The sequence below is a fragment of the Ixodes scapularis genome, unplaced genomic scaffold (assembly GCF_016920785.2).
Source record: "Ixodes scapularis isolate PalLabHiFi unplaced genomic scaffold, ASM1692078v2 PGA_scaffold4__175_contigs__length_147842914, whole genome shotgun sequence".
NCBI classification, from domain to species: Eukaryota; Metazoa; Arthropoda; class Arachnida; order Ixodida; family Ixodidae; genus Ixodes; species Ixodes scapularis.
Genome location: NW_024609879.1, coordinates 136,070,651 through 136,142,739, shown reverse-complemented (window position 1 = coordinate 136,142,739; position 72,089 = coordinate 136,070,651). Strand labels below are relative to the sequence as shown.

General features: G+C 44.3%; 1 protein-coding gene across 1 annotated transcript; it reads right to left on the bottom strand.

Annotated features, from left to right (window-relative positions):
• Window positions 1-22,497: 22,497 nt before the first annotated feature.
• Window positions 22,498-64,487, bottom strand: LOC120846730. Its single transcript, XM_040218593.1, has 7 exons — window positions 64,354-64,487; window positions 64,134-64,193; window positions 55,468-55,633; window positions 55,292-55,381; window positions 53,374-53,497; window positions 51,418-51,527; window positions 22,498-22,893 (listed from the first exon to the last, which is right to left on the bottom strand). Exons 1-7 carry the CDS (start codon window positions 64,485-64,487, stop codon window positions 22,498-22,500), a joined length of 1,080 nt encoding a protein of 359 aa, XP_040074527.1.
• Window positions 64,488-72,089: the final 7,602 nt, after the last annotated feature.

The window sequence follows — 72,089 nt, the reverse complement described above, 5'->3', positions numbered from 1 at the left end:
TGTGGGAGGGGCTTCTTGTATTCTAGAGTTGCAACAGGGTATAGCGCGACTTTGATTATTATGCAATTTAATGCAAAGGTGCAAGCGAGCTGGACAAGAATGACGAAAATAATCCCTGGAGAAGGGGAACAAGAGGGACAAAGGACAAACACAAATCTCCAAACACAGCTAGGTGACTGGTGCCCGACCGAAAAAATCCGCCTGGTCCGGGTATCGAACCCGGGACCTCTCCATTACAGGTGGAGCGCTCTACCAATTGAGCTAACCAGGGGTTAGACATCAGTAGAGCAAACGGGTTTTATCAGCCGCCACCAGTCTAACACCAACAAGGGTGAAGCTTGCAATTTAAGGTAATGATTATTATGCAATTTAATGCAAAGGTGCAAGCGAGCTGGACAAGAATGACGAAAATAATCCCTGGAGAAGGGGAACAAGAGGGACAAAGGACAAACACAAATCTCCAAACACAGCTAGGTGACTGGTGCCCGACCGAAAAAATCCGCCTGGTCCGGGTATCAAACCCGGGACCTCTCCATTACAGGTGGAGCGCTCTACCAATTGAGCTAACCAGGGGTTAGACATCAGTAGAGCAAACGGGTTTTATCAGCCGCCACCAGTCTAACACCAACAAGGGTGAAGCTTGCAATTTAAGGTAATGATTATTATGCAATTTAATGCAAAGGTGCAAGCGAGCTGGACAAGAATGACGAAAATAATCCCTGGAGAAGGGGAACAAGAGGGACAAAGGACAAACACAAATCTCCAAACACAGCTAGGTGACTGGTGCCCGACCGAAAAAATCCGCCTGGTCCGGGTATCGAACCCGGGACCTCTCCATTACAGGTGGAGCGCTCTACCAATTGAGCTAACCAGGGGTTAGACATCAGTAGAGCAAACGGGTTTTATCAGCCGCCACCAGTCTAACACCAACAAGGGTGAAGCTTGCAATTTAAGGTAATGATTATTATGCAATTTAATGCAAAGGTGCAAGCGAGCTGGACAAGAATGACGAAAATAATCCCTGGAGAAGGGGAACAAGAGGGACAAAGGTCCTTTGTCCCTCTTGTTGAGGGACAAAGGGGGACAAAGGTCCTTTGTCCCTTTGTTGAGGGACAAAGGGGGACAAAGGTCCTTTGTTGAGGGACAAGAGGGACAAAGGTCCTTTGTCCCTCTTGAACAAGAGGGACAAGGGTCCTTTGTCCCTCTTGTTCCCCTTCTCCAGGGATTATTTTCGTCATTCTTGTCCAGCTCGCTTGCACCTTTGCATTAAATTGCATAATAATCATTACCTTAAATTGCAAGCTTCACCCTTGTTGGTGTTAGACTGGTGGCGGCTGATAAAACCCGTTTGCTCTACTGATGTCTAACCCCTGGTTAGCTCAATTGGTAGAGCGCTCCACCTGTAATGGAGAGGTCCCGGGTTCGATACCCGGACCAGGCGGATTTTTTCGGTCGGGCACCAGTCACCTAGTTTGTGTTTGTCCTTTGTCCCTCTTGTTCCCCTTCTCCAGGGATTATTTTCGTCGTATAGCGCGACCTCGGTTAATTTAATCATTTCGAAGAGCCCTAGCGGGCACCCATGCATTTTTATGGGAAGGACTCTGCATCATAATTTGAACCGAGAAAATGACCCCAAGAACGGGAAAGCAACGGGCCTTCTGCTACAAAATTGACCGCACCAAACTTTGTTTTCAAGAGCAGACCGGAAAAAGTCGACTCCTGTCTTATAAACGGCGAGTAACAGAAATCCTGTGCTATTCTCGCCACGTTGGGAAGCTAATGCCATGACCCCCATCTTGATTTCTTTAAAGGGGCGGTGCAATGATTTTAACACTGAATAAATGTGCCGCTTGTATTTTTTACATTGTTTACTTCGGCATAAGTGAGAAAAAAAGTGCCACCATACCCCAAAATACCTCTATTTCGCTGCGTAATCGCAAAATAAAAAACGCTTTTTTTCCCAACCTGCGGCCACATGGTGGCCGCAAATGGAACCTGTTGTGTGACGTCATTCGGAGTGGTTTTTGTAAGTGATAGTGTTAGGCAGTGGTAAGCTTGATTTAAGGTTAAGTTTAAAAAATCTTGTTGTTTAGGCATGCAGAAACGCTTCAAAAGCCTAATATTGCCGCTAAAAGATTTGTGGCGCCATCTACCGCAAGTCAACCAAACCTGCCGTCGCCGTCATCCGTCGACGCCCGAGGCGCCTACGGCGGCTACACGAGCAACCCGGACGTTTTGTCTTTCCCTCGCTCGACGGAGTGCGTTGGTCGTGGTCCGTAGTATCGTGGTATCATTATTGTTCCTGGTGTTTCGACCTCGACTTCGACTGCCCGCCGCACAAGTCCAACTGACTTACTATACGCATCTTGCGCTCGACGTCGCTCAGGCCGTCCGCCCATGCCGCCATGTTGGTCGGGAATCGACGGGAGAGCGGCGAGCCTGGCGAGCCGGCGAGCGCTGGGGAAACGGAAGCCAGAAGCACCCAACTGGAAACCAACGCCACTCCGAATGACGTCATAGGCGAAGCTGGTGCCGTTTGAATGTTGAGTTGAGGGGTGCCAGAAATACCAATTCCTTTTATTTTTCTTAATGAAAACTAGGGCAAGCAGGAAAGAATAGTTTTCGGTCCTTCGTTTTATATGTGGCCGGGATCAATTCCAGCAATTAGCCAAAGGCCGCAAATTGTTGCATTGCCCCTTTAATGCTTGTTATGGCTGATTTCACATCTGATATTTTCACGGTTCTTTTGACAATAGTGAGTGGCAGGTCGCCATAGGTTTCCAGAAGAAAGCGGTCGCATATGCAGGCATTTCTAGCAAGTTCGGAGCGCATGGCTGCTCGTCGCCACCGAGGAAAAACTGTACAGTGTTGTTGGTGCAAAACATTAAGCCTCACGACTAGCAGCAACCTAATCGTGAATATACCGCACCGTACGGCGTTTATTTGAGCTCTACTCCACACAAAAAATTGCAGGGGCACTTAGGTATCCCTAGGTGGATTGAATGCGAAAGCATTGCCGTTCCAAACGACACTTCCTTTTTTTCCCCTCTATCGTTAGGAATGGTAATGCTTTCGGGTTCAATCCACAGAGGGATACCTAAGTGCCCCTGTAATATTTTCTTTTACGTTACATCATATGGGGTCACACTTCATGGTACGTCATGTCGTCACGTGACCTGTGATGTCATCGAACCGAGGACATATTTTTATGACCATCTTTCGGGCACATCAACGCCGATGCCGTATTTTGCCGTAATAGGACAAGCTTCTTTTTGAAGGGAGTGTAATGCCTCATTCCGAAGCGGCTGAGGTAGCAAGGTGGCTAGCATGCCCGGCTCTCACAAAGCACCACCGGGTTCGAATCTCAGCCGTGGAAGCACATTTTATTCTTTCTTTTATTGCTCTGTTAGCGTTTGGTACCAGTTGATTAACGCCACCGGACGCCAGATTTTCCGCTCCATGGACCAGATAATGCTTTCGCATTAAAAAAGTACATCTAGTCAGGAATGTGCCTTTTCGTGTGATAGAGTCGCACAGCTGCCCACCACTTCGAAAATCACAACTGAACTACGAGGGGGCACTATTATTCACCAAATCGGGTTCTCGCCATTCATACGTGAACGATTCATTTGGGTGCACTGAAGATTTGTGTGGGCATTTTCTTTCGTTGATTCATTGGCGCGTCTCGCCGTTGATCGCAGTCCTGCACCTCGTTAGCTCTAACCGGCAGAATGGACAGCTCGGCAGACTCGTCGGCTGAATCCTTCGTGTGTAGTTTAGCGTGGTCCTTGTGCTGCTTCAAGAAGGGAGGCACGCGAACAGTGCGTAAAGCACATGCCTCTTGCCCACGCTTCTAACTTCATTGCTGGTGGCGGTGAAATAGCCAAGTGACGTGCGGCCATGTTTGCCCTAAGAAGTTTGTGAGACACTGGATGATGTCGTAATATTCCGTTGTAAGTCACACGAAAGTTGCGAAAATTATGTTTCATTCATACGGATTTCTTTTCGGGTTTCGCCATACGGAATTTTGTATGGTAAGTTTGCTTTTTTTGAATTCGGCCCCCTGATGTGTCGATCCTCCCAATAATTCAAACTTCGTTCATCGCATGGATTGTGAAAGCTGCAGTTGGGACACACCCCCATTCGGAGCACGGCTTTATGATCCACATAGAACTTTATTACTGTTTTCTTCCTGTCCGTTGTGGTTAAAAACACCTCTTCAAGATAGTAAACAAACACAAAAAAAAAACAAGAGAGGGACAAGAAGTGGGCATAAAACACTGGCGCCAGTGTTTACCACCACTTATTGTCCATCTGTTTTTTGCGGCGCTTGTTTACGATCATGAACCAATTGGCCCGATTTGCCATATTAATTCTTCGAGATGCTTATAAGTCATAGTATCTCTATGTTCAAAGTTGGTATACTTCATAAGCGACAACATCTGCTCGCTTATCTTTGGTAGACCTTGTCAAAGCCAAAATAAAAGACTGCAATGCGGCGGGAAAACAGTGAGAGATTGATTCTCACAGACTCGGGGGCAAAATATACTTTTGCAACATGGTGACCCTGACAATGTTATTAGTGCCACTTATTAAACTATCAAGGTAGTGTGTAAATTAAGCGCCCGGGTAAGCGGAACTGAAGGAATTTTAAATGTGACTTTTTGCATTTAAGGCTTGTTCATAATACAGTGCAGCGCTAACTCAGCCCTGTTAAGGCAGCAAGTCACCGCTACTTCCATGGCTTATATCGTGTGCTCCAAGTTGCCTCTTTTCATACAAAGGACTGATCTCCCGGTTTGTAATATTGATTCAGCGCTGAGGTGAGAAGGATACTTTGCTCGGGCATTGAAGTGTTGATAAGCAGATCAATGTGTAACTGTGCATATTTTATTTCTTTATAGGTTTCCAGTGCTCCCGTGGACACGAGGGTAGTACAAGGTCCCTCATGGACACGAAGGCAGTGTACCCTATACTTGAATTTCGCATTTTTAATAAACTTGTCATTACTCCTTCCCACGGTTTTATGTAGGCATTTTCTGATCCCTGCATGAGTATACAGGCATACATATAAGTGACACTTGCACTCACTTTCCCCTTCCCTCAAAACAGCGGTTACGTCCGCACCACATGTCATGCAACTTATTACCGTCTTCCCTCTTAGAGCTCTCAATCTAGGAACCCATGAAAGTCTAGAGCAGTGTATCTAGACTTTCAAATGAAATGTATTAGAAATTATTATGAGGTGGCACGGCAAAACCTTAATTGAAACGCGGAGGCCAATAGTTTTCGTGAACTCCTTAGGGACTCGTTACAAAACAAAATTAATTGTTTTTCAACACAGACTCAAAGCGGTGTCAATAGATTTTCAAATTATATTCACATGAAATATATTAGAAACTTTATGCGGTAGCATGTCGAAAGCCCAATTGGAACGCGATGGCCAATAGTGTTCGTAAACTCCTTACGGATTCGTTACAAAACTTATTTGTATTTCTACTGAGACTCGAAAAGATACAATGAGTAGACTCCATAAACGTTCAAATGATATTTATTAAAATGATTTGTAAGGAGTTGCCACCGACCGCGATCTCTACTTTCGGCTTCACCTGAGATTTTGTCGGATGTTTGGCTTGATTGAGCCGGCATGTTGTCTTCTCTTATTTTTTCCTCCATGCCTGGAACTGAGCGATGAGTGGACTGGCTTGCGCCATCGGTAGCTCTTGGTGCAGGAGTTTCGCTCGGACGTTAATCACTCTCGCAAAAATTTTGATCGTCTTTTGTTAGGTTCCTGTGCAGAGCTGCGCTGGACATAACATGGACGATATGATAAAGAAAGCGAGGAAGAAAGTCGTGCTGTACCGCGCCCGGCAGTGGGGCTTATGTCCTTATTGAAGTCGTAAACGCACCATCCGAATCAATTACGATTTCTCAAACACTTACGATTTTTGTCGTGCGCGGCACTATTCGTGACTTTTATAGAAAACCTGTAACTCGTAGCTATCGAACAGGACCTGTCGCACACAGCGGAAGTAACGCGACGAAACATGTTGCGTAAACTTTGTTGTGCGCGATACAGTCAATGAGGATTCATACAGAATCCCATAATTTGGAGACGTTAACGCATTCCTGATTATTCAAAAAGATAACTAAAATAAGTCGTCGTCAACCTGGCCTTATAGCAAAACAATGAGTCCCCACGCTTTCGAATCCAAGCGCTAGAATAGTTATCTGTTTCTTTATGAGTCAGAATAAAATATAGTATATACTCCGACAATCCCGGCAGGAACTGCCAAAGCGTGGATCGGCAAGAAACTTCCTCCCAGAAAAGAAGGCGGGCGGGGGAATTAACTAACACGAACGGGCCGGACAAGTAACATGAGCTTAATTCCTTGTAGTTCAGCATTATAAAACTGAGGTCACTTTGCAGGGTTCAGCGATGCTGCATTTACGCCTAACAAAAAGTTTTGCGTCCCCCCCCTCCCCCCCCCCCCAAAAAAAAGAAAAAAAGTTGCCCATCGAGGTCCAGGCAAAGAAGACTAGCGTTTTAATTGCTGGTTTGGCAGAATTGGAATGTTTCTCTAACATGTCTGTAAGGGCTTGCGTCTAGAGTTTTAGTTTAATCAAAATATCAAAAGAAACGTTCCTCTGTCAGAGAACATCAAATGCTCATAACATTTCTGAACAAGAAAACGATAATCTAGAACGTTCAAAATCCTCACCTATTTATGTCGTATTCAAATTGATTATTCGATAAAATATTTTAGAAGCAGTTATGCACAGTCTTTTTAATATTTATTTTAAGAAGTGTAAAACAGTCTATAAACTATATACTCCGTTTTATGCTTGGGTATCATGCTCGTCTTAATAATCCGCAGATATTTTTGAAAACAATTTTTATATGTAGAACAAGAGAAAATGTTATCCGCCATACTTTGCGCGGGCTCTCTTATTCACCGGAGCAGCAGCATCGGGTTGAAAAAATCCCTGTGGCATATCACTAAATAAACCTTGATGTACCTTCAAGGGCTTCCATTTCATGGTCGATGCGCGGTTTCGTGCAAATATTCTTACTTGCGGTGACCTTCAAACCGTACGAAATGAAAACAAAATCACTATCTGCACTCCTGTTCCTTTCTTATATTTTTGTTAATAAAGATATGTGTGCTAGCCATAAATTTGGATTTATTCTCGTTACGCTTTCACTGCACCCTTCAGCGCCCTCGCCTGAGCGGAGGCGTTTCTAAGCCTACAATGAAACAGTGTTCCATTCCCTGCGTTTATGACATATCGGAGAGCCCTTCGAAATTGATAAGCGTCATTGTAGCTCTTATCCGTAGTCCAGCACACTGCATGAACGCAGGGTGCTATTGTGAGAAAACCTATGTAGAGCAGCTGGTGATAATTTTAAGGGATTTATTTTGGTGGTACCTTCTCCAGGCCTTATTATGGCGGCACAACACATATTCCATGCATGCAGATCTGTAGGACGAGAGAAAACAATCAATTTTAGGAGCACTTTTAATTTTAAATTCAGTCGAGGCGGAGTTTTCTTATATATGGTGCCGATATAAACTCCTTAATTTTCTAGTGTAACATTTCCAGGGACACGTTACCTTTGACGTATCGCAGCTGGTGCCATCCGGAGCTTCTGTTTCTGCTGTGGAATATACATTTTTCTCAGTTGGCGTTCTGCATCTTAGAATGCAGCTTAAGAGACGGCCGTCCTGCAAATAATGCTAGAATGAACTTTAATTTTATACTGTTTGATGATTAGGCATAAGACTTGGTCTGTTGGGGACTATTCTGTGTATTCATCGTATTTCGTGTTTTTGGCACTTACGCGGAAAAATCGAGGATGTTATCGCGCCTATTTTACATTCAGCGCTCAGCGCTCGGAGAAGAAAGTATTGCTATTTATAGTGACCCGGGCTAAGTCAAGAGCTAGGGAAGCGAGTTTCACGGCAAAAGCGTTCACCTGACCGCGTCAGTCGCCAACCAGGCTTCGTGAATTTGTGGGTTCTCTGGTGGCAAGTAAATGCACTGTCTCTTTGTAGCCTGCTGTCGTGCTGTGGTCCTGTTTATTTTGAACTTTACACCATGATAAAAAACGCCACACTACCGCTACACAAAACGTTGTCGGTGGCCAGGCCACCTAAATAAAGTAATGAAAGATCTTCTAAAGTAAACAGAAGTGCCAGGAAAATAATGACATTGATAATTGTTTTAGACATACCACAAGAACTTTGATTTGTATTCCAAACTATGTTAATAGACAATGACTCGAAAATTGTGCTATTCGAGCTAACCAATTTTTTACCTTCTGCTCTACCCAATACCGTGACAATGTTTACACATACCTATAGCACCTTTTTGCTTCGAAACCGGTCGCCGGAATTGTTACACAGCAAGAGGTTAGTCTGCCTAAGAGGAAGCACCTTCATCCGCAGTTTTGAAGGGTAATCTTGGCCATACGAGTATAACTGTAAGCCTAGTGCCTTTAACGTCAAGCAATAGTAATTGCAGAGACTGGAGGAAAAGGTGAATTCAGAAGTTCCAATACAAAAACTACATTTGTTGTTCTCAGGCTTAGGGAGGCAGAAATCTATTATCCGTTCACATTTACGGGGCAGGAGGGTTGTGGTGGCAGCGTGTATTAACGCACCGGAGCTCAGAGCACCTTCAGCGAATGGGATCGAAACCATCGATCCTGAATTTTATTTACATTCCTTTCCGTGTCGATCTAAATTAGCAGTGAATCGGCGTGCGTTCGTGTAGTATCACTGCGACATGCACATCAAAGACCCTATGCATCGGTCGTACAGCGCTGGCTAAATTGCTTATCTACAGCTTAAGCATAAGACGCCCCTTGGGGCAGAAGTCACTGCCTGAAATCCGCAAATAACATTCCTCACAGTTTTACGAAAGAAGTAGGTGCAAGCTAGCCGAGGCTTCTTGCATTAAAGTGGTAAGATAACGTTTAATGGTTGTAGCACGATTACCCCTTGGCAGTTCTCCCGTCTCGAATGCCATCGTCCTTTTCTTCTGAGTGTCAAAAACCCCGTCGAAAAAAAAACTCCTGCCGTGCTTCGCCCGAGTATCAATGCTCCTATGCCCGATTTCTCGCTATGCCAATGCTGCGACTTCTTGATCACATCTGCTATTTTGTTTACCTAATCAATGCGCATTGTCTTCTACAGTAAATTTGTGTTTGGTAAATGCTGATTAATCGACCAAAGTTTAGAATGTATATTTACAAACAAAGTGCCCAGTGTTTTGTATGGGCACTTAAATGCTGGACAATCCCAACTTCAAGATCTCCCGACTATTAAGCCTACCGTTGGACAAACCTTGCGTTTTCTGAATGACGTTTCCACACCACGGCTGTACAGTTAAGAACCCAGTATTTTGCACATCTACAAGCACTTCTGTTATTTAGGTTTTTTCTCTGAAAGCACTATTTGAATTTGTAGACCACTGCAACCTCCTTCCCTTTTTGCGTTTATAACCATTTTACTTCCAACTGCCGCAGCCAGCCTGATTTGGGAAGAAATTGCAGTTTAAACTGTCTTAAGCTGCAAAAACGGTTCCCTGTGACAGATATGCGTGTTCGACATTCTCCAAAGAAATAAGGATTTTAAATAAGATAGCGAGAGAAATTGATCGCCTTTTTATTGCAATTATGTGAAGGACATGTGTGTTAACGCCCCGTGGGTGTCCCTATGGATGACGAGGTGGATTTTTTCTAGATGTTTTCGGGAGGTGCGACAAGTTTGTTTAGGCACGTGTCCATGCGCGCGAGGAGTTTTTTATGGGGTTGATTGTTTTGTTTTTATATTTCCCGTCTTGTATTTATTTTCTGTTTCGTGCTCAAATTTCAGTTGCCAATCAACTTGGGTGATTGTGTGCTCCTTCTTTCAGCTCTCCTTTTTTTCGCGCTTTTTCATAAACTATGTTAAATTAACTAGCTTAATTCTAGTCCTTGTAGAAATTGAAGTCAGGTGTCGTACCTTTCGACTTCAATATCTGATGAATGCACAAATCTGCTTTCGTGTGGACATGGCCGGACAAGGAAAGAGGGGTAATCCACTACGGGGGAGTGTGAGTGGTTTTTGCAAGCTGGGGATTTTGGAGATGGGGTAAATAACGCGAATGATGTGCAACGCGCGTTTTGAGACCGGACATTCGAAATTGTTTTTTTTTGTGCACCACCCATTTTGAGTCCCTGAATGATTTCCCCGAAAGAAACATATCAGCTCAATAGTGAAGTCTCTTCTCATGCGGAGGCATATAGTACAGTAGCGGCAGCACTCAAGGCAGTGGGCTTGCAAATATCTAATGTTTTGATTAATTACCCGAGACTGGAGCGAGAGAACTAGAAAACATCGTTCTTAAAAGAGTAAACAAGTAACAGAAGGACAAAGTCTGAAACCCAGCTAAAAGTTTATTCACTGCACATCTTTTATATTCACAGTGTTTTTGTTTTGTTTTTTTTATTTTTACACATTTGTTTAAAAAAACCGTGAAAGCTACACTAATGCGGTTTGTGCAGTTGGGTTATACGGCCAGGCGGACATTATGGGGGTGGCTTATCTTTGCGATAAATCGGCTAATTAATTAAAATACGTTAATTTACTTTTTAATTAGGGAAAATAGACACATCGTTCTAATTAGAAACTTGCTGAGCGCCATCGGAAACCCCTAAATCAACTATTTTTAGCAGGATATAATGCCGGGGCAGCATTTTACGGCATTCTGTAAAAACGCTTCATTTGAAAGCGTTTCTAGATTTCGGTTTCTTATCGGAGCGCATCTTTGCACCCGCGGTCCTGCTCCCCGGTGATTGCGGCGCGAAGCCACCCCCTCGCCTCTTTTGTAGAATGGAGGGAAGTAGGGCGCACGTGTGTTGCGCGTCTCAGCCACTGGGGAGCAGGACCGTGGGCGCGGTGATGCGCTCCGATAAGAAACCGTAATCTAGAGGCGCGTCCAAATAGAACGATTTTACAGAACGCCGTAAACTGCTTCCCCAGCGTTATATCCTTCCAAAATTAGTTGATTTAGTGGTTTTCAATGATGCTATACAAGTTTCTAATTGAAACCATATGTTTATTTTCAGTAATTAAAAATTTATTTAACGAATTTTAATTAATTAGCCGACTTATAGCGAAGACTAGCCACCCACATAATGGCCGCCTGGCCGTATAACCCACCTGCACAAGCCGCATTAGTATCGCTTTCACGTTTTTTTTTTTAAACAAATGTGTAAGAATAAAAATAAGAACATCCTACCCTCATGCACATAAAAGGTCAATTCGTTTACTCAGCTCAAACTCAATCCCTGCTGTACACCCATAACGCTTCCAGAACGCTTCACGAGAGGGATTGAGTGACGCTAACACACTCAATCTCCCTCGTGAAGAGAATAAAAAAAATAACAAGAGCGCTGTTTAAATACATTACTCAAAAGAGGCCAGATATGGTCATTTTTCATACCCGAACGTAATCTTCGGTGTACAAAAAAAAATGTACAGAGGAAACGATGCATAGTGAAGTGGCCTAGTAATCCTCGAGGTCCCGCGCTTAGTGGTTTCGAAAAAGAAAAAACAATTTAATGTTTTCCAAACATGAGTGTCTCCAGCACATCTAACCCCTCTCCCCCCACCACCCCCCAACCCCCACTCCCCCCCCCCCCCCCAAAAAAAAAAGAAAAAGAAAGACGAAAAATGAGAAAAATTGTAATGGGCAATTTCGTAATCGATTACAGCAAAGCGTAATTCAGTTACAATGCTCGTTACTCTTTAAAGAAAGTAATTGAAGCGTTACAAAATTAACGTAAAATGTAATCGATTACATGTAATCCATCACTTGCAACGCGTTACGTGCAAGTCTGGAACGCAAACTGGCACGCTGGCGCCATATATGCGGCAACCCTGGTACTGCATTTTGCAAAAGCGAAGGTTTTGCGGGATTTCCAACTTTAAATGTGCGTAATACCTATGAGAAAGGCACGTTTATAACGTCGACAAAAGGTTTTCGAGCCAAGAAAGAAAAGATAATGCGCGAGAGATGTAGAAAATAAGCCGGATCGCGAAGTTTACACTGCTACCCAATAGATGGCGCCAGTGTGTCTTCTTGCCTTAAGAGATATTAAGAGGTTCCAAGGCACCCCGTTCTAACAGGCCGAAACTGTGTGAGCAGGCCTTTATAGAAAAAACCGGGACATCCTCCGCGAAGTAGATGTGCAACTGATATTCACTTGAAAACGTCCTCCTTTGCTGAACAAAACAACTAAAAGACGTTTACAATCGTGGAAATGGAGCGTGCTGGTTAAGTTACGGTGTTTGTGGAGAATAACATAGAGGACGAAAGCCGGACGACACAATTCCCTGTAATGCCGAATTAGAGCGCAGATCTTCAGGAGGAGGAGGGATGGGTACGGAGAGGGAAGGTATGCCCATCCTCCTCCCCCTCCTCCATCTTTCAGATAGGCCCGACAAATATGTCGCGCTACTGAAACAAATTGGGAATTAAAAAGAAGGTGAAACAACTAAAAAAGGCAATAACGAATCCAAGGAAAACTGACGCTGACGTGGATATAAAAGTTTAAAGCCCCGTTGACACATTTGTGACCTCTTAGGACCGTTTGCCATGAAACCTCTTAACTTCTCTTACGAAGAGTACAAAGCCGTATATAATTAGAGTCTGGCCAGTGGGTGGGGCGAGGAACGCGCTGGAGAGGAGAAAAGTGGAGGGGAGGGAGGAGGGCGCCGAAGGAGCGAGAGAGGAAGAAGGGGGCAAAGAGGAGACGGCCGCCATTTTGACGCAACACGCTTTCCGTACAAAGCACTATTAAAGCTACGCGTCGTCTGCTGCGGGCCGATTTCTATTTCGCCCGAATAAAAGTTTGTGGTCGGACATCAAGAAAACTTAATTTGATAGCTTTGTAACCCACCGAATAATAACAGTCTATAATCTTGCCACAGCCAGCGATATAAAAGGAAATCATCGAAATTTAGATGCCGATCCCATGCATTCTACCGGGAGAATAAATGAGAAGGGGGGTTCGCCCTGCTCAGCTGACAGCAGCCGGGAGCTCACGCGCATGCCCTCACGCCTCTCACTCTGCGCCGCGGGCTGATAGGCTCACTCGGAAGGGGGGCATACGGCGGAGAGATCAAAGGCTGGCAAAACTTACCCAATATATGGTTCTGAACGAAAGAACACACTAGCGCCACTGTAGGGAAGCCATTCGGGTGAATTGACGGTCCCGTATAATTTTTTTTTGCGCATCATGATTTTTTTTTTGTTGGAAACACGTTTGTCAATGTTATAAACAACTATTCCGTATAAGGAGCACGTATGTTTGACTGAAAATACCGGAAAACCTTCGTTTTAGAAAAATGCAGTTGTAGGGTAACACCATAGATGGCGCCAGCGTGCAAGTATGCTCTCTCGTCGTAAGCGATTTTAAAAGGTTTCGATGCATTCAGTCCTAAGGTGTCACTATTGTGTGAACGGGCCTTAAGGCAGGGAGTGAACGACTACAAATAAATAAGCCAAAAACAAAGTCTAGAAATATATGGGGGTTTGAAATCTGACAACGAAGATCTGTTAGCAAAAGTAAATGACGTTGCAATAACGTTTAAAGTTCTGGAATTGACTAAGGACGAGATTGGTAAAATTCATGGCATTTTTAATACTAATTTAAATCTCGAGTAAAAGGAACAGCCGATTTACTGCCGACTTCATTTAAATTGAGTATGTTAGGACAACTGTGCACTAGTTTGCAAAACTAAAGCTAACACAAATATAAATTAGGAAAATATATGACGCCCTATGGTTAGATGCGAACTATTTAAACACAAATTTTAACAAATTCTACACCTACAGTTTTTGAAGTTAATAGGACAAGTTTGATGCTCTCCCTCGACACATTTGACAGTTTTTGTGAACAGAATTCCCCCCTCCGCTACGCTCTCCAGAATGAAGGCGCCTCTACTGGGCATGCTATGCGCTAGCCTTGTCTACAGAGCCATGGATATCAGAATCAGTTTATTTCGTCTATATGTAAAGACGACAGGGGCATGGGCAAAAAGCCAAAACATGTTGGCTTGACTGAACCCCACCCCCGTTTTCTTGGCAGAGGTAGATAAGCAAATTGTAAGAAAATGTAAATTCTAGAAATAATCATGCAGCTCGAAGACGAGTGAAAAAAGCATGTAGACACTCGTAACCGGGAAATAGAACACTCATATCATGAGGCACTAGACAAAAATAAGCGAGCTACAGAAACGTATTTTTGATGGCACGAGGTGTTAGTGTTTCTATGGTGAGGTTGTTGCTCCTTAAGTTGCTTAATGATGATTGGAGGTGGTGTCTCAACATCGGCGTTCCATAGTTTGCTCTGCTGTATGGTACCTTCCAGACATCCTCATTACGAGTAGGATAAACATTTATACTTCGTGCTAGACCAGCGATTTCGTGAAATAAAGGATTGTTCAGTTTATTGCTCGCTGTGTATCTTAAAATTACTGTGTAGTCATACAGGTTGGTAACTGGAATGATATGCAGAGTATTAAAAAAGGTGCTATGCATGAGAATCATATGGGGCATTGACGATACCCCGTATGGCAATGGCCTTTCTCTGAGAAACATGAAGAATGTTTATGTTTGTTAAATTTGAGGTTCCCTAAACCAGAGGAAAATAATATCGATGTGAAGAAAATGGAGAGTTGTATAAGAGGAGAGAGAGAGAGAAATAACTTTATTGAGAAGCTGGTGATCCTAGGCGTCGGCCAAGAGCCCTTGGGCTCTAGCAGCGTCTTCGGCCAGCTGGATGACCCAGTTTTGATCAGCTGGGTCGGAGCTGAGCAACACGGTCTCCCATTGCTCTGCCTGAGTGATTCTGCGACCTGGTGCCGCCGCCTGTAGACAAGCCCATAGCATATGTGCTAGGTCTGCTCTACCTTTACATCTGTGGCATTTGTCCGAATATTGCCCTGGGTAGCAGCAGCTATACGTAACCGGGTTTGGGTACGCATTCGTTTGGAGAAGTCGCCATACTACGGATTGCCTCTTATTGAGTGATGGGTGAGCGGGGGGAAAGCGGGCCCGCCCCATTCGGTAATGATTTGTAATGTCCCTGTAGGACACGAGCCGATCCCTGCCCGACCATTGGAGCGAATGCGCAAATGTGGTGTTAGGGTCGATGTCTGCTCGGTCGGTGAAGCCGCGAGCGGCATCGTGCGCGCATTCGTCCCCGGCCAGGCCAGAGTGGGTAGATCTCGCCGGTCCGCGCGTCGTTGCGGAACCCAGATTTAAGGATTGCAGACGCCTCTGGTGAGATTCGTCCTCTCGCGTAATTTAGAATGGCAGACTTGAAGTCGCTCACTACGTATTTGATTTTTGTGGAGGCCGTCACTGCCAGGGCAATGGCCGCCTCTTCGCCCACCTTCGTTTCGCTCGTGCGAAGCGAGCCGGTAGCGATGGAATTTCCCTGTCGATTGACTACCACGAAGGCCATGGCGTCGCGACTCGCGTAATCGGCCACGTTTACGTACACCACGTCCTCGGACTTTTCGTATTGCTTGTGAAGGGCTTTCGCCCTGGCCTGTCTTCGCCCTAGGTTGTGTACGGGGTGCATGTTTTTCGGTATAGGTGGAATGTGTATGCTCTCCCTTATTGCTGGAGGTAATGCGACTTTGGTTGGGGCAGTCCCCGGTTGGGCGATGCCGAGCGAGTCGAGGATGTACCTGCCAGTCGGGCTGTAGGTTAGTCGTTCCCGTTGTGCTAAGCGTTGGGCTTCGATGAGTTCGCTGAGGGTGTTGTGGAGCCCGAGTGCCTCGAAGCGTTCGGTCGAGGCGGTGAGTGGGATCCCGAGGGCTTGTTTGTAAGCTCGCCAAATGAGGGCGTCGATTTTCTGTTCTTCGTCTTCTTTACGGTGTGAGAACGGAGTGACGTATGTTACCCTGGATAGGAAGAAAGCTCTTACTAGATTGTGTTCCTTCATGCCGTGATGGCGGTTGGCAATGCGCGAGATGAGTCGGGTGGTTTGATGTACGCTCTTTTCAAGAGCGAGGACGGTTTCGGTGTTGTGTCCGTTTGCCTGTATGCGGAGGCCAAGAACCCAGATGCTTCTTACTATGGGGATGCGTTGTGTCCCACCCGCGAAGAGTGTGACGTTCGGAGGGGTCGGATCTGTGCGCCGCCCCCGGCTGGTCGGCCGGTAGAGGAGAGGCTCCGATTTTTGCGGAGCGCAGCTGAGACCGCGAGGGCCTATGTACTGTTCGACTGCTTCGATGGCCTGTTGTAGTGTGTCCTGAATATGACCTTCACTGCCTCCGGGGACCGAGAGCGTGACGTCGTCTGCGTAAAGGGTATGCTGAAGGCCTTCAATTTGATTTAAAATTTTGGGAAGACCAATCATGGCCACGTTGAAGAGAAAAGGGGAGAGGACCGAGCCTTGCGGCGTCCCCCTGCTCCCCAGCTCCATCGCGTCCGACTGGAGTCCCCCTATTGAGAGGGTAGCTGTGCGGTCTGCGAGAAAATTGCTGATGTAGTCGTACACCCGTCTTCCAAGACCAAGTTTGCCCAGGTTCGCGAGGATAGCCGAGTGTTTGACGTTGCCAAAGGCCTTCGTGAGGTCGAGCCCCAAGATGGCTCTAGTATCCAGTGGGGAGCAGTGCGCCCCGTCTATGACGTCGTATCTGAGCTGAAGCGTAACGTCTTGCGTAGAAAGTTTTGGTCGAAAGCCAATCATGGTGTGCGGAAAGAGACCGTTGTCTTCCATGTAGCTGTTGATCCTGTTGAGTATGACGTGTTCCATTAGCTTACCCACACAAGACGTGAGGGAAATGGGTCTAAGATTTTCGAGCTGGAGTTTCCTGCCTAGTTTCGGAATCATAACTACCTTTGCCGTTTTCCACTGGTCAAGTATTTGTCCCCGTTCCCAGCAGACGTTCATGTACCGGGTGAGGGCTCTGACTGAGTCGTTGTCCAGATTTCTGAGCATTTTGTTAGTGATGCCGTCTGGGCCTGGGGCGGAGCGGGCTCGTAGGGCCAAGATGGCCCCTCGAACTTCGCTTACCGTGATGGGTCGGTCAAGTAGGTCGTTGTCCTGTCCCGTGTAGGGAGGGAAGATCTGACGCGGGGAGTCCCCGATGTATCTATCTTTAATGGTCTTGATTAGCTCTGTGTCGGAGCCATTAAATTTGTGTAAAAGTATATTGAGGTTGTGTCTTTGTGTGGTTTTACTGTTGTCGGGGTCGATGAGACAGCGGAGAATATTCCAGGTTTTTGCGAGCCCTATTTCGTGTTCCATGCGATCGCACATGCTGTGCCAATTTTGACGCGTTAGTTGTAGTGCGTAGTCTTCGATGTCACGATTGAGGATAGCGAGACGCCGCCTGAGGTTGCGATTTAGCTTTTGTGTCTGAAGTCTCTGATGCAGACTGTGCTTGGCTTCCCACATGTGGAGGAGCTTAGCATCGGCCTGAGAGAGCTCTGCGTCTTCAGGGATTTCTTTAGTAGCCTGCTTGGAATCCCTGCGGAGTTGTTCCGCCCATTCCTGAATGTCAGCTATCTCCTCGATGGAGGGATTGCTCGCTATGTTAGAGGAGGCACGTTCAGCGGCTTGGATTTCGCGGAAGGTGTCCCAATCGATAAGGTGGAGTCGTTTACCGGATGTGCGTTTAGCGATTCCAGTTTCGACCCCGATAGCGACGAGATAGTGGTCGCTGCCTAGGTTTTCTTGAGTGTTGAGCCAACTGGCTCCTTTGTGCGTGTTTTTCGTGAAGGTTAGGTCTTGAGTGGTGTCGCCGCTGACGCTGTTTCCAATGCGGGTGGGGTGTGTTGGGTCAGTGATCAATGTGAGGCCCTCCCTCTGCGCATCAAGCCAGAAATTGCGCCCCTTGATCGTGTCCCGTTTATATCCCTACTCGGGGTGATGTGCATTAAAGTCTCCGACGATGACCAAGGTATTTCCCCGGGCTAGTTCAAGGGTTTTACGTAAAAGTTTGCCGAATTTGTGGGTGTTTCGGGGAGAGCTGTATACGTTTAGAATGAATGTGCTGTGTGTCCTGTGTTTCCGGTCCGGGATTAATTCAACGAGGACGTGAGCCGCGTACGGCTCGCTTACCCCGGTATCGCGACGAATGGCCGGGAGGTTGCGTCTGACGAGGGTGGCTACCGGGGGTTTTTGCTTGGAGTTTACACCAGAGGCGTCTTCTTCTAAGTCTGAGAAAGATTTGTAATTGGAGAGTTTTGCAAAGGCGCCGGTTTCTTGGAGACAAACGACGTCAGGCAGTTCGTCCGAATTCTTGGTTTTAATAAATTGTTCGAGATGAGCGCGTTTCCTTTGAAATCCTCGACAGTTCCATTGCCAGACGACGAGCGTGCAGGACTTTCGGGTTCTACTGTGTTGGGAATTAGACATTATCGTGAGGATTTTGAGGGCTTTCCGCCGCGGGTGGGCGAAAATAGGGCTTAGTTGATTTTATAGGGCCTGTTCCCCCATCCCTGCCCGCCCGTAGGGTGGCGTTTTCAGAGGCTGTAACCCTAACGTTGAGGCTGGCGATTTGTGTGCCCATACTTTCGGCGAATTGGGCCAGCATAGCTTCGAATTTCGCGCTGAGCGTTTCGTTTAAGGTCTTACTAAGGTTTTCTCCAAATTCTCGGAGCATGTCGTTATCGGCGTTTTTTTGGAGCCCGAGAGTGCGGGCTGGCTAGGAGTACTGGGGCTTACTTCTTTGGCCCTGCGTTTAGACGGTGGAGAGTCAAGTGCTGAGTCATCCATTGCGTCGGCAGAGCCGTTTTCGGATGGGGTTTGAGGCGACTGCTTAGGTGGCATGGCTTGCTGGTTAGGTTGGCCTGATTTCTTAGCGGCCTGGCCTAGGTTGCAGGGAGAAGGGAGAAGGGGGTGGCGTTGAGTCGGCACTGGTTCCCTTTAGTTGTGCTAGTTCGGCTTTAAGTTTTTTTTATTTTCCGAGATGACGAGCTCTAGCATCTGCCTAATTTTGGTAATCTCGGACTGTTGATCTGATTGTTCTGAGCTAGACCCGCCCTTCTGAGGGGCACTGCGCTTATGGGAGGTTTTGCCGTGGGAGACCTTGTTTGCCCACCTCACCTTGTTTGTTTGATTGCCCCCGGTTAGCTGCCTTCCGTTTCGAGACGGGGATCTCGACTTGCGTCTCTGGTTCTGGCGGCCTTGGATGCTGGGGTTCCGGCGCCGCGACGACGAGCGCGAGCGATGTTGACTGCTGGCGGAGCTGTCCCTGGTCCGCGACTCACGTCCCGTCTGCTTTGCCGCTCATACTGCGGGAGGCGTGGGAAGGAGCCCGATCTACCGCGCTGACCGGGCGTGTCTCCGCTGGGTTCGTCTTTCTTGAGTATGGACGGCGTCTAGGCTGGGTTGCCTGAGCCATATTGTGGCTCAGGCAAAAGGCATCTTTGTAAATACAGTTGTGAGTTATGTCTAACTACCAACTAGCCCAGTTATCAACCCGTTTACATTTTGTGGCCGTCGACGGTTGTTCTGTATCTGTTGCTTTTCCCACTTCCGCTTCTTAAGAAGATAGGGAGTCTGGAAACGGAGTCGGCACTTTTGGCCGCCGGTCGGATGATCTCGGCCACAAAGTGCGCACTTGGGTTCACATTGATGGTTTTCGGACGGGACTTCGGTGCCGCAGATCTTGCAGATCTTTTTGTCGGGTGCTGGGCAGACGTCCGTGCGATGGCCGAGCCTGCCGCACCCGTCGCACACTTCGTGCCGCTTCTTGTGAATGAAGCAGCGGTATTCGGCGCCGCGGTAGTAAACATAGTACGGTACCTTGGTGCCTTCAAAGACGATAATTGCCGAATTCGTCCGGCCCATTCTTCGTGCTTGCAGAATCGTGGTTTTATTCTTATAGAAAGGCTTCTTGTGATATCCTCAGCACTGTCGTATTCGGGGATGTCGTGTATAATCCCCTTGACGGTGTCCTCGGGAGGCGCCGCATAAGTGGTGACGTTGTAGGATTTTTCTCCGTAGCGGAGCTCCTTGACAGTGGTGTATTTGCTCGCATGCTCCATGCTGGGGGTGCTGGCCACGATGATGTTTTTTGCGATGTTGATTCTCAGGAGATCTTCCGCCACTTCGTCGTAGCCGAGACCGGTAGCACGGAGCACTCCGTCGCGCAACTCGGCGTGGCTGATCTTTGTGATGTCGAGCCGCTCTCGCGGGCGCAGCACGATCTTTATGTCTTCCTTGGGCAAAGGCCGCTGACGCGGCAGGCGCGGTTTCCGAATTGTTTGCTTCTCGGCACGCGGCTGCCGGTTAGTAGGCCGGGAGCCAGCGCCTTCCTGATCATGGGATTGTCCCGGGGTTAGACCTAGCTGTGCGAGGGCTCGGGCGCCACGTCGACGATGGCTTGTTAGCCACCCGGCCTCCTTGGTGATTTCTTCAGGCGAGATGGACTCGCCGTATACTTCGATGCTTACCATTGCGTCGCTCCGGGTCTCGGGGATGGAGGTGCCAGATGGCGAGAGGTGTGCCGAGCGGGGGAGAAGGCGGCTGGGCCCGCCTCCGCCGCCCCGCCGCGGTGCACCGAAGTTTGGGTTTGGGTTAGCGGGCGGCCACGCCCCGGATGGAGTAACCGGCTGGTAGAAGCCAGGCGGTGATCCAATCTTCCAAAAAACGATGTCCGTCGGCAGCGAAGACCTTTAGACAGCCGGTGTGATGGTTGTTTCCAAGATAATCGTGAGATTTACGCCACAGAACCTAACCCCAAAGAAGCTTTTAGCCCTGTCACCGAGGTGGGTGCCGGAGCTTTCGAGATAGCTTCAACTTTTTCTGTAGTCGGATGAATGCCAACTTCATCAATCTCATGCCCCAGATAGCGATCCCTGATTTGAAGGAACTGGCAGTTATCCGCACTTACTTGGGTACCATGGTGACAGTGTTTGTAACACCTGCTTCGTACGTTCCAAACACTCACGGTCTGCTCTTCTTACAATAAGTATGTCGTCAAGATAGCACACTGCACCTTCCGTGTCTTTCAACAACCGATCCGTTACAGACTGGAATATGGCTGACGTACTAGCTATCCCAAACGGCAACCGTTTTGTACAGAACAGACTAAATTAGATATGTGTTGGTGGTCAATAGACCATTTGCAATATTGCCCAAGCATCAGGGAGAATGCAGGGATTGGTGTTCTACGGTCCACACGCGCACGCCTTCCCCGTATAAAAGATTCGAAGTAAATAACCAAAATAAAGCGTTCACGAACGCGCGTGCAAGATTTCATTTGTTTTATTCTTTTGGTTTAGAAATGTTCCTACTGCTGACGCCAGCACGTGCGGCGCGTGGAACACCAATCCCTGCATTCTCCTTGATGCTAGGATAATATAGCAATAGGTCTATAGTTCTTGCGACTGCTCATCCATCTGGAGTTGCAAGTACGCTTTTGACAAATCAAGCACTGTGAACATCTTGCCCCCTGCTAATGACGCGAACACATCTTCAGGCAACGGCAACAGATAGTGCGCAACTAATGCAGGGATTAAGGGTTACATGATAATCCCCACACAGTCTAACTGTAGTACCGTCCTCCTTTGGTACTACTACAAGAGGAGTTGCCCATTCGCTTTCTTGCACGGGGTGAGTTATCCCTTTGGCTTCGAGATCACGTAACTCCTCTTCTACCTTCTATTTGAGTGCGTACGGCACCACTCTATCTTTACAGAACAGTGGTCGCACGTCCGCTTTCAGCGCAATGGACCCCCGGAAGCCCGTAATCTTGCCAAATGGCCCTTGAAACACGTCCTCAAACTCGTGTAACAGTGACTCTTGCCTCGACGCTATAGAATCTATTCTCAACACTTGCGCCCAGTTTAGGCGAGTGTGTTCGAGCCAGTTCTGCCCAAGCAAGGTTGGCACCGGGCGCTGTTCATCCGCTTTAGCTACCACTAAAGGCAACATAAAATAAGCGCCTTCATGTTATACTATTATCATGATACGTCCCTTTACTGGGACGTTGGTACCAGTGTACGTTCGCAACCGGAATTGCACGGGTTCATACTTAATTTTCATAAATTGACTTAACAGAACGTTTTCCGGGATAATAGACGCAGCCGAACCCGTATCTATTTCCGTCGGAATCAACCTTCCGTTCACCCAAATCTGCACGTTGTACGGTTGACAACCACTTTTATCAAAGGAACACACTTCAACACTGGATCACCTCTTGCTCCTCTGTAAAATTGCTTCGTTTAGTTTTACAGATCGCAGCTAAGTGAGCTATTTCAGAACAATTGAAACACCTTGCCTTAACGTGCCGGCAGTCCTGTGGTTGATGCCGTAGACCACACCTGGTGCACGGTGGCTGTCCTGTTTAGTTGTGGTTGTCTTCCGTGGTCCGGCGGCTTCCCGTTGAAACTTGTCCCTGCGTTGCCAGTTGGCGTCCATCTCGGGCTCCCGTGAATTGGACGGTGTCGCAACCGTTTCCTTGGAGTGTCCGTTCACAGCTTCCATTGATGTGGCAGTGACGCACGCCTTTTCCACGTCAGGTCGTTTCCGTCCTCTACGGCGAGCAGCTTGTAACGTGTTCCTTCGCTGCGCACCCCCACGACGAGTTGGTCCCTCAGCGCATCGCTCAAGAAAGCACCAAACGCACAGTTCGTAGCCAAACACTTCAGTTCTACCACGAAGTCGTCGAATGGTTCTTGTCTCCCCTGAGTGCGCTTGTGGAAATCGTGGTCCTCTGTAACGATGTAGCGTTTGGGCTTGTCGTGCTTGAGCAGGACCTCTCTTATCTGTTGATACGTTATTTTTTCCGGCGTTTCTGGAAACACCAAGTTCCGCAAGGTCATGTACGCTTTGTCACCGAGCACCGTGATGAAGACATCCTTGTTCCGCTGTTCATCAAAGTTTTCTATTCGAGCAAATGCCTCGAACCACTTGATGTAGACTTCGAGAGTGCCTGTAGCGAGGTGGAATTCGGACAAGCGCCCGATGATTGGATGGATGACGCCACTCGCAGCTGCCTGACTGCCGTCCATTAGACTTGGTCCGCCTGGTGCGCTGCTTTTTTTATTCCCGGCAAGTTCGTCGCCGCCTCGTCGCCATTATTGAGAGCACAAGACCATGCTTGGGTCTGGGTCCAGTTTATTTTGACAACTGCAGCTCAGCTGCTGACATGAAGTAGAGAACAACCCCCCCCCCCCCCCCCCCCCGGTTGGGGTTGGCCTTTATATACACAATGCACAGTGGTGTCATTCTACATCCGGCCAGCTGAAGCACCCTGCTGGGCTACATATCCAACAAGTAGTATCTAAATCATGGAGGGCCCAAGAACGAGGTCATAGTCGAAAACCATAGATTATTCTCCGGTTTAAAGAGCACTGCCTTAGTTTTGGATGTATTAACAGGGAGTGAATTCACAGAACTCGATCTGTGAAGCGAATCAAGAGTATGATTTGCGACTGGCGCAAGTTTTTTTTATCTTGCGCAGAAAAAAATAAACTCGTGCCATCGGCATATATAACAAACGTTGCCTCCGTACTAATTTTGACAATATCATATATATATATATATTAAAAAGTAGGGGCCCCAGTATACCTCCCTGAGGAGCACCGGCAGTTAATGATTGTAAACCTGGACGCTGATTGTCGATGACAACACACTCTTGACGAAATTCTAAATATGAAGCGAAAACGTCGAGAGTTACCCCACGAAAGCCTTTTCAAGCTTTTTAACTAGAGTACTATGGTTAATGCGCTCAAACGCCTTAGAAAAGTGCACGAATATGCTAAAAGTGTCAAACTTTTCTTTAAATGATTCCAAGATTATTTCTTTCTGGGTTAGCAGGGCGAGTTCAGATATCGTAGCGGGTCGCGTAGGACCTTGTGGGGCAGCAAAAACGATGTACGAAAACTCTCTAATATCGACAAACATCCGTCCACACGCACAAAAATGCTTGCACGGGAAGATTTCACCAAAATATGTACAGGTGTGTGGTGGCATAAAAATAACTCAGCAATACAAATTATATTTGGATTATAAATAAAATATTCGGGTGAAATAGAGCAGCGATTGTGTTCAAGAAAAGTTTGTATAGCAAGGTGTTACTTTTGCCACTCTATATAGAAAAAAAAACCAAGAGTAGCCCGTTCATAGGATTTTCATATATAATTATTTGAGCTAGTTGGATCGATTTTAATTTCGGTGAGAGTCTATCAACCTGTGTCTCATTCGTGGTTAGCAACCATGACACTTGAATAGAAAAAGAGGACAGAAATATATATGATCTATTTGTGTCCATCGAACTTCCGCCACCTTAGAAAAGATGTCTGCGGGAGGAAAGTTTGATACCTAATACTTTATCTATGTTACATTACACACCTGTAAATATCCTGTTTATAGCTTCCCGCCCAAGCATTTTTGTGTATGTGGGCGGATGTTTGCCGATACTAGGGAGTTTTCGTAGGTCTTTTCCGCTGTCCCGCAACGTCCTCCGCGACCCACGACGAGATCCGGGGCTCTGCAGGGAAAGCCTAGCGCCGAGCACGGGCACTAGTGGTGTCTTCGTTACGGAGAGCGTGGCGTAGGTGGGAAAAGGGTCTATGAAAACTCCCTAAATTGTCAAACAAGGTTAGCGTGATTCGAGGAAAGGCATGGAAACGAGCGCATGATGAGCTACACGAAGCTTCAAGGTCAAACGCCGATGAGGTTTTCAATACTACATGCATCCAATGAGATCAAATGAAGCACAGTTTATATTTATTTTTACAAGAACTACAATAATATATAAATTAGAAAAATTGCAAGTATAATATTTATAATTTTCGAAGATATCAATTTAGTGCTTCTATATTAAGATTGATCAAGACAAGCAAAGTAAAAGTCATATTTCAAACGAACAAGTAACTAATCTGTTGCATTTCACGATAGTCATTGATAGAATTATGTATATTTAGTCTGAGTTTCTTGTACTTGTAATTCGTTATATTGTTGATCAAACAGTCACAATTCCGGTCCAATTATTGTCTTATTTCGCTAAAAAAAAAGAATCGATATATGTACATAATGTCTATAACTTAAACTTAAAGGTAAATGCTATAATCTATCATTACGGGTTTACCGCATGCCTATTGAGTTCGAATAAAAAATGCATGCTAGAAGCATCATATGAACATCTGTTTGACGAAGTGCCGCTCTCGGTAAAGACATTATTGCGCTGAATACATCAGCGCTCTCAATCAAACCTTAAAAAGGACCACTCTTAAAATCAAAGAGAAAGATTATTAAAAAAACAAACTTACCATATCTTCATGAAATCCATTGTTATTTTGAAGCCCTTTGAAAAAATTTTTGCATGTTTCGTTTTTAGAAACAACATTACCTGGCAATTTATCTGTTGATATGAACTCGGTGTTCGTGACCGTCAGCAAACATGCCAGACGCTGAGTTCTGGTATGCAAGTTTTTTGAACATGAAATAGAAATTTTAGTTGTCAATACCGTGACAGAGAAATACAACACCATTAGTCCCGTGAATTAGTTATTATACGACAAGTGTAATCTGTCCCCCATCAGAAAGAAGATTATGACTCCTTGTTACTGGGAATGAGATGCATATTCGATTGTTATGCTCTCTAGCGAATAACTACTACGCTTATATATTGCCTTGCGGTGCATTTTACATACCCAAGAGCAAATCGGATCATAGATACGCAGCAGGAGGATAATGTATATTTTCGCTTGTCATCGATGTTGGAGTTTATGTTGCCCATTAGATATCCATCGTCGAATGAACATGCGGTTGAGCCAGGTGAACCTGCCAGTTTGCGCGGCGCACTGGCGCCATCGTGCGGACAACCAAGCCTGCGCTTTAAAAACTGCTTTAAGTGTCCAATTCGAATCTGCACAATTGTCATGAAAGAAAGATACTGGCATCTGTGCTCAGTTCAGCCCAGAGCTGACAGTCCGGTGGCGGCTACGCGCTCACCGCACCAACCAACATCGTTCGTTTCTGCACCTGACCCCACTGCCTGCCCGTGGGCGGAACTGTGATCAAGTGACCAAAGATGGATGTATGACTTTTCCTGCGAGCACGTAGCTACCACCGCACTGTTGGCTAAGGGGTGAATGGAGTACAGTGATAATGCAGAACAGTTTATATGACATCGTGTAAGTTAAGTCAAGTCGTCTTCGCATCAACTATCTACGTGTGCGTATTCTTCATTTGACATCACCAGAAATCAGACAAAAAATATAAAAAAAAAAAATTAAAACACGGACATATACCACGGACATAAACACGGACATATGTAGGGAGCGTCTGCGCTTTCGGCAACAAAATAAGAGACAGCCAGGTTACGGTAAAACAAAGAGGAATGCGGCAGGCGAGAAGGAAGGATCTTGTGGTTAGCGCCATACAGGTGTCGTAGGGCTAACTACTCCTCCTTTATTTTTCTATTTTGCGAAGGACCAAAAAAGTACCGGCTTTTCCTCCCCCCCCCCCCCCCCCCCTTCTTTCGTAGTGGAATTATGAAAATGCGCTGAGGAACTGGGGAAAGGAAGGTACGTCTAGATGGGCATTGGTTCAGATAGAAAAAAAGAGAAAAATGCACGGTTTCTTTTGGAAGAAAAAAAAAATAAAAGAAGAAATAAAGAAGAGTTTCCAAAAGTCACCGCGGATTTGTAGGGGCGCCACAATCCCTTTTATTTTCTTTATGTCGTGCTCTGTGCGATGTCTCTCCAGATTTGGCGGCCGGTTCGGTCTTCGAACGTGTAGGCTCTGATCCTATAGGGCAGGGGTGGCGAAGATGCGGCTCGCGAGCCGCATGCGACTCTTCGCGTATTACAGTGCGGTTCGCGTCTCCAATCCCCCCCCCCTACCTCCCCCTCCCCCCTCCACTCCCCATCCTCCCTCCCGGTCACACGAGCACTTCCCCAAAGAGAGAAATGGAACGCGTTCTAAATCGAATGGCAGGTTGCGGATTAATAGTCTTGTCCTTCTGCTACTACGTACAGTTGGACTGCTCTTGACTCAGATGGATGGCAAGTAGTTCGAGTATCGTTTATTGGCCTGGACATAAGTTTGCAACCCTTCCCTCCCCCCCCCCCCCTCGCGCGGCTCTTGGAAGTTACGTGGTTTTGTTCGCGACTCTTAGGCCAGGTCAGCCTGGCCACCCCCGCTATAGGAGATACATGATCTATGTCAGAGATCATGGCTTAAACGCAAGTATCTAGGGATCCCAATGCATTTTATGAAACCATTTTCTTAGTTTTAGTTACACCAGATAAACGTTTGGAAGACAACAAAATAACACAAAAATTATAGGCCACCGTTTTTAATAAAAGAATAATAAAAATAGTTATAAAGAGTATTTAAGTGCCCCCGAGGGTCCACTATTAAATATGCCAATTTTGTATACTCTAATATTTTCTATATATTTTATTTTAATTTCGAAATTTATCAAACATTTTATAAGTGATTTACTAACGCTCAAAGTACTAGGCAGTTTTGAAAGCAGGGGACGTAACCCACTATGTCCCCCAGATTGAATGCATGTCACCTGAGCTCAGGCAAATATTGTCGTTAATTCAATCATAAAATAATTAACCCCTGTAGTATGGAATTAACTTTTTGATTATTAATCAATTGCGATTTGATGGTGCTGTTTTTTTAACATAGAGCCAAAACACGACCAGGAATAACCCCAAGAGCGCCAGAAGAACCGTGATACGAAGTGCAATTCTGAAAGGTCTACGTTCTGACATTTGAGCAAATATGCTGCTCCAATATGGTGCCCCACAATTCTTATTTCCGTCTCAGAGAGCCTTCAACTGATTTACATTACTAAATCAGATACATAGTAACCAATCGATATCTACAGAACGTTTTAAAAGCCAGGTTTATCGAGTAAAATTATAAAATACAAGAGGATAACTTACATGTGTGCGATTTCATGAGAAAGGGTACTTGCTCCCATAAGGGTCAAACCTGCATCTTCTACAACAGCTACCTTACGCACAGTGCATGCATCCGCTGTAAAAGCCATACCTAAACGAGATGCAAGATACACATATTTTTTCAGTTATCGGAAGCATATGACTTGCTTGATGTTTAGGCTTTATTACGAATATCTTATTAATAGTAAGTTTTGCATTGCAAGTCGTTTCACCTAAGGTATGATCATTGCGAACAGCTTTGAATTATATCACTCACAAAGCAATGTTCTCCTGGTTTCTTGATCGCAGAAACATTACACAAACCCTCGAAAAACATTGTCCCAGGTAGCATAACTTTTTATGATTTTTTTGTATTTGTCTGGGAATATATGGCCTCAAAGTTCCAGAAGACAATGTAGAACCAAATTTTAATATCTTTGGCCAAAGCCTGGGTACCTTAGGACTAGTTGTTGAACTCCCTTGTTGGTTGTCTGGTGGTCATCTGGCATCTTTGTGCCTAAATTGCCAATCAATTGCAAAGTTGGCTTCACTTCTGGTTGTTCGGAATTAATAAGCCTACTTTTTGACCCAAATTGCCAAACAAGTGCCAGATTTGAGGTTCACAGTATGTTTCTTGCTTCATTTAAATTTAAAACCTGGTAATCCGCCTCCGCCTGAACATGAAATAAATGGCACAAGCTATGAAGGAAAACAGTTCCCAGAGATGTTTAATGAACATTTTCTCAAATTAGGTGCACCCTCGTCTCCCCCAACCAATGAAGGGAGTGCCACTGCGTACATATGTCATAACGTGATCAGTTCAATTTTCTTAGGTCCAACTGATGAGGAAGAAATACTTAACCTGACTAATGGTCTTAAAAACAGTACTGCTGCAGGGGAGGACGGCGTCAAATCAGAACCAAATAAGCATATTTCTTAACTAATATCCACTCCGCTAGCACATATATGCTACATTTCATTATTAGCATGTCGTTTCCTAAGCCGAGTGAAAGTAGCGCGAGTTTGCGTTATACTCAATGGTGGTGCAAAAAACGTCTTAAATAATTACGGGCCAATCTCTGTATTACCCGTTTTTTCTAAAATATTAGAACAATTAATGAATAGCCGACTAACTAGTTTTTTTACAAAACACAAAATAATTTCAGAACAGCAGTTCGGATTTGAATAAATCAACGCAACTGGCACCTCTGAACATTAAAAATAAAATTATAACCAATATAGAAAATAAGCAATATATGATCCGAATATTTCTTGAATTTCTAAAAGCTTTCGACTCAATTAAGCATAAAATACTGTTAACAAAGCTGAGTATCTATGGTATAAGAGGCAAAGCGCTAGAATTAATATGCAGTTACTTGAGTTCTCGTTCTCAATTTACCGTCTATAGCGGCGTTAAGTCTGATATTCAACAGATCGCGTATGCTGTCCCACAAGGATCCATTCTGGGACCATTTCTGGTTTATATTAATGATATTGTACATATCTCGCATTTTGCGGACATGGTATTATTTGCACACGACTCCAATGTTTTCTTTTCTCACAATGACCTCAGACATCTCGTAAGTGTATCAAATGATTGGTTAAATAAACTATTCCCATGGCTAGTGACAAACCAGATTGAACTGAATATTTCTAAAACTAAATATATTATTTTCAGGGCAAAAACAAAACACTTAATTATGACATCGATGAAACAATTAATTATAATAAATTAGAGAAGATTGAATCCATAAAGTTCTTGGGTGCATGGTTTCGCCAGAATTTTCACTCGACAATTCATGTATCTAAAGTACGTTTGACTCTCTCACGATCAATCGGCATATAACATAACCTAAGACTCTTACTACCAACATGGCTTAAGCGCCAACTATACTGTGCACTTGTGCACTCTCGCCTTCATTACTGTTCATTGGTTTGGTAAACGACATCAAAAAAGCAACCTTGAAAGCTTTTAGTACTAAAAAAAATCAATTCGGTCCATTGCATGATTGTGCTACAATGATCCTACATACATTAATTTTAAGAAGTATAACTAATTCACTATCCAACAGTTGATATATTTCAACTTTGCGAAAGTAATCTTCAATTCTCTTGAAAACAATATGGAGTTTTTTGTTACTCGATTTCCATTAAGAGGCACCCAATATAACTTAAGGCGTGTGGGATATGATAGAGGCCAAATAAGTACTAATTATAGAGAAGAAACATTGAAGCAGCAATTAACACAACTTTTAAATAAGCAGTCACAAATTCTCGATATAGCAACTAAATTAATATCTGCAGGTACATTTAAAGAAAGAAGAGATTATATTTTCGAAAATGTATAGAATATTGTGTAGAAATGTTGCCAGACATTTCGCTGCGTTGGAAACGTACATATTTATTGTAATTTTTGTTATGTTCTTGTGTTTCGTTTGTATATATACTGTGTGTTACTTGTAAGAGCTGCGGCGCTCTGAAACCGGTATGAGGTACGGGACCTAGGTCAGGTTTTTTAATACACCTTTTATCCCTGCCACCCCCAAAGTAAAATAGCAAATAAATACAAATATCGTAGCATATCTGTCTCAAGTCCGGTACTTTGTCAATTATGTGGCGAAGTGGGGAAACTCCATAGAAGCGCCAAAGAAAGGTGCTCGGCATAAATAGCGCGTTGGAACAAAACCTTATTAGAACCAAGTTTTTCCCTTAGGATTGCCAGACTTTGTGGATTTTTATTTTGTATGAAATGCTTAGATACCCAGCCATTTAACCATCGTGAAGAACGGCCAAAGACGGGTATCTAGAGCTACTTGTGACCGCAGAATTGCATTGACCTCACAATATGAGAAGTTTAGCAACTCTTGAGAACTCGAATTCAGTTATACGCTTAAAAGGAATACTCCAACGAATTTCTAACGCGACTTTTATTGTCTAAATGTCAACCACTTTCTATCCACACCACGAATACACAAATATTTGGCTCAAAACCGACACCAAAACTTCTTTTATTTTCTTAAGGAATAAACCGAATGCCGTAAGGCCACTCTGACCTTAAAAGAAGAGCAGCTCTGCGGAAGTACGGCGGCAAGCAGCGTGCGCGCGAGCTTTGTTTAATCGGAATTTCCTTCCTTCCCGGCCTATTCAACGTTTCCTGGAAGCGGCACTGCAGGGGCCTTTTTTTTAACGCAGGCCCGGTCCGGGCCCGGCGACATAGTAATTTATCGGCCCGAGCCCGGCCCAGGTGTCTGAAATCGGGCGGCCCAGATCCGGCCCAAGCCCGCGAAATTTCTATTTTAGAGGAAAGAGTAAGTAAGCAGGTGAGCTGGTTGATGTTACACATATTTGAGAAAGGCCGTGTCAAGAGTGCCGTTCGACGGCACTCCACTCGCGCCTACAAGTGCATACCAAAAGAAATTAGGACGGGGCGTGTATCACTGGAGAGCGTGGTAACTCCCCCCCCCCCCCCCCCCCCCCCCAAACTTGCGTTCACGCCGCTTGGCGGCCGACAGTATGCGGCTGCTAATTACAAAAACTATTATCCCTCTTTGCCCCGTCGTCCAAAAGGCAACCCGAACGCCACTTTCCATCATTGCACCTCCGGAAAGGAAGTCCCATACCATTTAGTTCAGCGAAGTTTCGCCGACAATTGAATATTTTCCGCAATAATTAATAATTGTAAAAAAAGAAGAAAAAAGTCGTAAATCTTGCCAAATGCTTTGACAAATCAAAATGTTCGAGGAAAAAAAAGGTAAGCTCGCGGTCTGGATCGAACCTGGGTCCACTGCATATGAGGCGGACATCTCACCACTAAGCTACGCTACAGCTTTTTTTCTTCTTTTCTATATTGCAGAGGCAAAACACAAACAGTCCAAACGCTTAAAATTTGTCTACAACACTTTTTGTAGAGCACATGCTGTGCTCTACTACTAAGCTGCTTCCAGATTTCATTTTGTCACATTGGTACGAAAGAGCCAACGATTTACCATGTCAGTGACCTCTATATGGTATTTTATTCCAGTGGTCTGGCACTCGGTTGAGCCAGGTTATTTTGCGGCTGACTGTACATTTCTACAAAGCATTTGCTAACGACAGCTTTTACGTACCTTTTAGGTCATCGTAAAACACGCCATCTTCAATGTTTGCCAAATTAAGTCTATATGAAAAAAATTAAGCAATTGTAAGGTATTTTGCCTCCTTTAAAAACAAGTCATAATTCGTAGGTAAACAAATTAAAAATGTCAAGCACAAGTGGATCTGTGACATATATATTGCCTCCAACTACACTCGGAAATAACAAAATTTTGCACATCTCAGATTCATGATGATGGCCGACAAGATATTTTTTCTCGTTTTTTTTTAATCTTCTTAGCAAGGCAGTCCTTTTAGCATTTGAAATTCGACAGATGTCAAAAATATTAAAAAGCTTTTGAGAAATACGAAATTTTAGATATATTCATCGCGAGGTGCGTTGTATTTGTCTAAATGCAGCGCTATATCTTGAAACCAGATACCAAAATGTTAGATTTTGCCGCTCTCAGTATCAAAAGTTATAAGAATTTTAAATGTAGAGATAGCGGCCAACGAAGCCCGTGAATAGATAAAGATTAGTGGTGTCTGAAACAGGGAACGTGACTCATTTGCTTACAGAGGCAATAAAAGCGATTTCGGATATTTTTTCGGCGATTGAACTGGGTTCCAACCACGTCTCAGGCCAGGTTGCCCAAATTTCAGCCGAAACCGGCGCTTGTAGGCCGCTCAAATCAATTAAACAGACGCTGTAATAATCGTACCGGGATCAACTGCGGCGACGCCCCGAGAGTTGCGGGAGAAGCCAGGCGAAGCGGAGCTCACGTGACCGTTGCGGGGCCAAGAAGCGCGACGTCACAAGAGACGCGTCAGCGATTGGTCGAAACGAGATACGTGCCCTCGGTCACGTTTTGGTTCGCGATTTTTAGAAATACTGTTCTAATATCCGCTTGAATAATCATGAAAAGTATTGATGGAACCGGAAATGATTACTAAACCGTAAATAAAACAGCATAATTGTTTTTGTCTTTGCTACGCTGGACGCGAAACGGGCAACGGGCGAAACGGGCAAACTGGCAACGGGCACGAAGGAGACGTTTGGTTTTGGTTTTAGATGTCGGTGTCGTGTGTACACTGGGAACACAGTACTCAAAGGGTTCTGCAAACTGGTAATCATGGCAAATTTGTGCGCTGTGGATGGCTGTTCTAACGGTCGACTGAAGACCACTATTCGTTCAGGCGACGCTAGTTTTCTCGCGTGGGTTGCAGTTCATGTTCTTTGACGACGAAAAGGGAGGACGTTCGACTTTGGAGAAAACCGAAAATGGTGCTGCTTATTTTCTCCTTCTTGAGGAGCGTCCCCCGCGGAAGAACCGGTTCCCGGAACGGGTCGCTGCCGCTTTCTCCTCGGCAACTCCCCCACGTCCCTGTCCTTCGGCAACGCGCCGCTCTCGTCTCGCCCGTGCAAATGCTGCTCGCTGCTTCCCTGCTCGAAGCCTGCGGGCAGTTCGTTGCCGGCTGGGCGGTCTCCGCCGGGTGATGGCGGAGGCCGACACACACGTACTTCCGTTCCGTTGCTGTTAGGTCGCTGAACGGAAGCCCGAACTCGCTCGCAAGAGTGGCATTGTCGTCCATGTTGCCACCCGCGCTGCTATAACCCACCGCGGTAACCAGAGTCTCGATCTCCTAAATACTACCGATACCAACTATTCACACTTGACGACACTCCCTAAATCACATTCGTTTTAGAGGCCCAGAAATAAGGATGGAGGTAGTTCAGTCTCGGTTTCTTCAGTTCTTTTGTAGGAACAGAAATACGCGCCACAAATGTCGACGAAACGTTAAGCACCGTTCTAGGTTCCCAAGAAGTCTAAAAACACCATTTAAAGGAATAAAATAAAATCGTCTTTATTGTCCCTTTAAACAACACTAAAGAAAACGCTCAAAACTTTTGAGTTAGATTACAGTAAGCTCTGAAATTTTCGCATCTAGTCCTAACTGCTTGCGCTCTATGCGGAGAGAGACGAAATATCTACTGATGTGTAGTTTAATTTTGCGGTGAGGCGAAACTTGGTTTCCTTTTTTCTCAAAGACCTGTACGTTAGAGACATCAGTCGCAATTCGCGCTCTCTGAAGAATTCTCTCCCATGCTCATATCCCCAGAGAACTCTGAGAGTCAACCACTGATATCTGTAATATTTAGGACACCAAGTTATTATATAGAGCGATGAGATAGATATGCTTAGACGGAAAGATGAAGTTTCAAATATAACACTATGACTTGTGTGTACTACTACATCTAAAAAAATTTCGCAATGTTAACGGGGGACTTCATGCTTCATTTTAAACATATTTTTTTTCTTCGTCGCCAGGCTAATTTTCGTATGTTGAAGTGATCGGCTCTACGATTGTTCTGCGAAAATGCATATGTGCATGGGAGTCCTATTTTAGAGTGCCAATTCATAACTCTGGGCATTCATGCGTGAACAAGTGTGGTTCATTAAATAAGAAAGCATGCCATCTTGGTGAGTTGCTTGAATATTTCAACATGCCGGAAAGTTAGCTCATGAAGAACTATAACTAAGTCGAATTTCTTGCTGCTGTACATCCCCCTTGATAGCGCTATCATGCACAATGGCCAGCAACCGAAGTCTATTTATGGCCGAATAAGCCTGGTACACCTAAATCGTTGCTTCCGTGTCGCTCGAAGCGGGCTGCCCGTCGTGGTACGCTGAGGTCTATTTGTTATTTTGTTTTCTAAGATACATAGCGCAGAAACTTAGGTAGTTCAGTCTATTCATACGCTGCAAACAAACAATTAGAATATACAGTATTTTACGAGTTTTGCGAAAGTTTTAAGACGTAAATGTTATCCACGACCGGAAAACAAAAATGTCATCACTGTCTTGAGGAAGTTTAGAGTAATTTTAACATGAGGACTCTTCACGTCTAAAGGTAGATCTAACGAGATCTGGCAGTTTTCCGTAACTTTTGTTCAATAATATTATTGTAGGAGGGGAGAAACCCGTCCGGCAGTCCATTGTGTTCCGAGAATATTTCTTTTTTCTTTCGCACACCTCTCCTCCTTCCCGTGCTTCGCGACTACTTTGCGTTCCTCCGGTTTTATACCTTGAATGAAAATTCTCGCAGTTCATGCGCATTTTAGAATAAATGAGAGCAGGAAGAACTAAAGTGTTTTACTAAACTAACAAATGCTGAACATGTTACATAAGTAATTGAAGTGTATCCCGTAACTGATTTTCAAATTGAAGCTGTTTCTTCTACAAAGGTGGAGTTATTAATTTTAAGCGTTTGAAAATAATTTTGTTAGGGAATGAACGAGTTGTTCATACATTCATGTTTCCGAATAGAACCGACTTCTAATATTTGAAGCCTTCAGACCATTACAAGGAAACCTGCGTGCTAGGCTGAGATAAATATGCTAGCACAATGAACAATAAATCCTGCTGTAATGTATATTTGTAATAAATGTACTATTACCGGATAAATTAAACAAAATTGAAGGGGGGCTTTCGGATTGAACATTTCTAGATTATTTTACTTCGTTGTTATGCAGTATACCACCATGGCGTAAAGCATTCAACAGATTCCAATATTAGACACGACCCACATAGGGAAGTATCATCCCGATTTTAGTAATAAGCACATAGAAGATATACTGCTTTGTCATAATTCTGTACCTAGCAGTCCTCAGCCTTGATGTCATAGCATTTCGCATAGGGAGAATTGGAGAACGTCGAATAAAATACTATAAACACAAAATCTACTATACAAACACGTAGTTCCATGGACCTTAACAAAACAAAAAACAGGGCTTCCTCCAAATATGCGGACGACCGTGATAACGTTTATATTAGAAATGCTTATGTACGTTCATTTCATGGACGGGCACGATGGAAAATGAACCGTCGTCCTAAATAAGGGCCTTAGTTTTCTCACAATTTACAAACGTTGGAACGCTGTTTGCATGTTCCAGATTACTCAGAGGATCCGTTATTCCCGGGTCCTAGTATTAGGCGTCTATTAACCGGATCTAGAATTGAGCGAGAGTACAATAAAATAAAATAAATGTAGTTCAAATAAACTAAATGTGGACTAAATAACTGCATTCGACAATTCAGGTTGGATTATCGTCGCGATGTTTTAAGTAGTGGAGAAATTAACACAAAAACGAGAATCAGGTGAGCTATTGCAGGAGCGAATTCTCTGTAATATAGGCAACATAATAAAACCGAAGGCAAGGAAACAAAAAGGACGTTCACAGCACTATCCTGTCTGTGATCACATATTCTTTTTTTTTTTTTTTTTGCAAAATGGTAATTATATATGCGATGTCAAATGATGTCTCAGTTGATCATACGCGCACCTTCAAACAAGTTGCTAGTGATATATCAGAATTAGCACTTACTCTGTTAAAAGGACCACCATGTCGTAGGTTTCGTAAGTGTTGTGCTTTACTTCAGACGAAAGCGCGAACGCCGTACTTGTTGCATTAATATACTCTTTTCCCTCATGTGTGAACTTCTGATATATCCTGTTTTTTTGTTTTTGCTGCATGAAGAGTATAAGTTTTTATTTGTTTAATTATTTGTACACAGCCATTCGGGAGAAAGGGAAGAAGGCGGATACATTTTGACTGACGAGGTTCAATGAACGTAGAACACTGACTGCAACAGCAGACAGTGCAAGAGACAAATATTAAAAAGCAAAAACAAAACCTCCACAGTAAAACACGGCACAACATTCAATCGCTTTACCTCAACAAGAAAAAAAAAACGTAATATTTTATGCACTGGCCATACGGAAGATACCACTCGAATAAATTTTTAGTGAAACACTCCTGTTTACATTGCTGCACGGAATGAGTTGAGGGAGGGCGACAAACTAAAAGCAGTCAATTACTTTCTTTTTTTAAATTTAGGTGTTATAACAAAAGATACTTATTTATCTTATTTGAAGCAGTAATATGACGCACGTTTTGCATTATTCCCACAATATATGGATGATAATTCATAAATTGGTGTATTAAGTATGTTAATTTCTTATTTTGACGTGTTTTTCTTAACCATGCACCCTTAGGAAAAAGAGGTTGATATATTCCTTTATAAAGGGAGGAAACGCTCTTGTCCTCTGTGTTTATTTAGAAGCGGAGCAGCGTTCGTCCCTTCAAGCAGGGAGCAATGTTACTCGCTCGTCTGCATTTTATTATGGCGGCCCCGAATCGAGTGATTTGAGCTCAAGAAGAGTTAACAACGAACATATAGTCGGTCTCGACGCAAAACGCTGCTGCGATTCAACCAAAATATCTGGTATATTTTATGAACAGGCAATTGCGACGCGCCCCTGGCGCCCCCCCCCCCCCCCCCCCCTCGGCCAGCTAAGCAGCTCTCGCAAGAAAATTAGTCAGCCGCTTTGCACCCATCTAAACAAGTAATTGATTTCAGAGCGAGAGGAGCAGCAAATGAAAATATAACAGGGACTTTGCACGAACTGTATTTACTGCCGAAGCCGACTTCCCACGCAAGTAAGAAAACTTGCGTTTCGAACGCAGTCGCTCAGTCTCTTTGTTTTCAGTATTGCCACGTTAAACAGAGACACTGAAACTCTACCATTGCGCGCACTTAACGTCTTACATTTGCTATTCACCGCGTCACAACTCTTCTGTTAGCACCGCAAGTCAGGAAAGAGTACAAACCATTCGCGAAATCCAAACTTGTTTATGAAAAAGCTTATTCAACGCCGCCTACTTGGCTCATTGCACCGTCCAGAAAATGTCCCGTATTGTTAAGTAGTGACGGAAGATTAAATCGCTGGCCGCAAGATGGCGGGCTCTAGGAGGGCGATTGCAAATATCTAGGCTGGGTGGGACTATGGACTGTTCATTCCATAGACACCCAAACAGTTGCTTGCTCAGCTATTACGCTCGAAGCATCTTTATCATGCAGACATGCACATACACTTTGCGTGCAACTACACACGATAGCTGATAAGTTATAACGTTAGGTGAACCTTAGCAGTTCACACATAGGGAGATCATACACATACACAGGATATACAAATATCAACATAAGTTATGACATGAACGCAAACTAACCCGACCACTGACTACATGCTCTGCGCTTCGCGCCTTTTATAGTTGTCGTTTGGAAGTAGGGACTCCGGTGACAACCTGAGCAATAAATAATGTTACCAGTATGCTTATTTTTTCTCTGTAATGTATTTTCTCAGAAGGTACTTGAGCGACCCAAGGGATGAATTTCAGTAAAAATTAAACGTTCACGCTGCAATTACTTGCGATAGCCAATAAAACCAAAACCTTTACTGCAGCACCCAGCAGCCATGTGTTCGCTTTCACGCAAAGCACGTCGTAGAACGGCGCGAGAGATGTCCGTTTTTCTATCATTCTTTTTGCCTTTGCTCTACTCATGCTCGGTTGCTATGGTCGTCTTGAACTAACATCTGCCAAGGGGGTATTCTCTTAACTAAGAGCCACGTTTCACGGGCAAAGAAATCACTTTTCGACCAACATGGATGCGGTACGCACGAGCGTGTTGTTAAGTGTACTGAATATGAGGAAGGGACTAGGGACAGACAACAACGACAAACGACAACTTACAAATAGCAATGAACATTTATTCCTTGTATTCAGAACATGAATGCGGTCAAAGCCGCGATTTGCGGCAGGGGTCGTGAATAGTTAGCTACGCCGTGGTAGATTTATGAACAATCAAATGAGTGTTTGTGTGCGTGTGTGTGTGTGTGTGGGGGGGGGGGGGGAGAGACTTGCGCAAATAAGCAACTAATTTGTACCAGGTTATACTAGGTCGGATAAATTAATGATATTGACCGGTTGTTTTGCCGCGTGGCTCTGGCGAGCCCACCGTGCGAAATCAAGAAGCGCGGAGCACTCGGTGTTCTGGAGTCATCACTTGCGGAGTGAATGGGTGGAGTGCATAAGCTTACGGTTAGCATTATACGTTAAGAATTTATAGCATCGACGAGAGGACAATGAAGTGCACATTTGAAAGTCAAGTCCCCGTGGAGTCCGATCATAAGAATCCGGGGTACAATTTAATTTAAATGAATAAACGAAAGCGAGATTGACCTAAGAAGGAGGCTGAACAGCATGAGGTAGTGAGAAACATACGTCATTTAGTAGCGACGTTTAGATTTATGATCGGGTGAAATCTTGCCTTGCGGGGAGGGGGGGGGGGGGGGGTGCCCCCAGTGGCATGAAGTACAATGATGTGTGGTACTTCTAAGTTTTGTTGGTCAAGGTCAGTGTTTCGTAGTGCCCTTCGTTTTTCAAGTTTATGTCTCGGGGTGAGAAGTGTAGCAGAACTCAAGCGAGTTTAAGCACTGGTGGGAATCCGCCAGTCGGTGGTAGCTCACCCACCATATTACTGCGAGGTCCCGGAGTATCATGATACTTGTCGGCCGAGCCTTGAACAAGATACCGACCGTAACCGTTCAAGGTTTCTTCTTTTCACCTTTCGTGTTCTCGGCACGGTTAAATACGCCTTAGATTCGGGACTCGGGGTCTGTGGTGACGCTTCTCACCAAATACCGGCTTTCACAGGTGCCTCCTGCAGGGTGGAAGGCCGGATAATTCCGAGCCCGAGCATGTGCTGGAATTTACAGCGAGCTGTCTGGAGCTGCTCATCAGAAAGGAAACGAGGTCGTGCGTAGAGAGCCGGACCAGAGGTAACTATGGTGCGAGTTACCCCGTGCTTTGCCGGCTTAGCCATGTTCGACGGCATTGTGACTTAAGGAAACTCTTTTTAGATGGCTTCAAATCCCGTTAATGGCGTGATGTAAAGTGTGCCAAGGGATGAAGCCGTTGTAAAGGTTCCACTCTGAGACAGGTGTGTCGTGCAGCCAAGAAAGCTGTGGCGCACGCTGACATCTAGATTGAAGGAAGCTAAGAAATCCGATCCTCGGATGGGATACTTGACGTCAGCGACATTAAAAATCCATCTGAAAGTGCGGCGCAGTCCTGACTCCTAAGGCGACGGGCAAGGATTGCAAACCAGAAGTTGCTATCGAAGACCCATTGGATGCGCTCAAGCATACGTCACTTTTGAGGTTTGTTCCGTCTGGTGTTGAGGGTGGAACAGGACGCGACTTCCTGTCGGTGTCGACAAGAAGTAGATTGCACAAAAATTGATCAGCCACAAACAAAAAAAAGGGGGCTTGCTGTTTGGACTGTGTGACTTTCCGCCTCTAGTGAGTTGTCGGGGTGTTTTCCTGCCAGAAACAGCGATGGTAATATTGGACCGCGCGGTGTCCGTACTTCCGGAGGTACGAGCTTTGCGACGGCGATCGCGCTCGATCTTCAGATACGTTCCGGCGGCGGGAGGGGGTGCGTCCCGAAGGACACCGCGGGTCGCGGAAAGGTGTTGGAACAGCGGCTGCAGCCGCCGTTAGCTGGCCAATTTTGGCCCGCAGGTCTTGTATGACGGTTGACGCGGGTGAAGACTCTGCCAGCGTGGAGATGGTGGGCAACGCGTACTCTAGCACATAGTCAGCCCTCTCCGCAGGACTGTCCAAGGACACATCAGTTGCTGCCTCGTCCACAGGGTGCTGGACGGCGACATGGCGGTCCGTTGCGTCGGAGACAACGACCGCGCAGTGTATGCCTTTGCCCTGGGTCCCCCCGAGGCGGCTTTGAGAGACTGGTGTCTAAGACACATCAGTTGCGGGGCAAGAACCATGCGGTCGCCTTGGGGTACACATTGCAAGAAAACTTAGCGTAATATGTGGTTGCCTACTGCGTACGTCTGTTCCCCAAATATTTGCCGCATACGTGTAGCAGTCGAAACGGGTACTGGTCTCCGAGTTCTGTTCTGAGAAGTCGCTGTAGGCGACTGATTGTTGACTTTGATTTTCAAGGCAAAATGTGTGTCTTCGGGGAATCGTAGGCATCTGCTAGTAAGGTCACAGATAGCACGTCGTCGAGCTGGTCAGCGATTTCCGGTGGCAGGGCGGATACTACATAATAGAACCTTGACAGCTGGGCGCTAATCCTTTTCGGGTTAAATTGATATTCTAGCTGAGCGAACCAAGCTGGGCGTTATTCGCTCAAACTGTTCGAAGCAGATCATTAAGTGTAGATAGCGCTGGCTGGCCGTGGGGGTGCTCTGCTCTATGTTTGTGAATGGCGTTCCAGGACAGGTAGGTGACTTTCGAGCCGGGAAGAGGCGCAACCGGGCAGCCGATGCTTTGATCAATGGCTCCACGATAAAGTCGCCCTTCAGTGTCATGCTCCGGGTCACTATTTGATGTGCCAAGGTGGCCTTTCATCCTAAACAAAACAAAAACACCTAAACAGAAGGAGTTGGTCACGGGACCGCGAGTTATTTGTTGCAGTGTACAGATGCTCTGTCCCGAGCGAATTAATCTCGAGCACGGTGGTCTCGAGGAGTGTCTTCTGCGTGCTGCATGCTGGTGTCGTGGCTTTTTGTTTGAGCCACGTTTGATCAGAGATTGATAAACATTTGCACTCCTCGACTTTGAGTGAATTTGTACAAAAATTGTGTATATTTTCATATTTGGTGCTCTTTGGTGTGTTCTCGCCTGCTTGGTGCAATACTACGCGTTGCTTCGTGCTAGCGCTAAGGTCCTCAATTATGCTCGTAATTCTTATAAAAATTACCTGTTCGCGGTGCCGTATTATTTTATATATTGGATATGCACTTTGACACAGTATATATAATATATTGTTGGCACTTCATAAAGAAAAACGAATAGGTATTAAACTCCTCACTCCAACCACAAAGCCTGCCAACTGGTCGCTTAGTAGATCTGATGGCTATGGCAGCGATACCTCCCTTAATTTAGCAATGAGTACCAGTTTGGTCGAGTGTATGTTAAAATCCTGTGTAACAGGGTGAAGTTGAGCTAGTTAGTACATAATGGAAAAGAAAGCGGTCAGCTAGGACGATAGGGATAAAACACACCCAGGAAGAAATAGAGACATACACACCGCTGACTATCAACTCAGACTTTATAGTTCTTCTTCATAACTTTAACCCAAAGATTCCCACCTAAAGTAATGGCAGTAAATCAAGCTAAAAGCTAACATTACTAAATTAAACTAAATTACACTAAATTATCAAGTTTGGTCAATTATACCTCCCTGACCCAACCGACAAACCCCCATCGTAACATATCCCTTTTATTCCCTTTGATGGGGCCGGGTCACTTTGCAAAAAATGCCTTTCTTTCTTGCTGACCATGACGGACGGCATACTCACGCGGTCATCGGCGCTTTTCTCAATGGCAAGGGCCTCGGGAATTTCGCGCGCAATGGCATGTTTGTGTCTTTTAAGAATAGAAACGCTGCTAAAGCTTGGACGGCACCCGCACGTGCGGCAATGGACTGCAAGGTGCCCAGCCCCCGTGGCCTGCACCGACGCCGCGTGCTCCCTGACTCCTTCATTAATGCAGCGTCCCGCCTGCCCGATGTAGCAGCTTCCGCATGACATTGGGATCTGGTACACAACACCAATCTGGCATGTGGCGTACTTGGTCCTGTGCGCAGTGTTGCATGCTGTCTGGTGGTTCTTGGCCTGATTTACCCTGAGGCACATAGAGTTTCCTTTGTTCGGTGCCGAGAACATGACTGGGATATTCTGTCGTGCAGCGATCTTATCGAGTAGGTGGGGTCCTTACAGATAAAAGTTTACAATCCTAAAAGAAATATATATATTTCGTCAACTTTAATATACTGCAATTAACAATTGAGCGCTATTTTCATTCATCTACGTGGTCTTTCTGCTAAGCGGATAAATCTGAAAATAAATTATCCTAATATTTAATGACCACTATATTTTACCAAAAATGGTACTCACCTTTAATACTGTAACACCACAGAGTTTTATTTGAACACGTGGGCTAACCATCGCTTCAAAACGGAAGTTCGCCTAGAAAGAAATGTATATATTAATCAATCGTGAACTCTTCAGTTAATTAATGCTTATTACATTTTCATTCCAATGCAAGGAGCCCGAAATACACTGCACTTAAAGGGCACATCCCAAGAAGCGCTTTTTTTTTTGTCACTGTTTTATCGCTTCTGAATAGGAACTAAGGCAAATTCTGAGACATGCTGCAGGTTACAGAATTGTCGCTTCATATTTACGCCATTGCAACTACAGTGAACAACGGAGTAAAAAAATGATTACGAGTCAGTTAACTGGTTAGTCATCACCATAGACCTGTTTTCGTTTTCTTATGGAATATTTTGTTGGCTATATTACATAACATAAGTGTTAACTCTTTGAGATCGTTCTTCCCAAGAAGGCCTGGACTCAATTCAACTGTAGCACTGCTTCCACTGCAGCGAGGCTGGCCACATCGCTCGTTACTGACGCAGACGATGGGGCAACTAACCACGTACAGTCCGCCACAAAAGTTTACGAACTACGAGAGCCGTGAGCGGGCGGCATTACCACGCTACCCTGCGGCGCGGCGCCGGTGGTCGAGACTTGAAAAATGTTGGCTCCTGGCGATTCTCATCTTGTTGAGCAGACTATCGTCTCCTCAACAAGATCACAAAAATACGTATACTTAGGGCCACTAACACGTATTTATGTTACGCTCGATTGCCTACAAGGCACTGAGTACATTCGTCTCCCAATCTTTGCACCAACTCCTGGCAGACCAAAGTTTACGAGTCGGATAGAGATAATGCAGCATTAATAACTACAGACGGCCTTTGCGATTTAAATGTAATGTCGTTCGGCATATTCAACACTCCAGCATCGTTCGAACGAATGATTGACCGTCTCTTCCAAGTGCTAAAATAAACATGGTTGTGCTATACAGACGACATCATATTTTTTCCACCACGGTTTTATTTCATCTTAAAAAACTTGATCCAGTCCTGACCCTCTTCCGGAAGGCAAGTGTCCAATCGACTCTTATAGGAGCTAATTCTGCTGCACAAAAATCAAGGTACTTGTTTATCTTCTTGAAAATCACGGCAACGGACCTGACCCTCAAAAGAACCGAGCCGTACGAGAATTTTAAATACCAACATGACCTAAGGACGTGGGAAGGTTTTTCGGACTTCATTCGCCAACTTGTATATACGGCCCGTTATTTTATAATTAAAAAATATATATATTTTTGTGCCGAGACGGTTAACAGGCTGCTTTTGTAACATTTAGGGCCGCTCTCACTTCTAGATCCATTTTAAGACATTTTGTCCCAACCCTTTCAACTGAATCAAGAACTAACGCCAGCTGCCACGGCATATGCGCTATATTAGCAGAGCACCAATAATGCCAAGAATGTGGTGTTGCCTAGGCCAGCCGTACAATTTCTGCAGCGGAACACGAGTGCATCATTTCTAAATGCGAGTGCATGGTTGTCGTCTGGCCTACGGCGTAAGTTCATGCACATCGCTTCAGCCCTCCTTTCTCGCTAATCAGAGATTACCATGCGCTTTGCTGGATTTCGTCCTTCCTTTTCTGGACCAATCTTTTTAATTCACAAGACATAATTTTATTGTGTGCACTCCTTTGTACAAAAACCATGAAAAACGAAGTAAAAACACTTAAACCGTTTTTTCATATTTTGATATTTTTTTTCCAAACTGCGACTCCCCGAAAAAATATCGGCTATTACATATCAAATCAAATTCAATAAAATTAAAAAAAAGTAACAAAAACATTGCGTAGTATTTGCCCGAGTCTGGTGAAACACATTGGCGCGTACAATTGCTGCAAGCAATGTTGCCTACTTGTTGTGGACTTGATAAAGCGATTCTTGCGGTTGCTGAGGCAGAGCCTGATGTTAAATTTCGTGCCGCTGCACTCTTAGTAGGAGGTGCAGTTTCTGCAGTGTTGTTTATCTTTTTTTAACAATGGCCAGTGCCCTAGCTGGCCGTACTTGGTGTCAAGCCATGGTCGGGGGTTTCTTGTTCGACCACATTTCTGGCATGTCCACCAGCACGGCTGACTGGCCTTCCCCATTCTTCTTGCATCTACCTACTCCAACCTCGAAGGGCATTTGACACATCCAAGGCGAACTCGAACAAAGCTGTATCATTGGAGAGTTGAAGCTGCTGCGCGTGTCGCCGGTAGACAAGCCATGAATTGATAGCGATTAAGTTCATGAAATGCACGAACCGCTTTATATTTCTCTTGGAGAGACGTGTTGGTATGCTGTAATATTGGATAAACTTGTCTGCCAGGTCAACATCCCCCCCCCCCCCCCCCGGCCTTTGGGTCAGTGTTGGTGTTCACGATTGCTGGGCTTTCACCTGCGATGTGCTTCTTTTTTAAAGCGCTCCAACTTTTCATTTGGTCTTTTAGTTCAAGCCCTACGTAGAACGAGGCAAGCTAAACTGCTTTATTGTCCAGCCATCGGGCCATCACGACGACTTTTATGCTTTTACGTTTTAGTTGAAGGAACCTTTCCTTTTCTTTCGGAGGTTCTTTTTGGATTCCAGCAAGTAGTTCCTCGTTCAATTGGCACGAATTGTGCCACAGGAATAAACTTGTCGTTTCTTCAAAGCTTCGATCAGTTCGACGGAGTGAAATTAATTGTCAAACGTAACTTTGAAGTTACTGTCGTTGGGCAAACCTTCGCACATTGCCATAGCCACGTTGCGACCAAAGCGGAGCTGTTAATCTTGGTTCGGTCTCAGCGTGTCTGCTAGAATGTAGACGTGAAATTGGTATATAATACTTGAAATGGCGGCCCGAACAAAAATCTGAAAACCCCACTTATGGGGTTTATTTCTCTTGAACTCTCGAACGATTGAGCTTACTTTGAACGGAACATGTGCTCATCTACACTGTCTGCTTCATGTGGCGCCACAGCCAAGCATTTTTCTGGAATGTATCCAGAAAAATGACAAAGCTGGAAGAGACTGTGAAAGTCTGGGTACCCTCTTGGCAGGGTCTCGCTGTTGTCAGCAACACGATAATACATTTTGAGCTGTTTGAACCTGTTCTTGGACATTGTCTGAGGTACCGGAGCTAACTGCAGCTTGTCACTCCAATAAAAGTGATATTGTGAACACGGAATCAACCCCGTCATCAAGAGAATCCCAACGATCTGCTCCAGCTCATTAGCATCTGTGTTAAGACATTTTCCACTTTTCATCACATAGTAGAGATTAGTTTGCTCTGCCAAGTGGTGAAACATCCCCCGATCAAAAAATTGCCTGAAATACAAGAATGGAGTCAATATCCCAAGTAATGGGCTCGGAAGTGCATTTTTTCACTTGTGTCGACGTCAGAGATCAACGTTTCTCTTAAAGGAGCGATGCAACAATTTTTGTACTTTGCACAAATACCGCTTAAAACCGATCCCTAACGTTAATAACCTATGAACGCGTTCGTTTTTCACCCCACGCAATAGAAGTCCCAGAAAAAAATTTAAGAAAAACGAGCAGCGTTCACCGCCTCAACTCGCAGCCAGAACAAGCGGCCACGTGATCTGGAGCCGATTATATGCCGCCGGTGTTGATCATAGCCACGCGCTGGGGTTGGCAAAGCGCAGGACACGCGCTGAGTTCCAGAGATTGTTATGGCTCGGCTGTTGTCGTCGTTTCAGCGATTGGACACGGGTCACAACCCGAATGCTTCTCGAGCTAGCAATTGTCACGAGCCCAAGTCGAGTGCCCACGCAATGCTCGGGTCCAATCTATGAACCGCATTCAAATATCGTCACTTGGGTGTACTGCGATCCCCGAGTTACGTCATCAAATTTTGCAAAGGAGAGATTGAATGAAAATGATCGCTTTTGTCCTTGAAATTACACCGCAACAAAGGGGTTTCTTGGCCAGTGGCGTTGCGTGTGAGTATCCTTGAGTCCCAGGTGTGCCAGTAAGCTCGTGTAGAAAGAAAAACATTCCGATTGAATATCGTTGCATAGCTCCTTTAAGTTCTTTTTGGAGGCGTTCTTTTTGTTTTTTCTTTGAATCAGCGTTCTGTCAAATCGAAAGTTTCTGGCCAGTCTGCTCGAAGCCGGTTAACTTTAACCGTGGTTAAAAGTCAACCGCATTTCCCTACGACGGGGAATTTTAGGTCACGTGACCGGCAGAGCAGGGACGGCGGCGAAACATGGCGGTGCCCCTTCAAACCAGCAACGCTCGCGTTGGGAATAATATGTCGTAGTAGCAGCAATATTGGACGCGTTAGTTGGCAATGAATGGTGCGAAAGGCTTTCGCTTTGCCTTACCTAACTTACATCGCAAAGCAATAGAAATGACCTCACAGCATTTTGTTTGATAGTCATTCGATACTGGCCCTTATTAAGCCTCAATGGACGCTGTAATTTTTGGCATAGAAACGTCTTGGGAATACTGTAGTGAATTTCCTTGACTCAATCAGCCGGGTCTTAACTGCACGCACGCAGAAGCAGACAGAGTTCCTATAGACCATTTACTGAGCTTCATAAGGCACCAAAGTGCATGCTACACGCGCTGCACGTGCTGGTGTCTGCAGTAGTAACCGTTATAAAAACAGAAGCCTAAAACAAATATTGCCCTTCACGCGCGTTCGTCAAAGCACTGTTTTGATCAGTTACTTCGAATCGTTTATACAGGTAAGGCCAGCGCGCGCGGAGCGTAAAATTACACCGTCATTCTTCTCCACGATGCTTGAGAAATTTAGTAGTAGGCCCGTTGCACCCGGCCAAGGGGCGCGAGCGAGTCCGGAAGATGCGATTCTGCTATGCTGTCTGCACTATCCACGCGATACGACTATAAAAGAGGCGTTGTAACGTTCGATTATGCACGAGTCTCCTTCGAATACAAGCATCTGTCAAAATCTGTCCATGCGCAATAAATGAAAAGTAAAAAACGCAGTTCGCGGCTTTATTGTTTCATCAAGATTCCTTCCAGCATTATTATTTGTATAGGAGATACTCACTGGACGCCATATTTAAAGGCGCTTTTTAAAGTGCATGCTCAGAGCAAGCTCACATTATTAGGCTGCGACGGTGCGTAATCTTGATCGTGTAGAATGCACTTTGGAAAAGAACTGTGAAAGCTCGCCGTCTGCACTCGCCCAGCAAACGCGAACACAGCTATGGCGGCCAGTGAATACTCCTTATTGCTTTCTTTCATAACCTCCGTCAGAACGAATGTTTCACCTTGCGTGAGAGCGAAGCTCAAGCTACATGCAAATTCATGTTCCCTTGAACGATTCTTGCACTGCACGAGCGCGCGTGCTTGGGAGGGACACTGCAAGCTCGGAGGTTGCTTTTCTAGCCTCTGCTGCACTGACACTTGCAGGGAAACGGAGTGTGAAAAACTGTAGTGGAGAACCGTAATGAAGCATGTTCGAAACGCGAACCACAAATATTATATTTTGCTCGCCAGCAGCGCAGCTCAAGCTACGGGCCTATAGGTCTATTTTCACTACAGCCGAATTAAACAGTTTTCACTTTATGATGGTGTTATATGCAGTTGTTACTGGACAACCATGCTGCCGGCGTAACGCCCGCCTTTCACTTCTCACTTCTTCCTTATTGCTTCTAGGACTGAACTTCGTCGTCCTTCGTCGATCTTGGAAGGTAATTGAAACGAGGTTTGTCTTCACTTCAGACAGCCAAACATTCAGAATTTTTTCAAATAAGGGTTAATTTAGTTTTACCTTACCCAATATCTGTACCACAAACAACAACGAGTGTTTCTTAAGCTCAAATGTACGCCACGCAGCGTAGCAAAAGCCGGGCAGCGTGCATTTTTGGGTTCCGCCTTCTTGGGAACTCTTTCTCGAAAGACACTTCTATTCGCTAGAACCAGTTGGTGACACCAGCTACCACACCATGATAAAACACGGAGCTATCGCTCATCCAGTGCTTGTCAAGCTTGACTAGGTACTTGTAGGTACTAGTAGGGAAGGGCGGTTAACTTTTTACCGCGCTTTAAGTTAACCGGCTTCCAGAAAACGTGCTTGATCTTGGTTTTTTCAGAATCACTAGGCTAACTGCTCAGGCCCGTCTCTTCGTCATCACTCCCTGCATTTCGAAAGAAATCTTCATAATCGGTCTCGGACTCTGAAGGATGATTGACATCTCGTAACTGGGGAGGGGGGGGGGGGGGTAATATATCAGAAAAATTCCACTTGGAATTTAACGGAAAATTTTCCTGCCAAATTTAGAAGGTAATAGTGTCGTAACGTCGTAACTATGTGTGACGTCACGTGACATGTGACGCTCCCGGCGAGACCACGCACACACACTTGCGAGGCTTGGCAACGAGCATGCGTTTTTTGAACAGGACCCGATAACGCTATGACGTTCCACTCTTAAAGGTGATGCTTAAGCTGCCCCCCAGTTTTTTATCGTTGATATAGCAGAAGAAACAGTTTTACTCTTATCAACGTGTTTGGCGTTTGACAAATGCGCTCCAGGGCCCGTTTGCTCGAAGTTGGTTAACTAACCGCGGTTAACCGGATTTCCCTACGACGGGGAATTTTGGGTCACGTGACCGGCAGAGTAAGGACGGCGGGGAAACATGGCGGTGCCCCGGTGAGTGAGCTCCGCTCGCTTTGGAACTAATACGTCGCAGTAGCTGCAGTAGCGGGCGCGTTAGTCAGCAATGAATGGTGCAGGAGGTTTTCGCGCTGCATTACCTCACTTAAAACGCAAAACATGAGCAATGACCTCGCCGCATTTTTTAGATAGACTTTCGACTCTGACCATTCCTAAGCCTAAATGAACGCGATAGTTGTCGGCATGGCAACGTTTTTGGAAAGTGGATTGCCTTGACTCAATCGGCCGGGTATTGATAGCACACAGAAGCATGGAGCGTTCCCATAGACCTCTTGCTAAATTTCAAAAGCACCGAGGTGCATGCTACGAGTGTAGTTACACGCGCTGCACCTGCTGGCGTCTGCAGTAATAACTGTTCTGAAGCAAAAAGCCTAAAACAAATGTTGCCGTGCACGGGCGTTCGTCAACGATTTATTATGATTATTTACTTCAAATCTTTTATAAGTGGAAGGCCAGCGCGCGCGGATCATAGAATTACACTTCCAGCGTTCTTCTCGATGTTCGGGTAATTTAATAGGTCAATTTTCAGTGGAGCCAAGTTACAGGTTTTTCAATTTATGAGTCCTTACATGCTGGCCAACCATGCTGCCGGTGGCCAACCATGCTGCCTTTCACTGCTCACTTCTTTCTCATCGTTTTTAGGACTCAACTTCGTCGTCCTCTTTCGAAGTCGGAAGGAAATTTCAACGAGGCTTTTCTTCACTTCATACAGCCAAATATTTAGAAAATTTCCAAACAAGGGTTAATTTAGTTTTACCTTGCCAATTATTTGTACCACGAGCAATAAAAATGGTTTCTTAAGCTCAAATGTATGCCACGCTGCGTCGCGAAAACCAGGCAGCGCGCATTTTTTGGGTCCCCCCATTTCGGGAACCTTTCCACAGAAGCCACTTATATTCGCTACAGCCAGTAGGTGACACCAGCCACCGCCCCATAATAAAACACGGAGCTATCGCTCATCCAGCCCTCTTCAAACTTGGCTAGGTACTTGTAGGTACCTAGTAGGGAAGGTCGGTTAACTTTTAACCGCGGTTAGAGTTAACCGGCTTCGAGCAAACGGGCCCAGGATCATAGGCAGTGTCGCGATGACGAAACCGCTTCCGCGGTCAACCGTCATGCCGCGGATTTGGGACTCCTGAGACCGAGGTCTAACAGGAGAGTCCCATATTACCATAATGTACATTCGAACTAACCACAGCAATTTGAACGTTGTTCTTCTAAACTTTGAATTTGCCTATTACTGTTCGCGATAAGCCTAACCTGTCATTCTCCTTTTCATCTTCTTTTCCGCCGCGAAGCGTTCCTTATGTAGGATTCTCTGACGATATTACAAGACGGATAAACGCTCACGGACTACGCGTCCGAGACATGTCGAGTCGAAGAAGCAAAACAACTTGCACGCTTCCGAACACTCGACTCACAAGATTGTCAATGTGCCCGTTATGAACATATTCACGAAAGCGTCTCTATGCTTCCCTGGAGAATTGGTCCAGCTGTGCAGACCACAACGAAGCGTTGGTTTCGCTCAAAAGGTCCTACCTTATTTCCTTTTTACCGAGGCCCATTATAGATCGTTTGACAAGTCACCGACAATTAACTTGCCGAGCATTGTGGGTTCCCGAAAGCAAACACAGTGACCGACCCCAGTCTAGACGCGTGCTGCGATCCAAGCCATACGTCATTTCGCAAAACGGCGAGACGCCGTTTCGTTCTGGTGGGGGGGGGGGGGGGGGAGTAGTTATGATGTAGGAAGAAGGAAAAAAACGAAATTAAAGCCGGACTGGACCAAGTTGAAGAAGTGGAGGCAGAGAGCTTCGCAGGATCTTCGCAAGAACCGCTATTTTCAATCTCCCTATGATTGGTGTAATGAAATCACTTCATAATCACCAAACCAATAGGCAATCGGCTACTTACGGACACTGTCAGTATGGCCACATAAATCGCTGCTTTCAAGGGCTTGTCCATTGATTTATGTGAGTTAGCATCAAAGAGAACGTACAATTCAGGGTTCACCATTTCAGGCACTGTGGAACATTAAGAAAGACAAATTTAATTGCATCTCATATATGAAAGGGAGCATGGTAATATTTGAACAATACAAAGTGTAATAAAACTATCAACAATTTGCCAGTTCTGGCCAATACTTTACATTCTATGCTCGGTGGCGTCGGTACTTCAATACGCTCCTGCATTGGAACTTCAAAATCTGCAAGTTTACACAGAAAGAGATTCGGGACAGCAAGCAATCAGTCAATAATATTTGTTATATTTCATTATAAGAAAAAGTGCCCATAAAGTATAGGTTTATTGTATTTCAGTACAACAAAAACTCAAAAGGAACCGATTTTTTTTTTTTTTTTTTTTTGCGAAATCGTTTATTTAGTTGTATACGTTCAGGTTTTAGCCACCTTCGAAGTACTCTTTGCCTAGTGCAATACACTTATCAAAACGTTTTCTTCCCAATGCTCATAGCAAACTAAACTTGGCAATTTGTATGCCTTAGATTGCTTCTGCCGAGTCGGTTTTTTTGTTTCACCTGTTTCACATCGGTAAACAGTTCTTGTTTGGAAACTTTTTCATACGGGGAAAAATATTACACATTCTAATCATGCTAACATATACGAGGGAGCACAGAATATGTCCCGTGCAAATTACACAATTATGATTTGTATTTATAGATATATAGATTTTTTAATTTCCTTTTTTCTTTCTTTTCCTCTCATCCCTTGCCCTCCCTTATCCACTCCGTCCCCTCACACTCGTATGGTGCCCCCCTCCTCACCTGCATTTGCTTCCCTCCTTCCGAATAGGAGGTAAAAGCGCTAAAAAACGACGGACAAGTTGAAGAATGACGAACACCACAGAGCGCTTTTTTAGCGCTTTTACCTCCTATTCATGAATAACCAACTAGCCCAAGTACACTCCCTCCTTCCGCCTCTCACTTAATTCTCTCCCTCCTCCATATTTCTTCCCACACTCTCGTAAAGTGCTTTCCTCGCTAAATTTAAAGGGGAAGCTGGAATCGTATAGAAGTAAATTCACGTTAACTCACGACGACAATTTTATCCAGAAATTTAACAGGGAAACTGGATTTTGAAACGCTACCAGTGTGTCGCTCGTTAATGACGCTCGGTCATGATGCTGGTTCTCATAGAAAGTGACATATTAAAGACAAATTTTCATGGGTCGAGGTCGGGTGACTAGGGAGGGTGGGGTAGGGGTAATGCCGTTTTAAGTCGAAAACGGCTGAACACTCAGTGCAGTACGGGCAGAAAGACAACCAAAGTTTCGGCAAACAAGAGACTGTTTCGACCAGCATAAAAACACGCTTACCCACACCACGTTGAATGTTCAGCTGTTTTTAACAAAACAAAACACAGTAACAAAAAACCAGCCACTTTATTCATCTGATTCCGTCTCTTCTGACTTCTATGATTCACCTGATAAAAAACATTTATTAAAAGGAAACGGTTTACCAATGTGGAAGAGTTAAAAGCAAACGCCAGAAGCACTAAAGCGCTTCAAAACCGACACGTTTAAATGCTGTTGTGAACATTGGAAGAAACTTCTCGAGAAGTGTATTGCATCAAGCGAACGGTACTTTGAAGGTGACTGAAAATGAATCGTGCAAAAACAAATGAAAGGATATTGCGAGCACAAATTCCTGTTTCTTTAGGGTTTCCCTACATATACAGTTTGTATTTGAAGTATTTTTTAGATATATCTTTAGAATACGTTTTACTTTATTGGTTAGCTGCCTCTCAATGTGTTTAAACATTACAAGAGAATTATACTTTAGTGTACTCCCGATGGCAGTGCCCTATAAAAAAAGTGTTAATTCACAAAATCAAAACGTTTATAACTACTCACAATCCTCACGAGTATTCGGAAAAGGCTCCTCAACTTCACTCAATTCGTGAGCATTAAAGCCGGCATCCGATTGCTCCTGTCGGTTCATTGGCCTTATTTGATATTTTTTGAGAATAGTTCCTTCCTGTGAAGTTTCAAAAAACTGATTATGTTCATTACAATTATATATATATATATATATATATATATATATATATATATATATATATTCTCATGAAACATGGCTCAAGAATTTGGCGTCTGCGGGTTCTTCAGCGATATGCCAGAATTCTCGAACGCCCAAAATGATCTCAACTGGCGTGCCTTGAACATATATTGTTCAGATATCATTCCTATGCATTATATCACATGGATGGAAGCTGCTTGTTATTAGTGCTTTAGTTCTAATACTACTATGATTTTTGTATTTGATTATTTTTTTCTGCCCTTGTTCGTATTCCGTTAACCAGCTTGTTACGTCTTTTTTTATTGACTGGAATCTTTTCCAAAGCGACATACTACAGTATATGAGAGAGTAGTTAGGTGAGCCTGAGGATATGATGATGAATATCTGAAGAAATTGAATTAACATCGTTTCAGCCACGTATTTTGTACTTTGCTTACATTTTTCGCAATATTCACCCTTTTGTTGCGAGATAAAGAAACAAACCGATTTTTTTTTCATCTCAAAACTACATTTTATTATCTTCACAGTTTAACGTAAATAGTTTCATCAGGGTTTCCTGCCAACGAACATTTGTGATTGGTGTACTTGTTTATATATTTTATTTTATAATTAAAAAAGGCTATATACATTATATGTAGGATCTTGTGTCTTCGAAGTTTGTTTCCTTTTTGTGTGTGAAATTCAGAGAGCGTGTTTAGGAGTTCATTTTTCGCGCAAACTTTGGGTACTATCGAAATCTTTTTTTAGATTTCCAGTTCTCCAGAATTCTGAAGCTCATTTTAATGTGTTTTAAATTTTTGTATTAAATATTAAAATAAAAATAACATCCGGACACAAAGCTATACGCCTAATTCTTAAGAAATCATCTCTATCTAGTTATATTTCAGTGACTGCATTTTTCTGTGGCTTCTTTGCCATTGGCTATAATAACTGTCTCACAACAAGTCTTTCAAGAAAGTAATGATTCAATTAACGTCCACACGTTGAAATGACTAAACGCCGGAGGATAGTGGGAAACATAGAGGCTCTAGGTGCCCTGCCCACTTTTTTGAAATCTACGGGTTTATAAATTTCACTAATATAAAAACATAACCCCTCCCTCTAAAAAGCAGAAACTTTAAGCTTCGAGTTTGAAACCCAAATACTGGCACTTGTCGTGATCAAAATTACGATGACCCGTTGTTCTCAACAAACCTTGACGAGATAGTACCAGTCAATAGCGCCAGATTTTGAATAACCCTGAAATGGCCACTCCTCCGGACCACCCCCCTGTGCTCTCAAAAAACTTACTCGTAAAAAAAAAATATTTGTCTTTAATTTTTACATTGTGGCCTTGTTATTTAGACTTTTTGGGATAACTTCGAAGGTACGAAAAATGAAAAAAACATTTACAACATTTTGTCGAAGGTTTTTGGATGTATCCAAATACACAGATCCCGAATTATACATCTCATTGCAGATAACAGATTCAAATAAAGCAAAGTACAAGAATTTGCCACTTAAAGATCAACACTTGGCGGACAGCCGCCGCAAAAATGAACATAACACTATCAATAATTGCAAGATAGAACAGGAGGATATTGATAGCGGATAATCTAAAAGTCGGCCTTTGCTAGGCGATTGAGTTCTCTGTTACATTCGGTATAATGCGGGAGTGTAGTTTGAGGCTGCGCAATCCTGAGGCTTTGTTGTCTTTGGTGAAACACATAAACATGCAGCAAAAATAAAAAGAATAAGGCATTTATTCCTTACCACGCGAATTCCGTTATCCCTTTCAATAGACACGGCAGCCATTTGGTCTCTGTCGTGATACACCTTATTGCTCAGGTCTGATCCTTTAATCTAAAATGTAAAAGGAACCAAAATATAAATGCATTTAGTTTCTTAACTTCGTCAATATCAAACGCAACGACCAAAATTGCACTCACATATTCATTTACTTCTGTTTCTCCTTCGAAATACCGTAGCAAAAACATATCAGGAAAAACGTCGGCTCGTTCGAGATTTAGGGTTATTTCGTCATTCACGAAGATCTTTAGCGGACTATCTGGACTCCGGGCTTCCAGTAAACGTGGATACACAATCCTTGTTTTTCTGAGGTCTGTTGGAACAAGAAACAATCCGTAAGATTTTAACATAATTCGGTCACTGTCCAAATGACAATAATGTTGCATTGAATGGCTCTGCATATAGGCGAGCTTTGTTTATTCGAGTTTTCTTTATGTCCAACGTGTATCATGTTAGCCCATGCTTAACTAAAATATCACAAAGAACACCCGCGCTAGAAACCAGGCAACAGATATAATGCACGCGTTTGTGGTATGGGTTTCAACAGTGCTGGCATTTTTGCACGAAACGATGTTTTGATCGAAGTAATACAGTGAGAGATATTAAGCATGACAAAAGCCCCGAGACGGCGGGCAAAATACGGCACATAAACATGAAGGTCCCGAACACAGGTAAAAAAAAAAAGTTCCGTGAATATAAAAAAAAAAAACATTTTGTACGAAAATGAACAAGAATTAGAAGTTAGCATCATCAACAGTGAGAAATATCACTGTTATTCAGCAATGCGTTGTTTTTGTTTCACGAAATCATTTCAATTAGGAGGTAGACCAGAGCATTCATCTTCGGGTATAGACCGTTTCCGCTTACTCTCGCTCCCGACCGCCAAGTAGGCATATCCGGTATGGGCGTCGAAAAAATATTAAAACGTTTCAACCTGCAATTAGTACAAAAATAGAGGGGATGCAAAACGTGAATGGGTGACGGTTACACTTATCTCCTAAATGCCTTCTCTTTGGCGTGACGACGGCAAAAGAATGTTTTCGCTCATACTGGAAGTGAAGATATTTCAAGATGGCGGCAACCTTGTGAAAAAGGTCTATACGTTGCGTACGGGCAGAATTAACAAAAATATTTTCTTTAGATTATGCGGGTGCCGATTTGGGAAAAGCCCACTTTTTTATATATGTTTTTCGATTTGTTCCTTCATGACTTACCAACCTTGCTTCGCATTTAAAAACTATTGAACCAAACAAGGTGAAACAAATCTTTGACGAGGGGCCATCACTTTTGAATCTGTGGTAGGAAACAGCATGACCTGCGCTTAGACTGCGTTTCCAACTTATTCAATTCCATTTAGGAAGCAACTATACCCCATTGCAGAATTGCTATATATGCATTCGCTAGATTTTTGTACCAAGGCAATGTCATATTTGTACCGCTCCATTGTGCGAATTGAATATACACAAATGTTTTCCATGTTTCAGCTAAAGCTCTTCGGAATTGCTTGAATGGCTTTATATTTGACGAATGTTTTTCCATCTGCTCTAATCAATACGAAGTCAGGAATTATACCGATTTCTAGCTTTGCATAATATTACGTTGTTTTAGCAACCTTCTTATTTCTAGGGATTCTTATTATACTTCGTTTTCGCTTAGGTCCAGTCGCAGCTGACGTTACGAGCTAATGCGTCAAATCAAGCCGTGCGAAAGGCGCAAGCTACTGAGCCTTTTATGTTTGTGATTGGTTCAGCTATGATAGAACACGTATTACCGAGTACGAATGGAATGCGAACAGCGGAGCGCGTGGCCTACGATACATTCTGCGCTACCAAGACGGGAGTAGTAACTCATAAAACTATAGGGTGGAAAGTGGCTGCGAGAGTGGGCGCCTACTCAACACCTAGATAACAAAGCCGTATGAGATGACGTCATCAGCGAAAGCCAACGCTGGTCACAGATTGGACACGACGATCGCGTCAACTTTCGGCTCAAACTTGACTCGAAGACCAGCGCTGGGGCAGCACTCGTTTCCAATCTGTGTTCAGCTTCAGTCTTTGCTGGTGACGCAAAAATGTCAGCGCTACGGTCTTGTCTTCTAGGCGGTATTGGCCTACTCCCATGTGCACACCCTCGTTGCGCCTCATTCGAAATTTGAATCATTTGAAAAAAAGGCCATCTTTAATATTTTTTAAACACTCCGATGTTAACATTTATAATATGTACTAACGTTATATGCAAAAACATAATAAAATATGTGTGTGGGTTTGAAGTTATAAAGCGTAAAATACGGCCAAGTTGAGCATAACGCGGTGGCCATAAATGGGGTGTGCACACACACATTTTTCACAATTTTATTATTATTAAAGAGCGTAAAAATGATACAGGGGAGTCAGGAAAAGACAAACTGACATCGAAGAGGTAGACGACAGTTTTGAAGAAAAAAGTACTAATACAAGTTTGAACAACTGACCCAAAAAGGCCCATGGGCCGGAGGGATCGAGAGGCGCCACCCTGTAACATATGCTTCGCGGTGCCTGCTTCAAGAGCCGTCATGTAACGTCTACGTCTACGCGACGTAACGGAAGCAACCGCAGCGACTTTTCAAACAGATCAGCCTACAACCTTGGCGGTAGCATGATATGAGAGGTAGGGCGCGGAAGAACCTGAACCTGCGCCGCCTGTGAGCTCGGATAGATCCACCACCGTGAAGAGACACCCAACGCAGAAAAAATAAGTAATTATATATATATATATATTGCAAAAAAAAAAGAATTACGATTGAATGAGATTGTCTGTGACTTCATTTATAGGACAACGGTACAGCAAGCCACTTTAGGAACCAATATTTTAACTACACGAGCTTAAATGTAAACATTTCGGCGGAACTCCGCCTGGTTAGGTACGTGATAAGAAAGGGTACTTAGCAGACTCTAACCAATCTTTTGAATGTCCCTGACAACGTGACCTTGGCTAACGCGCCCCATCGCTGTGCCTGTGTGTACAGGGTGCCTGTTTTATGAGCTAGCAATAAGCGCCCAAGGACTCCAACTCCTCGCTCACGAGGAAGAGAGGGTGCGTAGGGAAAATGGGAGTGTGTCCTTTTTCTTTTTTTTTTTGAAGATGACCGGTTTTATTCAGTTGAAATACAGCCTCCAGCGGAAGCTAGTCGCCCGGTTATTTTTCCGTCAACGAGCCCAAATTAAATGCGGAGCAACGAGCGGACGCAAAGTGTCAGCTCTCCACCCCATGCGTGGGACCATACATTTTCTAAAGCAGCTAGGTGTACCGATCAAGAAAGTATCTCAGTGCCCTGTTTCTTGCGCCTCTTTGTCCGTCCGGCTTCAGAAGCATTCAGCGTGCGAAAAAGACGCCGGAGACACCAACGCGAAGGCACCGAAGGACAACACCGTGACAATGCTCACGATTCCTCAGCAGTGCGGATGTTGGTCGCTCGTTTGTGTTTTCGTTAAACATGCCACTGACGGTATGTATGCGTGAGTCCTCATCAACTCATAAAATCTCCTCAGGATTTTTTCTAGCGCACTGTGAGTGTTTCGAAGAATATATTTTTTGGCGACAAAAAACTCAATTGTCCAGAGTCGGCATGATCGCTTTTGTCTACTGCTGCTTGAGCATGGGTTTGAGTAAACGTTTGCTCTTATCGTCTTTTTGAGTTACAACATGCATGTAAACCTCAATATCTCAAATAGCTTTCCAATAACGTTTTAAACGGCCAGTTTTGGTCGATGATTCACAGTCATTTGGGTGTCCAAACGGTTGAAGGACTGAGGAGTCTGAAAGTCTTAAGAGTCTGAAGAGGTTTGGAGGGCTGAAGGGGATTGAAGGGTTAAAGGAGTTTGATAGGCTGGAGGGGTTGGAAGAGCTGAGAGAGTCCGATAACATACCAGGGCTTAAGTGTTATTTTCAATAGGAAAGGAAAAAGTAGATCTGGTGAGTCATAACGTTTTGCGTCATTAAGAAAATAATAACATTTGCATTCAATTTGGTTTTGAATCTGAAGAAAAAGACATACCTACTTCAGAGAATGCTGTGACGGGTAATGTATATTTTTTTTATTTCTGCTTGGTACTGGCTCATTCCGCATGCATGAAATATTTTCTTATTAATTCAACTAATTTTAAATAAAAAGTTGTTTCTTCGAATTCAAAAGACTCGCCGTTTTAAGAAAATTATCTCTGATATGCTACTGAAAATCGACTTTAAAGGGAGCAAGCTATTGTACATTGTGTTCCAAAAATTTTACCAGCACTGGTACGCTATACATAGTATACGTCGCCTTCGCTGAGACCAAGCATAGTTCGCATATTTTGAACGAACCATTAAACATGTCTTTCTCGTTTTGTGATCTTATTTTGGCGTGATGTAAGCCTTAAAGTTCATCCTTGCGTCCGGCTAATGCAAGTAGCGGATGCTAAACAAAAGTTGCCGGAATTGCGTTAAACGGCTTGTGCAAGTTTGCGCTTGGTTGAACCGGTAACTGAACCGCTAACACGCATGCATGATTAAACCGTAGCCGAACTGGGACAAAATGAAAAGTTACTGAATCTGAACCCCAACTAAACCGGAATAATGACTCGTTCGAAACCTTGGACTAATTTTAAACCTTCTCCGACTAAAAAATGACGCGTCTCTAATTGGCATGACGCTCTCTTCATGTTCAGCACCAGATTGTAAACTAATTAAAAAATCGAAACTTTTCATTTCATTTTTTTAACATCGTCTTCCGTTAAGCTGATTTGTTGAAAATAATAATTGCTGCTTCGTGATGTCTGCAAAACATATGACACAGGGGTAGTGATAAAGATCACTCTGAACGAATTTGTGATGGCTTGAATTAGTAACAAGGTGTTGAGCTGGGCGAGTTGGTAAAAGTTTGACATGATGAGTGTAACAGCTTCAAAAACGAGGACAATGAAAGGGACAGACATGACATGACAACAGCTGTACTCGCACCTGAAATGTTTAATTGCAAAGGAAAGGAAACGTATAAGTCAATACCAGATAACACAGTGTGTGATCAAACAATACGCCCCACACAAGGCACGTGTCATCAAAATAGGTTCACTAGACTCAAATTATGCCAGTCACGATCTGGCGCAGAAAGTACAGCTCCTTATCACACAGGAAAACCGATGGCTCTCACACATCTTTCTCCGAGTCAAGAAATATGAAAAGCCTCAATAATTTCGCGAGTAGGAGAGTGTTAAAATGAACGTAATTTTTCGGCAACTTTGTAATATATACAGGAAGGGACCCCAAGTAAACACTCAAAAACAATCGCGAGCAGCGCTTTTCACTCTCCTTGGCAGTAATTTTCCTGAAACAATTATTGTTACATCGTTTTATTAATTTAAGATCACACATGTGCAAAACAAGATGTGTTCTTACGGTGACGTCAGGTACAAAAATATCCTAAGCCCAAAATATTCAATCAAATAACGCGTGAAGCTATTCCCTAAAAAAAGATCAGCATCCAGTTGCGCACATCGCTCATTTCAATGTGCGTGACGAGCACATCTTTCTCATAAGCCAGATTCAGATCTTGACTCACAGGCTGCAACTTCGTCACGCCAATTAACACGCACGTTGTTAGCAAGCACAAGTTTAGTGCTTCATTGATCTTATAATTTGCTTTTGGCGCCTTACAAGAAGTAAATGACTATGTTGGTTTTAACTAATATACTGTTCTGTAAAAGATGAACTCGGTACAACTTCGAAATGCAACGTTTTTTCGACCGCGTTGTGACAGTGATTAGTATAAAGTGTTGGATATTTTGTGTGCTTTATGACTGCTATGCTGCTAAATAAAATATAAAATAATACAACTAGGAGGCCAAGCTACTACAGCCTAACTCAGCTACTGAATACAATGTAGAATACTTAAGCACAAATAACAACCAATGCGACACTCTTTAGATACCATTAAATATAAACAAAACTGCTACATCAAGTCTTGCCTGGATGAAGACTTCTAAATAATAACGATTAAGTTTGTCTTAACTTACGGTACGCATCATGTAAGACAATCACCAATGCCAATACCAAGCTCTTCTCCACAAGTGTTCGGAGCATCTTGGAACGAATGATACGCTGACCAGAAGTTGCATTTACCAGCTAGATATATAGGCACAGAGACAATGAGGCAAATAAATGTTAGCGAACGACATTAAGATTTTAAGTCGGCAGAAGACATCTAACGTCTTGAGATAGTCAGTTGTTTCACTACAGAGTAGCAAAAGCTGAAAATCGGTGCAAACCACACTTCAAAAGTTCTTTATTCAGCGTTCGTGCGGTATGAAGAATCATAGGTCAAACGTGACTATGTTTCTGTTAACCTTAATGTCATTTTGACTGTTTCGGTGACGGTTTTTGCAAACAAGATTTCACAAAAGGCGATCTTTTTTTCAATAAAACAAAAACTGCTTTCTATCTGTGCAATGTCAGACACCTTCATAATAATAAAATGCTAATGCAATTTTTTTAGTCACGGCTCTCTTATGTACACTTTCGGAGATTTTAAGTTAGATGGCAGGCAGTTAATCATGTAGTAAATAATCTAAATTCCCATATTTTTTATTGAAATTGCAAGTTTGTTGGGACGTGTTTGGTCGATTGCAAGCTCGCTGAGGTTTGAGTTAATCGCGTGAGCAATGCGAGATTAACTTAACTATAGTCACTGATAGGATAGGACAGAATGAGTCTGGCGGTTATCGTAGCATGGTTGCGTTGGGACAAAAAAAAAATCAACTAAGGTTTATGTATTTAAATATCTAATACGTATTTTTTTTTCTATTTCTGCAGTGTAAATTATAAATGGGTTTTACATGAAGTAAACACTCAAAAACTATCGTGAGCTGCCTTTTCCCCTTTTGTTGCTGGTTGTTACGGTAAAACAAATAGTTCTTGTGCGTTTCATACATTTAGTATCACACATGTGTAGAACTATATACGTGGGATCTTATCTTGATGTCTCGTACAAAATATTACAAGTCAACGATATTCAATAAAATAACGGGTGAAGACACTTCACTGAAAATATAAGCAATAGATTGCACACTTCACATATTTCACATTTTTACAGTATTAAGACTTTGCACCATTTTATTGCAATTAAAAACAATATCGCTGTAGATCATGACTACCAAAGGCAATAGAAATAAAACAAATGTGTGCCTCTTCGATTATCTCCCAATGCGTGACATTAAAAAAGAATAGTAACCTAAAGGGACAATAAGTAAATTGAAAACCACTAAAAAGCAATACGAACGCAGAAAATACAAGAATAACTTGAATGGCTTTGATGTTCGAGCAATCTGTCAATGTACACGCAAATCTCATTAAGCACTGAAAACCGCAACATGAGTGTTGGATGCCAAGTTAAAATCAAGCAAATCTCCGAAGTCAACCAGCGAACGCCTTAATTCTGTATAATTTAAATCTAAATTATAATTTAGAAATATCTTCCGTTTTAGGGGTAAAATTCGTCAGTCTTTTTTTCTGTATAAAGAAAACTTGCTTTATTCACAGGTCACTCAGATATCTTTCTGATCATGTAATTCCGAATGGTTTACGAGTTGAGTTATCACTCCCTGTAGTTTAATGTCGCCAAGAAGTGTCAGCTATTAAAATATTCTTTGACGAGTTCCATGTTCTTGACACTAAAATGGAAACATAATAGATCTAATTCTTTAAAAAAACCATCAGCCACTTCACTTTATGAAGGTGGATGACCAGAGAATCTGCTTTGCACAAGACACAGACCGACCCCGAAGAGCCGGAGGAAACTAGACACGCGCAATGGCACCACCACCCGGTGGAAAGTAGTCACGCGCGTCGGGACCGCCACCCCGGGAGAGAGGAAGGAGAGAAAACTGGGCGGACAAGCGCTTGGAACGACAACAATCCGAGGACCGTGGGAGCGTGGCCGACGCGGGTCGCACAGCGGCAAATCTTTGAGAAAGCTTTATTATTTACCTGCGGGTCTACTGATCTTGCAAATGGTACCTATTGATAACCAATATACTGAATAGACCTATAGCTAAGTTACCCAAGCATCAAGAAGAATGCAGGGAATGGTGTTCCTCGCGCTGCACGTGCCGGCGTCTGTAGCAGTAACTGTTCTAAAGCAAAAGCCTAAAACAAATGGCATCTTGCACACGCGTCCGTCAACGTTTTATTTCGGTTCTTTACATCGAATCCTTTGTACGGGAAAGGTGTGCGCGTGTGGCGCGTGCGGCGGTGCTAGCGTAGAGTTTTTAGTCGCTACGCAGAAGAAATCCATGGAACCCTAGCCATAAACAGCTTCGCTTTTATAAACCCGCCATAAAAATCTATGCGGGTAGGAAGTAAGACTTATCGAGAAAACGCGCTAGCCCTGTCTGGTCTACTTTCCAATACTGTTTTCTTTTTATTAGAAATAAAAGGCTTTGCTAAAAATAGGTAATGGGGTGAATAGTGTTCATTCGAGGTATTATCTAACCTGAATATGCGTTGCGCGCAAAAATGGGGACAAATTTATATCCTGCGTGCCCACATTAGCAAGCGCCCGATCAGGCGCCGCCTCGATTGCCTCACACAACGCAAGGTACGAAGGATTTTGTTGTCACATATTTAAACGAGAGGGACATTACGCCTTCACTATTCGTGCTGCGTGCCAGGATTTCCTCAATCTCGCCGCCCAAGCTCTGCTCAGTTCCGCACTCGTCTTCCTCTCCCTTGGCCCCGCGGGCTCATGTCAAACGCCCTCGCGGTCGCTCCCCCCCCCCCCCCCCCCCTACACACACACTTCAAAGGTGTGACTAGGTGGGTCCTTGAGGGCACCACATAGAATAATACGAGGAGTGCACTGACAGCGACGGGAGTGGAACAGCGACATTAGTGGAGTAGGTGAACGTTCAAGGGGTCTCTGCAGCGACAATTGTGGGGCCTCGAGCGGAGTTGGTGCGGCGGTGCGACCAGTGGGAGGCTGCATGAGGTCCCGGGCCTCGGTTGCGGGCAGGTCAGGCCTGTTTCGTCGGAGCTGCTGAACTGTGGCGTCCACGTTGGATGGTGGAGCCATTTTGTTCAGCCGCTCCTGGTGCGTGGCTCTGGGTGTAGGAGGTCGACGCCGTACAGTCAGACCGCCAGTGCCCGTTGTCATGGTTAAGAGGACGGGCCAGAGGGGGTAGAGTATGCCCTCGGAAGGGCGGCTCCATGGTGTCGCCGGGCTGCCCTGCCTCTCATCTCGGTTCGTGTTTCCACCATCGCCGAGAGACGAAGTGTACAGCCCCCTGTTTCTCAGACGCCGTTCACGAGGCCCTTGTGTGGCACGGGGGACCTGCCCAAAGCTGTTCTACCCACCGCGGACAGTGTTTATCCGTTCCACGTAAGGTTCAGAACGGCGGGGGCAGATGGGCCTCCTCCGGTTGAGCTCGATAGTGGGCACGCTCGATATCGACCGGCTCTTGGAGGCGTTCACTCACCGCCTTAGGCAGGGTGTAAAATAGACAGGTGGGGAAACGGCCCATAGAAGCCTACCGCAGCGCCGTGACCGGATTGCGTACTCGTCTGCTTGCGGGTACCCCCGATTTGCGACAGATGGCGCTGCAGCGAGAGGAAAAAACTGGAATCGGCTTTGGATGGAACTTTCTGGGAGAGTGCGCAAAATAAACCTAGAGCACGACAGTCCTGCATTGAAAATCCACGAGAAATCATTTCCGTCAGTTTAGCCGGTCGCCACCGGTCGCCCACCCGGAGTGAGAGTTCGCGGTGCTCAACATAGATGGCGCCACAGAAAAAGAGAAACCCGATGGGGACACGATCCGGTCGCTCATTTGGCTCTTGTTTCCCCACCTGTCTATCTTACACCGTGGCCTTAGGGTTGCGTGTCCTGCGAGTCGGGTCACCGGTATTCAGGATGGCCGCCTTGGCTGACCTGGAGGCGGTGGCGTGCACACTCTGCTTGGGGGCCGTGCGTGAGTTGCGTCAAGTCGAGCTGCTCCCATGCGGGCGTTCCAGGAATGCCTATCTGATTTAGAACACCGTTAATGGTGTGCAGATCATGGCACTCTGCGGCACCCGATCTTGGGAAGGCCCGATCCTAGTGAAAAAGCCATTTTTATAAGAATTTTTCGTCTTAAATAAGTACATATGGATCATACAAGATATATAATAATATACAAGACCCATATAAGAACTATAAAACATATACGAACCATATAACAAACTTATAGGAGACTTCTCACAAGTTTTGATATGGTTCTTATACGTTATTATATATCTTATATAGTTATTTTATAACTCTTATATGGTTCTTGTATGTTCTTATATATCTTGCATGATTCATATGTGTTCATTAGATACAAAAATGTATTATACAAATGAGATTTTCAATAAGGAGTTGCTGTCAGCATTCTCTCGAACCTGCTAACTACCGCTCTGGAAGCCATTCACAATCTGCGGTCCTTTGCAAATCTCCAGCTCTTATGCCGCAGTACGCAAGCTCATATCGGCCGGTGAATGAAACAGAAGTAAGGACAAGCCCATCAGAGGCCGCGAGACCTTTCTCGCTATTTGGGGTTTGGTGAGGCGTTCTCGCCAAACTTCTGCCTGATTGTGAACTGGTGAGCGGGTTCAAAAGTCTAAATGTTTTATTGCCTGCAAGCTGTGGCGCCACGTCCGATCAGCAGCCGAGAGAGCTATTTTTCTTACTTTTATCAAAATCCGACCTCTGGTTTGTGCTCGGGTCCGCGCAAACTTGGTCAATGGAGCGGGGAAGATCTCTTTCCGCGGCTTCTCGTTCATTGTTGTCCTGGTCGCGAAGGATATACCAATTCAAATCAGTGACGTGAATGGGTCCAGACTGCTCGTTTGTATCGATCCGAGTAAGACCGTAGATAAGACGCGATACTTGCGTAAATACCTCGTAAGGTCCTTCCCCCTTCGGTGCCAGCGAGGCAGCACAAACCCAAGTCGCCCTGCTCAGTGAGTTAGTTCTCCGTAACACCACATCCCCGACATTGAATTCGAGGTGGCGATTACTCTTAACGTAACGCAGCGCCCACTCTATCTTTTTTCGGAATCGACATCTTGCGGCAGTGGGTCAATGATTTTGCAGACGACCACCTCCCACGTGTAATGACTCACCATCGGCTGCATCAAACCCGGAGGCTCCCTGCCTCTCAGCTTTGCTTTCTTGCAAGCCATGTATCTACGAGTGTAACGGAATAGTTCCCGCCTCATCTTAGGTCAGGTCGCAGCACGACATTACGTACAAAAAGTCTTGCTGCCTCTGCTCTGACCAGCTAGAGCGTAGCCGCGGAAGTACCCAATGCACATCTCCTGTAGCTTTCTAGAGAACAGGGCTCTAAAGGGAGTCTTATTGCCCTTCCATTCATTGATCGTTGGGATGTAGCAAAGCATCAAGCCGCTTTCGCTTGCCAAATGACTTGTCCTTTAGCATTCCCGGTGTTAACTGGAATCTTCGCAAGTCTTCCAAACGCCCGCTGTCATAAACCCATACGCTTTCTACGCCGGGAATGCTTTCTACGATTTTGGCGGCCTTATACGCTTCTCTACGCCGTGTGCAAGTGGTGCATACAACTGAACATTCTAAACACTCCATTTTTATAAAAAACATATTGCAAATTAATTTATTTCCGACAATGATGCTGTTTTATGGCATACATATCGCAAGCAGGCTAGGACGTTTCTGCCTTAAGTTTAGTATAGATCAATCACTATAGACCAGAGGACAACATACATGTCTGTCTGATAATGGCAGATATCTGTAGCTACCTTCAAGCAACCCAAGTAACTATGGCAATAATCAGGCGTGCTGCATGCGGCTGGTAATTATCGATAAAAATATGAAACGAATAGCAATCACTTACTTGTAAACCCTGGTACGGGAAAGATAGAAAGCACATAAACAACACAGGGTCTGTGTTGTCTTGGCGGCGTTTTTATCTTCCTCATCTAAGGGTTTACATGTATGTAGTTTCGTAACTAGCTCGCCTGCAAGCTCTCGCATCTGGTAATCGCTGTAATCGCGCAGTACCCTATATAACAAAATAAACTGTGTACCATTGTTGGTTTACCTTTATCGGCCTTTCAGGAACCAGTATGAAACAACCATATAGCCAAAGGTTGTGTCGGTTTAATTTATATCAGAATTTTCTACATGAGAAATGAATTGTTCAGGTAGTTTGTCGGGGCAAAACGGTACCATTAATATCATGTGGTAGGTGTAAAATATCAACGAAATGTCTCATGAAACTCTTAATACCGTCGCTATATGTTTAAGAGTGTTCGCCCTCAGTGTCTGGCTGATAAGGTTTTCATATCCCAGGCTGCATTGTATTTCCTTCAGCATCTCGTCAAACCTACACAGAGAGACAAAAATTGACAAAACGGCAAATACAATGTAAATATTCTGCAAATGTCCAAGCAAGCCTCGTATTTACTTGATGTCGAGTCCTCGCAATCTTTAAAGTTCATGCTCACTTTCTCTCAGCCTTCTATCTCTATCACGAATGGCAGGTGGCGAGGTATTGATAAACTGAGAAAACTTAAGATTCAATATCTGACGAATGTATGCTGTGGCAAAATACAATAATTAGCCTCGTGTCCGCTGAGGTCGGCGGAAAAGCATGCACGAGTGAGGGCCAGCGTAAGTTTGACCCAATGCAGCATGTCATTGCTCCTTTCGTACGCGCTTTCTGTTGAAAGAACTTCTGAACCAAAAAAAAATAACGGCCAAAAATAAACTCAAACTCTTCAGAATATCAAAAATTGATGAAAAAGAAAAAAAACACCGTTGGCGAAGTTAAAACGCGGTGCTTCTACGTGGGAGCCGGGTGCGCTGCCAGCTTTGCGTGGAGACGGCATTTCGCTATTTTTTAAAACTCGCCGTTCTGATGGTCAACAAAAAACAACGAATCAACAACGGTAAACCAAGCAAAGGTTCGAAACAATGCATTGTTCAGTGCCCTATTGGGGGTAGTGCGGCTTGAGGGGAACTTCGGATCTAAGTGGTCGGCGTGATAAAGGTCGCGTTCTGCCCGGCAGCGCCGCGCATTTCGAGTCTCCTGTGTTTGTGAAGTACTGTTTTATGGTTCAGACAGTAACGACCAGGGGGTGATGACTGCATGGAAAGTAGTCGTTTCCCGCCCATGATAATGAGGATGACTTTATGTTAAATCCACGTTGTCAACGAGAGCGTACTGACTATGTCTCAGCCAGACTTGTACACGTTACTGAAAAAAAGTAACTGATTACAATTACAATTACTAGAGTCAAAAAAGTAACCGATTACCGTTACTGATTACTGCCTCCCAGAAGTAATTGAACAATTACTGCAAAGTAATTGATTACTTTTCAAGTTACTTTCACGTTACTTCTTATTGCGATGACAGAAATACACAAATACACAGTAAAATATTGCGTACGCAATTTCGTTTGGTTATTGTTCCCTTTTTTGTTTTCAGACCCGGACCTTGTCGTGTAGCTGACGCGTCGACCTAAGGAACAAAGCCCACTAAAAAGTCAATAGCGAGTTCCCGCTTCCCGTCGACTTTATCAGCAATCTGCAACGAGATCCGGAACTCCCCAGCCAAGGCTGGTGGCGCGCTTGTAGAAGAGCGTGGCGCAAAAGAAAAAAGGATTTGCCGACTAATCCTAGTTTTATTTTTTTTAGATGTTAAAAAAATGTCAATCATTTTTGCTCCATGGCTGAGTGACTATGTTGATTCTTGTGAGAAAAAAAAATTGTGGAATGAAAAATGTAATTGGTAATTGTGCAATTGATTTTGTAATTGATTACAGAAAAAAGTAATTGAATTACTCCGAGCGTTACAGCTTGACAAATGTAATTGAAGCGTTACAAAATTACACTTAACTGTAATTGATTACAAGTAATCAATTACTTGTAACGCGTTACGTACAAGTCTGGTCTCAGCACACTCACCCCATTTCTATCTAATGAGCACACATGCAAAAAAGATACCAAACAAGATGAGCTCCTGTCAAAATAACCGTTACAATCCTCGCCTGGTGTTCACATTTTGTGGCAAAAAGTAGACTTTAAAAAACTGCATTGGTTCACCAGAAAATGCTGTTAGGTTTGTGACATTTTATTTTATCCCTTTAAACACAGATTAATACACCGAAGCATCGCAGGAAAAATAAAACACGCACTTTTGTTGCTATCGCCGAAACGAATTGGTCTGCAAAATCAACGAAATCAGTTTGCTACCCGCCCCCTCCAAGTTTCATATTTCTCTACACTCAACACAGCGACATCACAAAGTTTTAAGTGGCGACTGGAAGCTCGCCAATTCGTAAGTATTAACTACAACTTACTGAATAAATTCTGACAGCCAGAGATGAAAGCGGCTATAATTAGCATTATCTAAATCGCGATGCTAGGATTGGAGAATCTCCATACTAAATCTAATATAAAGAAGTTTTTTTTATGTCTTGACACTTTCAGGTCAATTCGCTTTAAGACAAACTATTTCCTGATTGAGAGTTCTTCATACAGATCAGGTGCGCCGACATAACAACCCTAGAATTATTCAAAACTAGCACTTTACCTTTTTTCAATATTTATGTGATGTCGGTATAGTGCACATTTCATCACTATTTCCATTTTCTGCTTGGTCGGTGGGCAGCACGTTGTCACTTTTCCACCAGGTAGTTTTTTTGTTTTTTTTCTCGGACACCTTTCAACTTTGATAGCCCAATCTTCCCAGAGACGAAGCCCTTCATCAAGTGACTTGCTCACCAGCTTTTCTCTTTTATCATGAAAATATACCCTGAGCGCTTTTATATTCAAGACAGCATTGTAAAAGTTCATTTTTGATTCTTGCAGCCTTTTTGAACGCCACTTATGCGAATCACAACCTTGTAGCGAATGCAAAATAAAATCAGAAACTCGTGACTCAGCCTCTGATTATGCAAGCCTAACGTCACTTCATGCTTTGTTTCTTGTTGATTTTGCTTTTATTGCTCTCATTACGTGTACGGCTTAAAGTACCCCCTTAAGGTGCCCGCCGCTATGTTTCACTGCTTTTACCTCGGCACTCCACCTCGTGTCGAAATCCGACTTGACAGCAATAGGCACGGCGCCTTTTTGTTTTCTTCTCCACCACTGCGTGTAGCGAAAAAAAATACGTAGAGTCCTCTAATTATCCGAAAGACGTAGCCATCATTGTGTTTTCATTTGCAGCATGTACAGCTACCAAGTTGAGTGAGTGATTGTCACAATATTTTTATTTATATATTTATTGGGCTTATTAACAGCCTTGGGACTATTGAAGTCATGATTGAAAATATAAACAAACGATGTGTCAAGATGATGAAAGAAGTTCTGAGTGCGAACTAGCGGGGGAAAACATTGCATGAAGTTAATGCCGAATGTGCGATTGCAGGCAAAGTACTTAAAAGTATACATACACTGTCAGTTGGGTGATCTTCAGCTATAACATTATTGATATGCCAATTTACAGCAGTATTCCTATAGCGCTAGGGCCGGCAATGCGGTAAATCGGATTTGGTTTTCCCTAGGTATTTCAGCATCACCCTTACGAAGCTTTCAGCATGTTTCTTTGTCTGGATGAAGCCGAGGGGCGACATATTAACATGAATAACTTTTTCAAATCAACCTCCGCAGATCAGACAACCACGACAGTCTTGTTCATGATGTGAAGAAATGGGTAGACACAGGCATTATACGTGTGGAGACAAACACAAAAAGAAACCCAGACACCCGCAGTCCTTTACGCAAATGGGGGCGGCAATTCTAATATGTTATTTTATTTTTGCAGACCCGCCAGCAAGTGATTCTTTATTGGCATTCCATAAGTACGCATTTCTGTCATTTTTGCACTATATGTGCAAAGCGTCTCAAGACAGCTCAACCGCGCAACCACAGCAGTTTCCCGGTTGCGTGTTGGCGCCAGCATAAACAAACATGACGGCACCAATGAGACAAAGGCAATTGTGCTGTTATATGAAGGAAGAAAACGGCAGGAAGAGAGGTCACAGCGGCCTTTGCGCTGGCTGTTATATAGGTTTGCGCGTCTGGCATACCTAACTAAGCTTTGACGCTCAGATTACTACCGTGCTTAGGCGAGGCGAGCGCTCTGCACTGGATGCCCGGACGGAGAGCTTCTTGCCCGCGGTGCTCTTTGCCCAATACTAAGTTGGGGCTTCCTCCTCGTGTACTCGGTACAGGGGCATTGAAGTCATATTTGAAAAAAGATCGTTATTCATCTTACATTGTTTAAAATGTTTTAGTTCCCACGTATACCAAGTCCTATACTACAAAAGCGCCTATTCATCTCAGGGCATTAGAAAAAAAAAATGTGGACTCTTTTTTCTCGCGGTCTACATTGTGTGGATCAATGAAATTCCTACAATACGCACAGATTCCAAATGATTTTATTATAACTCGTTTCGAACCGAGTCTGATAGGTACACATTCGGATAAGACTCCTATTTTTTTCCGCGGGCGATGCCCTCGCTTGCCGACAAACGCCCTTCGCCGACCACTTCACTCGGAAGAAAAGTCTTCCCCAAAACGGCGTGTCGCGATCTTTGAACACGCTTTTAACGAGGAAATAAGCTACGCACGGTTGTGATTTTGGGTTTGTTGGGATGCTCAGAGCGTTTAGATTGAGTTGTCACCACAAAAGGAAGATCTCAGAATCGACTTCAATTTCCCTTTAAATCGGCGCCCCCCCCCCCCCCAACTCCCTCC

Excerpts from the sequence above, each read along its gene's own strand:
- LOC120846730 (XM_040218593.1), bottom strand. The coding sequence starts at position 64,487 with ATGACAACGGGCACTGGCGGTCTGACTGTACGGCGTCGACCTCCTACA. Across the intron at positions 55,634-64,133 it reads CACCTAGTCACACCTTTGAA|AAAAACAAGGATTGTGTATC; the intron begins GTGTGTGTGTAG and ends AACAGACCTCAG. Across the intron at positions 53,498-55,291 it reads GGGATAACGGAATTCGCGTG|GAAGGAACTATTCTCAAAAA; the intron begins GTAAGGAATAAA and ends GAAACTTCACAG.